This window comes from Triticum aestivum, chromosome 4B (genome assembly GCF_018294505.1).
Source record: "Triticum aestivum cultivar Chinese Spring chromosome 4B, IWGSC CS RefSeq v2.1, whole genome shotgun sequence".
Classification (NCBI taxonomy): domain Eukaryota; kingdom Viridiplantae; phylum Streptophyta; class Magnoliopsida; order Poales; family Poaceae; genus Triticum; species Triticum aestivum.
Genome location: NC_057804.1, coordinates 401,032,758 through 401,104,846, shown reverse-complemented (window position 1 = coordinate 401,104,846; position 72,089 = coordinate 401,032,758). Strand labels below are relative to the sequence as shown.

General features: G+C 46.8%; 1 protein-coding gene across 1 annotated transcript; it reads right to left on the bottom strand.

The window, feature by feature from the left end:
* Positions 1 to 35,217: 35,217 nt before the first annotated feature.
* Positions 35,218 to 36,062, bottom strand: LOC123094879 (calcium-binding protein CP1). The gene has a single exon (XM_044516751.1). It carries the CDS (start codon positions 35,921 to 35,923, stop codon positions 35,420 to 35,422), a length of 504 nt encoding a protein of 167 aa, XP_044372686.1. The 5' UTR covers positions 35,924 to 36,062; the 3' UTR covers positions 35,218 to 35,419.
* Between the last annotated feature and the right edge of the window lie 36,027 nt (positions 36,063 to 72,089).

Sequence of the window (72,089 nt, the reverse complement as noted above, 5' to 3'; positions counted from 1 at the left end):
TTTGAGAGTGTACAAGTTCCTCATGCGAGCATGCCCTAGCCTCCGATGCTAGAGCCAGCACTCTGAAGCTTTTGCTAGAAGGCATACAGCCAACTGTGGTCCTACTGAGAAATCTACCATACACAGATCATCTTCCCGATACCCTTCAAAGACTAGAGACTTGTCAGTTTCCATTTGAACAAGGCAACAATATTTTCCAAATATCACAATTATGTTCAAATCACAAAGCATTGATACAAGCATTAAGTTGAAACCAAGGGATTCAACAAGCATCACTTTATCCATGTGCTGATCCTTTGAGATTGCAACTCTACCTAGACCCAATACCTTGATTTTACCAGTGTCAGCAAATGTGATGTGACTCTTGTCAGATGGACGTAAGGTTGAGTCCATGAGAAGACTTTGATCACCAGTCATGTGATTAGTGCATCCACTGTCCATAATCCATTCTGAAGCATGTGATGTCATACCCTATAGTGCAGTTAGGGGATACGCTTCACCAAGGGGATTGTGAAGCATAAACATTTGACGAACAAGTGGATTATCAAAGCTCAGATCCAGGTTAGGACTGATAGGATGATAGGCAAGTGATTTAGGAACAAAATACATAGTAAGACCATTTTGGCATTTTATCTTGCGCCCGCAATATGTTTTAGGTCCGCAGCAATAGCATCAGACGCCTTTGATTTCTGGCTGGAGATCTTTCCCTTCAAAAGAGAGTTGAGTTTTCATAACCACCCACATTTTCAGGGGTGGATTCAAATCAATGAGTCTAAGTGGAGCATCTGAGAACTTTGGCTTTGGAGCCCTAGCAAATAACCTTGCAGGAGGTGAATGATACTCATATGAATAAGCAGAATAGTTCTTGGTCTTATGAACATAGCAGTTTGAGGAAACACGCTCATATTCATAAGTCCGAGTATGATTTCCCTGCAAAACATTGGCGTTAGGGTGACTCTGGTGAGTCCTCTGTCTGTATGAAGCCTTTGGACCATATGAAGCATTTGGTCTAGGGTTTGTCTTCTTCCCATGTAGTTTCATGATGACATTCACTGGAAGATTCTCAAGACAACTTTTGGGTACCCAGATCTTCTTCATAGGTGGTCCATTCCTGCAGTTAGTACCAATGTACCTAGCAAACACTTCACCATTCTGATTCTTAAACAGTTTATAGTTTGCATCAAAGGATTCATCAATGATAATCGGGTTAGCACAAGTGAAGCCAGATAAGGTGGATGGATCCAGTGAAGGCCCTTTTGCAGCAACCCATGTGGTTTTGGGGTACTGCTCAGGCTTCCAGTAGGAACCATCAACATTCATTTTCCTCTCAACCCAACACCCTCTTTCCTAGGGTTTCGGTTCAGAATCTGGTTTTTGAGGACATCAGATAGTGTTTGATGCCCTTTGAGACTTTTGTACATTCCTGTCTCAAGCAATGTTTTCAGCCTGGCATTTTCATCAGCAATAGTAGTGGCATCCTCAGCAGAGGGGTTAGTTACCACATTAGCAGTTGAAGATATTGCAATAGTAGTAGTAGTGGAACATTCAATAACAGAAGTAGCGTTATCACGCTCAAGGCATTTTAGACATGTTGGTTCAAATCCTTCATGAGCGGAACTGATCTGTTGAGCATGGAGTGCCTCATTCTCTTTTTGAAGATCTTCACGAGCCGTCTCAAGTTCTCAAGTTCTTCCTTCCTTTGAAGATAATTATAGAAAAGCTTTTCATGATTTGTTGAGAGCGTTTCATGACGACTTTCAAGTTACTCGTACTTAACATGAAGATTTTTGATGTCTTCAATTAAGGACTGAGATCGGGTCATTTCCGCGTCCAAGAGGTCATCGCTTTTGTTTAGCAATTTTTGAATATGTTCCATGGCATTATGTTGTTCAGTTGCAATTTTAGCAAGTGTTTTCTGGTTAGGTTTAGATTCACATTCAGAGTCATCTTCAATTGATGTTTGAAAGTAAGCATCGCGTGAGTTTATCTTGGCACTGCGTGCCCTGAAGCAGTAGGTGGGAGCAGAATCATCCTTGTCATTAGCATCAGCATTGATGACGGAGCCATTGTCTTCAGTAGTGAAGATGGACTTGGCAACGTAGGTTGTAGCTAGAGCCAGACTTGCAACGCCAGAGTCGGACTCCTCCTCCTCAGACTCCACCTCTGCCTCCTCAGAATCAGACTCCTCCTCTGAATCCATATCCTTGCCAAAAAAAGCACGAGCCTTGCCAGATGAGCTCTTCTTGTATGATGAAGACTTGGACAAAGACTTGGAAGAAGACTTTTAGGATTTCTTCTTCTTCTTGTCATCAGAATCATATTCCTTTCTTTTATTCTTCTTCTTGGTCTCATTGTCCCACTGTGGACACTCAGAGATGTAGTGACCAGGTTTCTTGCACTTGTGGCATGTTCTCTTTTTGTGATCATGAGTGGAAGCTTCATCATTTCTTGAGCTGGATCTTGAAGACTTTCTGAAGCCTTTCTTCGTGGTGAACTTCTGCAAATTCTTCACAAGCATAGCAAGCTCCTTTCCAATGTCTTCGGGATCCTCAGAACAGCTGTCAGATTCTTCTTCAGAAGAGGAAACAACCTTTGCCTTCAAAGCGCGAGTTGGGCCATAGTTGGGACCATAGATATCTCTTTTCTCAGATTGCTGGAACTCATGTGTGTTGAGCCTCTCAAGTATGTTAGATGGATCGAGAGTCTTGAAGTCAGGGCATTCTTGAATCATCACGACCAGGGTGTCAAATGAGCTGCCAAGCGATCTCAGAAGTGTTTTGACGATTTCATGCTTGGTGATCTCAGTGGCGCCGAGTGCGTGAAGCTCATTTGTGATGTCAGTGAGGCACTCAAATGTGAGCTGGACATTCTCATTGTCATTTCTCTTGAAGCGGTTGAAGAGGTTGCGAAGAACACTGATCCTTGAGTCTCTCTGGGTTGAGACACCTTCGTTGACCTTGGAGAGCCAGTCCTAGACTAGCTTCGAAGTTTCTAGAGAACTCACAAGGCCATATTGTCCTTTGGTCAGATGACCACAGATGATGTTCTTGGCAGTAGAATCTAGTTGAACGAACTTCTTGACATCAGCAGAGGTGACACCTTCACCAGCCTTGGGAACATTGTTCTTGACGACATACCAGAGGTCGACATCAATGGCTTCAAGATGCATACGCATCTTATTCTTCCAGTAGGGGTAATCAGTGCCATCGAAGATAGGGCACGCAGTGGAGACTTTGATTATCCCGGCAGTCGACATAGCTAAAACTCCAGGTGGTTCAACCAAATCAACACAGAACAAGGGAGCACCTTGCTCTGATACCAATTGAAAGTTGTCACGCCCAATATGCGACCCTATCCAAAAGGAACTCGAAGGTCCCACCAAGGATAGACCCGCATATTGAAACGCTTTTGCAAGGTGGATATCATTACATCAACATTACATAATAGAAGGGGATACATACATAAGGCATACAATGCCACACGAATACAACATCACAATACATAAGAGCATCATCCGGCTACGGATGAAACACAAACAGAAACTCAAACGACATCCACCCTGCTAGCCCAGGCTGCCGACCTGGAACCTATCCCCTGATCGAAGAAGCAGAAGAAGAACTCAACGCAAGCAAGCATCGCTCTCGCGTCATGATCATCGCACAACCTGTACCTGCAACTGTTGTTGTAGTAATCTGTGAGCCACGAGGACTCAGCAATCCCATTACCATGGGTATCAAGACTAGCAAAGCTTAAAGGGAAAGGAAGGGATAAAGTGGTGAGGCTGCAGCAGCGACTAAGCATGATATGGTGGCTAACATACGCAAATAAGAGCGAGAAGAGAGCAAAGGAATGGTCGTCAACTAGTAATGATCAAGAAGTGGTCCTGAACTCCTACTTACGTCAAACATAACCCAGAAACCGTGTTCACTTCCCGGACTCCGCCGAGAAGAGACCATCACGGCTACACACGCAGTTGATGCGTTTTAATTCGGATCTGGTGTCAAGTTGTCTACAACCGGACATTAACAAATTCCCATCTGCCTATAACCGCAGGCACGGCTTTCGAAAGATTATACCCTGCAGGGGTGTCCCAACTTAGCCCATGACAAGCTCTCGCGATCAACGAAGGAATAGACCTTCTCCCAGGAAGACCCAATCAGACTCGGAATCCCGGTTTACAAGACATTTCGACAATGGTAAAACAAGACCAGCAAAGTCGCCCGATGCGCCGACAAATCCCGATAGGAGCTGCACATATCTCATTCTCAGGGCACACCGGATGGGTCAGCCTACGAGTAAAACCAGCCCTCGAGTTGCCCCGAGGTGGCCCCGCAGTCTGCCCGTTTTGGACCAACACTTAGACAAGCACTGGCCCGGGGGGGCTAAAATAAAGATGACCCTTGGGTTGGCCAACCCAAGGGAAAGGGTAGGTGGTGGTGAGGCAAATCGTAAAACCAAGGTTGGGCCTTGCTGGAGGAGTTTTATTCAAAGCAAACTGTCAAGGGGGTCCCATAAATCACCCGACCGCGTAAGGAACGCAAAATCCGGGAACATAACACCGGTATGACGGAAACTAGGGCGGCAAGAGTGGAACAAAACACCAGGCAAAAGGCCAAGTCTTCCACCCTTTACCAAGTATATAGATGCATTAATAATATAAGAGATATTGTGATATCCCAACCAAAATCCTGTCCACCATGGAGAAATCTTCAACTTCACCTGCAACTAGCAACGCTATAAGAGGGCTGAGCAAAGCGGTAACATAGCCAAATAGTGGTTTGCATAGGAAAGGTGTCAAAGGTTAGAGGTTCATGGCAATTTGGGATGGCTTGAATAGACAGGTGATAGGTAGCGCAGCATAGCGATAGAACGAATCAACTAGCATAGCAATGATAGTAGTGAGATCCAGGGTAGCGGTCATCTTGCCTGAAATCCCGCAAGGAAGAAGAACGAGTCCATGAAGAAGATGAAGCCACGAAGACGAACCAAGCGTAGACGAACGAATCCTCACCATCGCAACGAAACAGGAACTATCGAAAAGAAGCACACAACATGGTAAACACATCACACATGAACAAGGCATGATGCACAACAAGCATGATGCATGACAAGACTACATGAAGCTACTCATGGCAATAGATGATGCAAACAAGAGCAACACATCAAGACAAGTTTAAATGAGGCCGGGAACAACATATAACAATTCCGGTAAGTCCTCATATGCAAATTTCGAAATTGGTCCAGATCTGAATAAACTTTATGTTCAAGTTGTTAAACAGCAAGTTAAGACGCACAAAGATGATCTACACGAGATTCTAGTCAAGTTACATATAAAGTTCATTTAGTTCGGAGCTACGGCCTAGAAGATATGAGCAAAACAAGTTAAACATGGCATTGATGCAAAATGCACCCAAACATCAAGCAAACACACCAAAACAAGGATGTAACATGATAATATGAAGCTACATGCAATTCTAAGCAACTTTCATATAGAGCACGCTCAAAACGGAGCAACGGTTCAAAACACACACATGAAACAAGTCTAAAGGACAAGCTGTCCAAAACAGCAACTAGGCATATTGCAAGCATCAAAACAACAAGCTACAGCACCACAATATGAAAACAAAAGGCATGGGCATGATGTACAGGTAAAGCATAACAAAACATGAACACTGAGCTATCTCTAGAAATCACTAGAACATACTCAAACACACATGGAAAGATTGCAAGTAATAACAATTTCAGAATTTGCAGAAAATAACATCACGATGCAATGTTTAGAGCTATCAAACAACATGTTACAGAAACTTATAATAGCAAACAAAGGCATGGCATGATTCTACTCAAAGTATAGATCAAAAGTCCCTTACTGACCATAAGCCAAAAAGGACCAGACAATATGATGGCACCCATGTAAACATGGCAAGTTATTATACAAATTCAAACATGGCAGAAACAGAATTATGAAGGCATGCAGATGAGCTTGTGCAACTCACTACAGAGCAAAACATGGCATGGCAAGACAACCAACAGTAAGAATACATGTTTGTGAAGCTAAGCATGGCAAGAGCAAGGTCATAAGATGCATGGAACACTAGGAAAACACATGGCAACAACTGAACTTAATGTTAACAGGCTGGCAGCAACATTTTCAAGCAACTTTAGAGCAATATTACAACAAGCTACAGCAACCTATAAATGCAACCAGGGGCATGGATGGATAGAGGATGACATCTAGATCAAAACATGTTTATAGAACATCTCCAGATTATGCATAGAATGATTAGTAGCAACATGTTTATATAGCATCACGAAATAACAGATTCAGCCTAGCAAAACATCAACATCATGTACACTACTTAACAAGCTCGATTCACTCACCACAAGTCATGGCATGACAAGATAAGCATAGCATCATAAAGAAGACATGTTGGTGAAACAAACCAAGGCAAGAACAAGTCCATAGCATATAAGGATCAACTATAGCATCTTTGGCAAAATTGAATAACATGTAAACAATCTTCCAGGAAACATTTTGAAGCAAAAGTACAGCACTCAAATGACATGCTAGACTACTCCATAATTGCAACAAAGGGCATGAATGGATAGACTATAACCACATGTTCAAAACACCCTTACTGAAGTATCTCAAAATATGCATGGATCTCTCTGAAGCATCAAGTTTACATGGCATCAAAATAGCAGCAGAACAGGGACAAACCAGCAACATCACGATGCCTAGTTTGCATGCTTGTGCTAGTCACCACATTGATCACAAAAATACATGGTAAGCACCTCTATAAAGAATACTTAGCATAGATCAAAACACATGAAGACATCAACCTCATAGGATGCACACATCAATCATGGCAAAAATAACAAAAGAGCTCGTTCTGTTAACAAACAGCAGAAAACATCATGAAGCACTCTTACAATGATGATTAGGGCATCTAGATGACCTCAAATGAATATGATGCAATGGAATGAAATAATGTACGCATTGAGACGAACAATTGGACATATTACACGCACGAAACGGAGCTACAGATGCAGAGATACGGCATGACGAACATGGCATGAAAATGACAAAATACTCGGGACTCAGCAGATTCGGGGAAGGGGAAAAGTCAACCTCTCGGCACGGATTTCGATGCAGCGCGGATCTCGCCGGAGAGACTCGCCGGAGTTGCGGGGAGATGACCGGAGCGGCGGGATCCGGCGAGGAGGAAGGCGGGGAGAGCGCGGGGCCGCGGGGCCGCGGATCCGACCGGATCTCTTCGGATCCGGGCGCGGACTCCGAGGGGCGGCGCCGGACGCGAGCGCCGGAGACGGGAGGCGTGGCGCTGGAGAGGAAGCGTGGGGGCGGCTCACCGGCCGGTGGCGAGGTCGCGGCGCACGGCGATGGTGCCGGGCGGCGTGCAGGACGGCGGGGGCGACGTGGCAGATGGAGGCGGCGGCCGGGCGACGCGCGGCGTCGGGGCGGAGGCGCGCCGGCGGCGATGGCGACTGACGGCGGCGATGGGCGGCGCCTGCAGGAGGCGGCTCGGGCAGCGCGGAGCCGATCGGGCGAGGCGCCCAGGCGGCGGCGGGGAGCCGATCCGGCCGGCGACGGGCGCTGGCGCGGCCGGAGATGACGCGGGGCTCGGGACGGAGGCGAAGGAGCGCGAGGCGGCGGGGACGGGCGCGCGGCTGGCGGAGGAGGCGGCCGGTGGCGGTCGGGAGCGCGGACGGCGGCGCCCTGGCCGGCGGCGGAGGCGGACGCGCGCGGGCACGCGGGGGCACGGAGGGGCGCTGTCGGGCCGAGCGGGCAGACCGTGGGCCCGCAGGGCCGGCGGCGCGGGGCGGCGGCGAAGGACACTTGGCGGCTCCGGATTGGGCAGGGGAGGCGGCTGGACATGTCCGGCGGCTGGACGGAGATGTCCGGCGGCTGGACGAACATGTCCGGTGCGCAGAGAGGGGATTTTTAGGGTTTCAGGAGGAATCATCCGTGAATTTCGTGGGGAGGGGCATATTTATAGTTTCTGGGAGCTAGGAGAGTCCAAATGAGGAGCGGTTTTCGCCCACACGATCGTGATCGAACGACCGAGAGCATGGAGGGGAGTTTGCTGGGTTTTGGGCCACTTTGGAAGGGGTGTTGGGCTGCAAAGAGAAGGAGGCTTTTACGGTTACCCGGTTAACCGTTGGAGTACCAAACGACCTCCAAATGGCACGAAACTTGACAGGCGGTCTACCGGTGTTATACCAAGGCCACTTGGCAAGACTCGGTCCATTCCGAGAACGTTTAACACCCGCTCACAACGAGAGACGAAAGGGGAACGCCGAAGGGCATAGGAGAGCCGGATTGCAAAACGGACAACGGGGAAAATGCTCGGATGCAAGAAACGAACACGTATGCAAAATGAAATGCACATGATGACATGATAAAATGCAACACGCAAGCAAATGACATGGCAACGACGGCGAATAACTGGCAGACACCTGGCGCATCGAATCCGGGGCGTTACAACACTCCTCCACTAACAAGAGATCTCGTCCCGAGATCTTAAGACCGAGACGGAAGGGAAAAAACGATGAGGTGAAACAAGAACTCAAGAGAAGAAGCAAGGAATCGAGAGCACTCGAGAAGAAGAGAGGAACGACGAGAATGACGGGAATCAAAAGCTCACGGAATCAGATAGACTATGAAATCACTCCGGATAGAACGAGATAAGAAACAAATAAGACTGAAAGGATTTAGGCAGCACTCCGGCTGAACATGGAAAGAATAGAACATGAACTTGAGAGGATGGAATGATACTTGATGAAGGCATGACACAAAACCTCCGGAAATAATTAAAAGAGTTTAATGAAAAGAACTTAGCAGGAAGGGTTGAACGGAGTTGTTGAGATAATCAATAACGAAAGAATAAGCTTGTTGTGGTCTTATAGATAACATCTCAAAAATCATGAGGTGGTAACCGACCACAAACGGAAATGATTGGATAACTGAGAAGAACGAAGAAATGCAAAACTCCACTTCACAAGAAAATGAAGAATTATTTGCGCTTCGAGACGCGAGAAGAAAAGATACTTGAACTTCACCAACAAAATCTTGATGAACTCTTGAAGAATGAATTAAATCATGAAGAACCACCATGAAGAACTCCGGTAACAAAAGGATGATGAGATAGAATGAAGGAAGAAAGAATAAGATGAGCCTTGCGATGATTTAGATGGGGTTCCGACGAAATGACCGAGGAAAATTAGAACTCTGGAAAAGAAAAGATGAAAACACTTGGAACTAGAATTTATTCACCAAGAACAAACTCTGAAGGAAAGGATTAAACACTCTGATGAAATAAGAATAAGATTTATTGTATACTTATCCTTCATCAAATTAAATTGATGACAAGCAATGGATTTTGCATGCAACTTATTCTTCTTGAAAAGGATTGAGAAGGAACATATCACAAACTTAAGAAAGTCTTCATGAACCGCCGGTAGGATTGAAAAGAACGAATGAATTAAAATGATGATCAAGGAAAAGAATCTTGAACGAACCACCGTAAGAATTCAGAAATGACTGATGAAAGAGACTGAATCACCGGGAAGAATTAGAAGAACCAATATGCTAGAGGGGATTTAGATACAATAGAACGGGAAGAACTCGATCTGATTAGAGAGCACTTGAATGAAGCACCGGGATAATTAGAGAACGATAACTGGAATGATGGCATCCGATGAAAAGGAACGGGAGAACAACTTTTGACATACTCGGATAGGTGAGAAAAGAATAACTGGCAAATGGAATAATTCGAGAGGATAACAAGAAGCTAGAACCGCGAATCTTCGGAAGAACGGGAAAAATTTAGAGGAAAAACTCTTCTTCGGTCTTCAAATGACGACGAGAAACATCACCAAAATTACTGAGGTACTCCGGGAGAATGGAAAGCGAAGGGGTTGAGCCAACAATGAAAAATGTTTGAAACCGATCTTGGAAAAAGGCATGTGACTGATGAAATCCATTCTTGCGTCACACTTGAAAAGAATTTGATAATAACTCTAGGGAATTAGAAGAGTCAGGTAAGATCCTGGGAAAAGACCTGTGGATTAGGGCCCACTGAAGAGAAAACACCGTTGGAAAGGATTGATGAACAGATAGATGATGCACCGGAACAATTGAAATATTTGAATGAGGTGACAACCTCGAATTAATTGGAACACAGACGAATCTTCTGAGATGTCTTCCGAACTCCGGAATGATAAACTGGCGAGAGGCGAACGAGCAAGGAGAACACTTGATCCGAGGGGAAAGAATATAATCACTACCGAAAATGGAATTGGATCCACCGGAGAAGAAAAAGAGATGAAGCATGACGAACAAGACGGAAATTCACCGGTTGAAATGATATAGGAAGACTGAAGAGGCTCCGCACGAATGAAATAGATGGTCGAGAGAGAGTCAGACTCCGGGAAGAAAAGGGTGGGAGGGCGGGAAAAACAAAGGCAACTTGGAAGGGGAACCGACGAATAACTTGAAGAGAAAACACCGGTTGAAAACATTGAAGAAAGAAGGCAAGGACTTCACACGAGTAGGATGGATACTTGATTACGGACTCTGGTTCCGAGAAGAAGAACAGGGTGGGCGGGTGGGAAAAAGAAAATGACCAAGGATAGAGAAACAACTTCATTGAGAGCGAACTGAGGATTGAACTCAAGATGAAGAGGGTCGAGTCGACTTGATGAGAAATGCACCGGATGAAAAGAGCTGAGGAACAACTACCGGAAAACCAACTGCGTGATCCTAAAGAAAGTTTGAAAGGGAATAGGAGTAATTCAAAACACCTACGTCAAGATTCCTTACCAGAGCGACGAAGGGGCTGAGGAGTAAAAAGAATTCCTACTCTCCGATATAACTAGACTCCGAAAACAGTTTTCTTCTAGACTCAACAACGACCAAACTACACGATCAATCAAGGGGGTTCCTAAGGTCGGTCGAGGCTCTGATACCAACTTGTCACGCCCAATATGCGACCCTATCTAAAAGGAACTCGAAGGTCCCACCAAGGATAGACCCGCATATTGAAACGCTTTTGCAAGGTGGATATCATTACATCAACATTACATAATAGAAGGGGATACATACATAAGGCATACAATGCCACACGAATACAACATCACAATACATAAGAGCATCACCCGGCTACGGATGAAACACAAACAGAAACTCAAACGACATCCACCCTGCTAGCCCAGGCTGCCGACCTGGAACCTATCCCCTGATCGAAGAAGCAGAAGAAGAACTCAACGCAAGCAAGCATCGCTCTCGCGTCATGATCATCGCACAACCTGTACCTGCAACTGTTGTTGTAGTAATCTGTGAGCCACGAGGACTCAGCAATCCCATTACCATGGGTATCAAGACTAGCAAAGCTTAAAGGGAAAGGAAGGGGTAAAGTGGTGAGGCTGCAGCAGCGACTAAGCATGATATGGTGGCTAACATACGCAAATAAGAGCGAGAAGAGAGCAAAGGAATGGTCGTCAACTAGTAATGATCAAGAAGTGATCCTGAACTCCTACTTATGTCAAACATAACCCAGAAACCGTGTTCACTTCCCGGACTCCACCGAGAAGAGACCATCACGGCTACACACGCGGTTGATGCGTTTTAATTCAGATCTGGTGTCAAGTTGTCTACAACCGTACATTAACAAATTCCCATCTTCCTATAACCACAGGCACGGCTTTTGAAAGATTATACCCTGCAGGGGTGTCCCAACTTAGCCCATGACAAGCTCTCACGATCAACGAAGTAATAGACTTCTCCCAGGAAGACCCGATCAGACTCGGAATCCCGGTTTACAAGACATTTTGACAATGGTAAAACAAGACCAGCAAAGCCGCCCGATGCGCCGACAAATCCCGATAGGAGCTGCACATATCTCGTTCTCAGGGCACACCGGATGGGTCAGCCTACGAGTAAAACCAGCCCTCGAGTTGCCCCAAGGTGGCCCCGCAGTCTGCCCGTTTCGGACCAACACTTAGACAAGCACTGGCCCGGGGGGGGGCTAAAATAAAGATGACCCTTGGGTTGGCCGACCCAAGGGAAAGGGTAGGTGGTGGTGAGGCAAATGGTAAAACCAAGGTTGGGCCTTGCTGGAGGAGTTTTATTCAAAGCGAACTGTCAAGGGGGTCCCATAAATCACCCGACCGCGTAAGGAACGCAAAATTCGGGAACATAACACCGGTATGACGGAAACTAGGGCGGCAAGAGTGGAACAAAACACCAGGCAAAAGGCCAAGTCTTCCACCCTTTACCAAGTATATAGATGCATTAATAATATAAGAGATATTGTGATATCCCAACCAAAATCCTGTCCACCATGGAGAAATCTTCAACTTCACCTGCAACTAGCAACGCTATAAGAGGGCTGAGCAAAGCGGTAACATAGCCAAACAGTGGTTTGCATAGGAAAGGTGTCAAAGGTTAGAGGTTCATGGCAATTTGGGATGGCTTGAATAGACAGGTGATAGGTAGCGCATCATAGCGATAGAACGAATCAACTAGCATAGCAATGATAGTAGTGAGATCCAGGGTAGCGGTCATCTTGCCTGAAATCCCGCAAGGAAGAAGAACGAGTCCATGAAGAAGATGAAGCCACGAAGACGAACCAAGCGTAGACGAATGAATCCTCACCATCGCAACGAAACAGGAACTATCGAAAAGAAGCACACAACATGGTAAACACATCACACATGAACAAGGCATGATGCACAACAAGCATGATGCATGACAAGACTACATGAAGCTACTCATGGCAATAGATGATGCAAACAAGAGCAACACATCAAGACAAGTTTAAATGAGGCCGGGAACAACATATAACAATTCCGGTAAGTCCTCATATGCAAATTTCGAAATTGGTCCAGATCTGAATAAACTTTATGTTCAAGTTGTTAAACAGCAAGTTAAGACGCACAAAGATGATCTACACGAGATTCTAGTCAAGTTACATATAAAGTTCATTTAGTTCGGAGCTACGGCCTAGAAGATATGAGCAAAACAAGTTAAACATGGCATTGATGCAAAATGCACCCAAACATCAAGCAAACACACCAAAACAAGGATGCAACATGATAATATGAAGCTACATGCAATTCTAAGCAACTTTCATATAGAGCATGCTCAAAACGGAGCAACGGTTCAAAACACACACATGAAACAAGTCTAAAGCACCAGCTGTCCAAAACAGCTACTAGGCATATTGCAAGCATCAAAACAACAAGCTACAGCACCACAATATGAAAACAAAAGGCATGAGCATGATGTACAGGTAAAGCACAACAAAACATGAACACTGAGCTATCTCTAAAAATCACTAGAACATACTCAAAACACACATGGAAAGATTGCAAGTAATAACAATTTCAGATTTTGCAGAAAATAACATTACGATGCAATGTTTAGAGCTATCAAACAACATGTTACAGGAACTTACAATAGCAAACAAAGGCATGGCATGATTCTACTCAAAGCATAGATCAAAAGTCCCTTACTGACCATAAGCCAAAAAGGACCAGACAATATGATGGCACCCATGTAAACATGGCAAGTTATTATACAGATTCAAACATGGCAGAAACAGAATTATGAAGGCATGTAGATGAGCTTGTGCAACTCACTACAGAGCAAAACATGGCATGGCAAGTCAACCAACAGTAAAAAGACATGTTTGTGAAGCTAAGCAAGGCAAGATCAAGGTCATAGGATGCATGGAACACTAGGAAAACACATGGGAACAACTGAACTTAATGTTAACAGGCTGGCAGCAACATTTTCAAGCAACTTTAGAGCAAGATTACAACAAGCTATAGCAACCTATAAATGCAACCAGGGGCATGGATGGATAGAGGATGATATGTAGATCAAAACATGTTTATAGAACATCTCCAGATTATGCATAGAATGATTAGTAGCAACATGTTTATATAGCATCACGAAATAACAGATTCGGCCTAACAAAACAGCAACATCATGTACATTACTTAACAAGCTCGATTCACTCACCACAAGTCATGGCATGACAAGATAAGCATAGCATCATCAAGAAGGCATGTTGGTGAAACAAACCAAGGCAAGAACAAGTCCATAGCATATAAGGATCAACTATAGCATCCTTGGCAAAATTGAATAACATGTAAACAATCTGCCAGGAAACATTTTGAAGCAAAAGTACAGCACTCAAATGACATGCTAGACTACTCCATAATTGCAACAAAGGGCATGAATGGATAGACTATAACCACATGTTCAAAACACCCTTACTGAAGTATCTCAAAATATGCATGGATCTCTCTGAAGCATCAAGTTTACATGGCATCAAAATAGCAGCAGAACAGGGACAAACCAGCAACATCACGATGCCTAGTTTGCATGCTTGTGCTAGTCACCACATTGATCACAAGAATACATGGTAAGCACCTCTGTAAAGAATACATAGCATAGATCAAAACACATGAAGACATCAACCTCATAGGAGGCACACATCAATCATGGCAAAAATGACAAAAGAGCTCATTCTGTTAACAGACAGCAGAAAACATCATGAAGCACTCTTACAACGATGATTCGGGCATCTAGATGACCTCAAATGAATATGATGCAATGGAATGAAATGATCTACTCATTGGGACAAACAATTTGACATATTACACGCACAAAACGGAGCTACGGATGCAGAGATACGGCATGACGAACATGGCATGAAAATGACAAAATATTCGGGACTGAGCAGATTCGGGGAAGGGGAAAAGTCAACCTCTCGACATGGATTTCGATGCAGCGTGGATCTCGCCGGAGACACTCGCCGGAGTTGCGGGGAGATGACCGGAGCGGCGGGATCCAGCGAGGAGGAAGGCGGGGAGAGCGCGGGGCCGCGGATCCGGCCGGATCTCGCCGGATCCGGGCGCGGACTCCGAGGGGTGGCGCCGGACGCGAGCGCCGGAGACGGGCGGCGCGGCGCCGGAGAGGAAGCGCGGGCGCGGCTCACCGGCTGGCGCCGAGGTCGCGGCGCACGGTGATGGTGCCGGGCGGCGTGCAGGACGGCGGGGGCGACGTGGCAGACGGAGGCGGCGGCCGGGCGACGCGCGGCGTCGGGGCGGAGGCGCGCCGGCGGCGATGGCGACTGACGGCGGCGATGGGCGGCGCCGGCGGGAGGCGGCTCGGGCGGCATGGAGCCGATCGGGCGAGGCGCCCAGGCGGCGGCGGGGAGCCGATCCGGCCGACGGCGGGCGCTGGCGCGGCCGGAGATGACGCGGGGCTCAGGGCGGAGGCGGAGGAGCGCGAGGCGGTGGGGACGGGCGCGCGGCTGGCGGTGGAGGCGGCCGGCAGCGGCCGGGAGCGCGGGCGGCGGCTGGGAGCGCGGACGGTGGCGCCCTGGCCGGCGGCGGAGGCGGACGCGCGCGGGCGCGGAGGGGCGCGGTCGGGCCGGGCGGGCCGGCCGTGGGCCCGACAGGGCCGGCGGCGCGGGGCGGCGGCGGAGGACACTTGGCGGCTCCGGATTGGGCAGGGGAGGCGGCTGGACATGTCCGGCGGCTGGACGGACATGTCTGGTGCGCAGAGAGGGGATTTTTAGGGTTTCGGGAGGAATCATCCGTGAATTTCGGGGGGAGGGGCATATTTATAGTTTTTGGGAGCTAGGAGAGTCCAAATGAGGAGCGGTTTTCACCCACACGATCGTGATCGAACGACCGAGAGCATGGAGGGGAGTTTGCTGGGTTTTGGGCCACTTTGGAAGGGGTGTTGGGCTGCGAAGAGAAGGAGGCTTTTACGGTTACCCGGTTAACCGTTGGAGTACCAAACGACCTCCAAATGGCACGAAACTTGACAGGCGGTCTACCGGTGTTATACCAAGGCCGCTTGGCAAGAGTCGGTCCATTCCGAGAACGTTTAACACCTGCTCACAACGAGAGACGAAAGGGGAACGCCGGAGGGCATAGGAGAGCCGGATTGCAAAACGGACAACGGGGAAAATGCTCGGATGCAAGAAACGAACACGTATGCAAAATGAAATGCACATGATGACATGATAAAATGCAACACGCAAGCAAATGACATGGCAACGACGGCGAATAACTGGCAGACACCTGGCGCATCGAATCCGGGGCGTTACAAAAGTGCTAGTTATCGACTAGAGGGGGGTGAATAGGCATTTTTTATGGAAGTCTTCAAAACATGGGAGTTCGAAGACAGACAATAGAAATGAACCTATTGATTTGCAGCGGAAGGTAGACTACACTAGACAAGCCATAGACAAGTAAGCAATGAAGTGAAAGAACGAATACTATTAGCAGCTAGGTAGCATGGATCAGGATGGAAGATAGTATTAAGCCAAACAACAACAATCTTCACATAGTGAAGTCAATCAGATCATGCAAACAGGCAATGACTTCATGAAGACAAATTGTAAGTAAAGAGAGGGAAGTGATAGAACCAGTTGCTTGGAGAGGACAAGGATTAGTTGGACCAGTTCCAGTTGTTGTGACAACTATACTTCTGGTTAGGGAGGCTGATATTCAACTGAGAAGACCGCGTCTTCACCTTATTCCCCTTGAGCTAAGAACACTTAGTCCTCGCCCAATCACTCAAGTAAGTCTTCAATGTAGACTTCCAAACCTTCACAGACTTCGTTCACCGGGAATCCACAATGACTCTTGGATGCTCAGAACGTGACGCCTAATCGACTGGAGGATTCACAGTCCTCAAGTGTAATAAGTCTTCAGATCACACGGACAGAAAGACTTCAGTGATGCCTAACACTCTTTGGCTCTGGGTGTTTTGGGCTTTGTCCTTGCAAGGATCTCTCTCTCAAATGCTTCGGAGGTGGGTTGCTCTCAAATGACAAAAGCCGTGCATTAACTCTGAGCAGCCACCAATTTATGGTGTAGGGGGTGGGCTATTAGTAGCCAGGAGGCAACCCGACCTGATTTGTCTGAAATGACCCTGGGTCACTAAGGAACTGAAACGTGTTGAACGGTCAGATTTCAAACACACGCGGCAGCTTGACTTGGGCTACAAGTAAAGCTGACTCATCCAGCTCTGGATAAGATTTGCTCTCATTGTCTTCACTCGAAGACTTAGGATTTGGTTGAGCATCACTTCAGTCACTTATGACTTTGTTCACTTGGACCCCACTTAATAGTGTGGTGGTTCCTATGACTCAACAAAGAAGAAAAGGAAACTACGAAACAACTATGTCTTCGCACTCCATAGTCTTCACGTGAATGCCTTCTCGAGTCATAATCTTCATTGTGAATATCTTCACATACCACCATTGTCTTCAATGTCTTCACACATTCTTAGGGGTCATCTCCGGTAGGTAAACCGAATCAATGAGGGACTACTACCTGTGTTATCCTGCAATTCTCACAAACACATTAGTCCCTCAACCAAGTTTGTCGTCAATACTCCAAAACCAACTAGGGGTGGCACTAGATGCACTTACAAGAATACTTGGGTTAAACTTGACGAGCCTAGCATGTAGAGACATGGCCTCAAAACACTCGAGACCAAAAGGTCAAACATGAGTCATATAGTAGATATGATCAACATAGAGATGTTCACCATTGATGACTACCCCATATCACGTGATGATCGGACACGGGTTAGTTGATTTGTATCATGTATCACTTAGACAACTTGAGGGATGTTAATTTAAGTGGGAGTTCTTTAGTAATTTGATTAATTGAACTTAAATTTATCATGAACTTAGTCTTCATAGTTTTGCATATCTATGTTGTAGATCAATAGCTCACGATTTAGCTCCCCTATTTTGGATATGTTCATAGAGAAAACTAAGTTGAAAGATGATAGTAGCAATGATGAAGAGTGGGTCCGTGATCTGAGGATTATCCTCATTCCTGCACAGAAGAATTATGTCCTTGATGCACCGCTAGGTGACCGGCCTATTGCAGGAGCAGATGCAAACGTTATGAACATTTGGCAAGCTCGATATGATGACTACTTAATATTTAGTGCGACATGCTTTACAGCTTAGAACCGGGACTTCAAAAATGTTTTGAACGCCACGGAGCATATGAGATGTTCCAAGAGCTGAAATTGGTATTTCAGACTCATGCCCATGTTGAGAGGTATGAGACCTCTACTTTTCCTACAAGATGGAGGAGAATAGCTCAACCAGTGAGCATGTGCCCAGAATGTTTGGGTACTACAATTGCTTCAATCAAGTGGGAGTTAATCTTCCAGATAAGATAATGATTGACATAGTTCTCTAGTCACTATCACCAAGCTACTAGAACTTCGTGATGAACTATGATATGCAAGGGATGATGAAAACGATTCCCGAGCTCTTCGCGATACTGAAATCGGCAAAGGTAGAAATCAAGAAAGAGCATCAAGTGTTGATGGTTAATAAGACCACTAGTTTCAAGAAAAATGCAAGGGAAAGAAGGGGAACTTCAAGAGGAATGGCAAGCAAGTTACCGCTCCCATGAAGAAGCCCAAAGCTAGACCCAAGCCTGAAACTGAGTGCTTCTACTTCAAAGGAAATGGTCACTTGAAGCGGAATTGCCCCAAATACTTGGCGGATAAGAAGGATGGCAAACTGAACAAAGGTATATTTGATATACATGTTATTGATGTGTACCTTACTAGTGCTCGTAGTAGCCTCTGGGTATTTGATACAGGTTCAGTTGCTGAGATTAGTAACCCGAAATAGGAGTTACAGAATGAACAGAGACTAGCTAAGGGTGAAGTGACGATGTGTGTTGGAAGTGATTGCAAGGTTGATACGATCACCATCGCGCACTCCCTCTACCTTCGGGATTAGTGTTGAACCTAAAATAAATGTTATTTGGTGTTTGCGTTGAGCATGAATATGATTAGATCATGTTTATTGCAATATGATTATTCATTTAACTTAGAGAACAATTGTTGTTCTGTTTACATGAATAAAACCTTCTATGGTCATACACCCAAGGTGAACTGTTTATTGAATCTTGATCTTTGTGATACACATATTCATAATATTGATGCCAAAAGATGCAAAGTTGATAATGATAGTGCAACATATATGTGACACTGCCGTTTAGGTCAAAGCGCATGAAGAAACTCCATGCTGATGGACTTTTGGAATCACTTGGTTATGAATCATTTGATACTTGCGAACCATGCCTCATGGGCAAGATGACTAAAACTCTGTTCTCCGGAACAATGGAGCGAGCTAATGAATTATTAGAAATAATACATGTTGATGTATGCGGTCCAATGAGTACTAAGCCACGCAGCGGGTATCGTTATTTTCTCACCTTCACAGATGATTTGAGTAGGTATGGGTATATCTACTTGATGTAACACAAGTCTAAAACATTTGAAAAGTTCAAAGAATTTCAGAGTGAAGTGGAGAACCATCGTAACAAGAAAATAAAGTTTCTATGATCTGATTGCGGAGGCGAATATTTGAGTTACGAGTTTGGCCATCATTTAAAATAATGTGGAATTTTTTCACAACTCATGCCACCTGGAACACCACAGCGTAATGGTGTTCGAACGTAGTAACCGTACTTTATTAGATATGGTTCGATCTATGAGGTCTCTTACTGATTTACCACTATCGTTTTGGGGTTATGCATTAGAGATAGTCGCATTCACATTAAAAAGGGCATCGTCTAAATCCGTTGAGACGACACCGTATGAACTATGGTTTGGCAAGAAACCTAAGCTGTCGTTTCTTAAAGTTCGGGGTTGCAGCACTGATACGTCACCGTCGTATCTATTATTTTTGATTGTTTCATGCCAATATTATACAACTTTCTTACACTTTTGGCAACATTTTATATGATTTATTTGGACTAACATGTTGACCCAGTGCCCAGTGTCAGTTCCTGTTTTTGCATGTTTTTTGTTTCGCAGAATATCCATATCAAATGAAGTCCAAATGCAATAAAATTTTATGGAGAATTATTTTGGAATATATGTGATTTTTGGGACTTGGAATCAACACAAACGGGGGCCCACAATGCCCACAAGACACCAGGGTGCACCCAAGTGGGTTGTGCTCACCTCGTACGTCGGTTGGATCTCTACTTCGGGTGCAAGGAAGCTTATATCCAGAAAAAATTGTGTTAAAATATTAGCGCAATCGGAGTTACGGATCTCCGAGGATATAATAAAAGGTTTTCGGTCAGAAAAAGGGAACACGAAACAGAAGAGAAAAGAGAGGGAGATCCAATCTCGGAGGGGCTCCCACCCCTCCGCCGCCATGGAGGCCATGGACCAAAGGGGGAACTCTCCTCCCATCTAGGGGGAGGCAAAGGAAGAAGAAGGAGAAGGAGGAGGAGGAGGGGGGGCTCTCCCCCCCCCCCTCGCTCCCGGTGGCGCCGGAGTGCCGCCGAGGCAAGGATCGTGACGGCGATCTACATCAACAATCTTGCTACCGTCAACACCAACTTTGTTCCCCTCTATGCAGCGGTGTAACACCTCTTCTCCCCGCTGTAATCTCTACTTAAACATGGTGCTCAACTCCATATATTATTTCACAATGATCTATGGTTATCCTATGATGTTTGAGTAGATCCGTTTTGTCCTGTGGGTTAATTGTGATGTTGGTTGGTATGATTGTATATTTTATTTATGGTGCTGTCCCACGGTGCCCTTCGTCTCACGCAAACGTGAGGGCCCCCCGCTATAGGGTGTTGCAATATGTTCATGGTTTGCTTATTGTCGGTGTTGCGAGGGTGACAGCAGCCTAAACACGGATAAGTGGGTTATGTCGTATGGGAGTAAAGAGGACTTGATACTTAATGCTATGGTTGGGTTTCACGACCTTAATGATCTTTAGTAGTTGTGGATGCTTGCTATAGTTCCAATCATAAGTGCATATGATCCAAGTAGAGAAAGTATGTTAGCTCATGCCTCTTCCTCATGTAGAATTGCAAGAACGATTACCGGTACTTGTTATCGATTTCCTAGGGACAAATGACTTTCTTGTTGACAAAAGTTATCCACTTTTATTAGCTTGGAATTTATTCGTAGTTTTATTCTCGCAAAGTACTCATATTTTTATTCTTGCAAATTAGTTTCATACTTGTTCTAGGTAAAGCAAAAGTCAAGTGTGCGTAGAGTTGTATCGGTGGTTGATAGAACTTGAGGGAATGTTTGTTCTACCTTTAACTCCTCGTTGGGTTCGACACTTTTATTTATCGAAGAAGCAGGCTACAAATGATCCCCTATACTTGTGGGTTATCAAGACCTTTTTCTAGCGCCGTTGCCGGGGAGCAATAGCGTGGGGTGAATATTCCCGTGTGTGCTTGTTTTCTTTATGACTAAGTAGTTTTTATTTTGTGCTCTTGTTTTCTATTTTTAGTTATGGGTCAGAAACGCAAAATACCAAAAAAATAGGTGTACCTACTAAACCAATGGTTGAAGAACCACCCAAAATCTATCACACTACTGAAGCTTTTTACTTGGATCATCTTTGATCCCTATGTGCTCATGCTGAAACCCAAATAGCTTAGTTCAGGGAAAATCATTAGATGAGCATGCTTGTTATGTGCGACACTGCTTATCTCAAAAAGGGAATTTTTTATGGCATAAAATTAATAGTATGGAATGCTATGCTTGGAATTTATGTGAATTATATGATTTTACTTGTTGTACTGAAGACCCTAAGAAACACCTTCCTGACCAATGTGAGAGTAGTGATAATGGAATCGTATCTTCGTATGCTAAGGGTGTTTATAATTACTATGATGTTCAACAAATTGAAGAACTTGTTGCTTTTAAGGGTTCTTATGAAATTTCTTCTTTAATTGAAAAGTATGATGCTACTCTTTACAAATCCAAAAATTTTGCCATACTTAAATATTGCTATGATAATTATGCTTCTAATGCCTATGTTAAACCATATATTGAGGACTCCTCCGATGTCCAAGAAGAGACTAATATTTTGCAGGAGTCTATGGAAGAAGGAATTGATGAAACCGTGATCTCATTGGATGAAAAAGATGATGAGGAGAGCGAAGAACAAAAGGAGGAAGAGCGTATTAGCTACCCCTGCCCACCTTCTAATGAGAGTAACTCTTCAACTCATACGTTGTTTAATTTCCCTTCATTCTTACTGAAGGACGAATGTTATGATAATTGCTATGATCCCGTTGATTCATTTGAAATATCCCTTTTTGATGAACTTGATGCTTGCTATGCTTGTGGCCAAGATGCCAATTTGTATTATGCTTATGGAGATGAACTTGTGATAGTTCCTTATGTTAAGAATGAAATTGTTGTTATTGCACCCACATGTGATAGTCCTATTATCTTTTTGAATTCTCCAAACTACACTATATTGGAGAAGTTTGCACTTATTAAGGATTACATTGATAGGTTGCCTTTTACCATTGCACATGATGATTTTGATGAGTATAATATGCATGTGCTTGCTACTCCTACTTGCAATTATTATGAGAGAGGAACTATATCTTCACCTCTCTATGTTTCCAACATGATAAAATTGCAAGAAATTGCTTAGCTATGTATTGGCCTTTACTTGATGTTCATGAATTGTTCGTTTATGATATGTCGATGCATAGGAAGAGAGTAAGACCTCGTCATTGCTTGATATATATTAATTTGTGCTTGCTACTAAATTAAAAATCATTGTTAATTCAAATTGGCTTTGATATACCTTGGGATCCGGGTGGATCCATTACTTGAGCACTTCATGCCTAGCTTAATGGCTTTAAAGAAAGCATTGCCAGGGAGACAACCCGGAAGTTTTAGAGAGTCATTTATTTCTGTTGAGTGTTGTTATAAATTTTAAAAACAAAAAAAATATAGAGGGGAACTTAAAACTTCACAAAAAGAAAAGTGAAAGTGAGAAGGACAAGCATTGTGAAAGTGGGAGCTAGCCTTGAACTTTGTTCATGCCCATGGAAACTTTGTGAATATTAATTACAGAAAAATTCCAACAAAAATAATTATCCCCTTATACAAATCCATTGTATTATAAAAATAATGTGCCAAGATTTGCCTTTAGGATGATTAGATTGCTTGTTGGTATGAATGGTGCGAAAACAGAAACTTTGGCTGTAGTGCATGATTTTAAATTTTTTACTGGAACATCAAAAGCTTCTGAAACTTTTTGCATAGTATTGCTATACAAATTGTTTATTTTGTCCTAATTTTTCAAAAAAATTGGACTACCAGAAGTATGGTAGGTGTTCAGATTGCTACGAACTGTCCTGTTTAAGCCAAATTCTGTTTTTGATGCATTGTTTTGCTTGTTTTTGATGAAACTATCGATTCTAGCGGTGGTATAAGCCATGGAAAAGTTATAATACAGTAGCTACAATGCAAAACCAAAATATGAATTGCTTTGCAATATTACTTAAAGTAGTGATTGGCTTTATTATACTAACAGATCTTACCGAGCTTTCTGTTGAGTTTTGTGTGGATGAAGTGATCAAAGATCGAGGAGGTCTCGATATGAGGAGAAGGAAGAGAGGCAAAATATCAAGCTTGGGGATGCCCATGGCACCGCAAGTAAATATTCAAGGAGCCTCAAGCATCTAAGCTTGGGGATGCCCCGGAAGGCATCCCATCTTTCTTCAACAAGTATCGGTATGTTTTCGTCTTCATTTCGTTCATGTGATATGTGCAAATCTTGGTGCGTCTTCTGTGTTTATTTTTCTTTTATGCACCATGCTGGTATGAGATAGTCAATGGTTGATTTATAGAATACACATTGCACTTCACTTATATCTTTTGAGTATGGCTTTATAGAATGCTTCATGTGCTTCACTTATATCATTTGAAGTTTGGATTGCCTGTTTCTCTTCACAGAGAAAACCGTTATTTGTAGAATGCTCTTTTGCTTCACTTATACTTATTAGAGCGTGATCTCTTGTAGAAAGAATTAAACTCTCATGCTTCACTTATATCTATTTAGAGAGTTAACAGGAATTGGTCATTTGCATGGTTAGTCATAAAATCCTACATAAAACTTATGGATCACTGAATATGATATGTTTGATTCCTTGCAATAGTTTTGCGATATAGAGATGGAATATGTGGGAGGTACTAGTAAACAGTTGTGGTTAGTAAGAACATTGGTGTTAAGGTTTGTGATTCCCGAAGCATGCACGTATAGTCTCTCATTATGCTATGAAGTTGGAGCATGATTTATTATTGATTGTCTTCCTTATGAGTGGGGGTCGGGGATGAGCGATGGTCTTTTCCTACCAATATATCCCCCTAGGGGCATGTGTAGTAGTACTTTGCTTTGAGGGCTAATAAACTTTTGCAATAAGTATATGAGTTCTTTATGACTAATGTGAGTCCATGGATTATATGCACTCTTACCTTTCCGCAATTTGCTAGCCTCCATGGTATCGTGCATTACCCTTTTCTCACCTCGAGATGTGGTGCAAACTTCGTAGGTGCATCCAAACCCTGTGATATGATACGCTCTATCACACATGATCCTTATTATATCTTCCTCAAAACAAACACCATACCTACCTATTATGGCCTTTCCATAGCCATTATGAGATATATTGCCATGCAACTTCCACCACTTCCGTTTTGATGACTTGATCATTCATTGTCATATTGATTTGCATGATCATATAGCTGACATAGTAGTTGTGGATCAGCCACCATTCATTATTTTTATTATACATGTTACGCTAGATCATTGCACATCCTGGTACACTGCCAGAGGTATTCGTATAGAGTCATATTTTGTTATAGGTATCGAGTTGTAATTTTTATTTCTTATTGAGTTATAAGTAAATAGAAGTGTGATGATCATCATTATTCATTTTTAGAGCATTGCCCCAGTGAGGAAAGGAGGATGGAGACTATGATTCCCCCACTAGTTGGGATGAGACTCCGGACATTGAGAGAAAAAAAGAGAGAAGGGGCATGCTAGTTCCACACTTGTGCTTCAAAGTAGCACCATGTTTTTCATATGGAGAGTCTCCTACGTTGTCACTTTCATATACTAGTGGGAATTTTTCATTATAAGATTAGATGCACACCCACTTAGTTTTCATGTTTAGGTTTCATACACTTATAGCTCGTAGTGCATTCGTTGCATGGCAATCCCTACTCCTCGCATTGAAATCGATTGATGGGCATCTCCATAGCTCGTTGGTTAGCCGCGTCGATGTGAGACTTTCTTGTCTTTTTGTCTTCTCTATATTTACCCCTATCATCATACTCCATTCCACCCATAGTGCTATATCCATGGTTTGCGATCATGTATTGCATGAGGGTTGAAAAAGCTTAACCGCGTTAAAAAGTATGAACCAATTGCTCGGCTTGTCATCGGATTGTGCATGATAAATACTTTGTGTTAAGAAGACAGAGCATGACAAGACTATATGATTTTGTAGGGATAACTTTCTTTAGTGTTGATATTTTGAAAGACACGATTGTTTATTAGGATGCCTGAGTATTGATGTCTTTATGTCAAATTATAGACTACTGGTTTGAATCACTTATGTCTTAATATTCATGCCATGATTAGATATATGATCAAGTTTTCGCTAGGTAGCATTCCACATGAAAAAATATCTTTTTTATCATTTACCTACTCGAGGACGAGCAGGAACTAAGCTTGGGGATGCTGATATGTCTCCGTCGTATCTATAATTTTGGATTGTTTCATGCCAATATTGTACAACTTTTATACACTTTTGGCAACATTTTATAGGATTTATTTGGACTAACATATTGATCCAGTGCCTAGTGTCAGTTCTTGTTTTTTGCATGTTTTTTGTTTCGCAGAATATCCACATCAAACGAAGTCCAAATGCAATAAAATTTTACGAAGAATTATTTTGGAATATATGTGATTTTTGGGACTTGGAATTAACGCAAACGAGGGACCACAGTGCCCACAAGACACCAGGGCGCGCCCAAGTGGGTTGTGCTCACCTCGTACGTCGGTTGGATCTCTACTTCGGGTGCATGGAAGCTTATATCCGGAAAAAAATCATGTTAAAATCTCAGCGCGATCGGAGTTATGGATCTCCGAGAATATAAGAAACAGTTTTCGGCCAGAAAAAGGGAACGCAAAACAGAAGAGAACAGAGAGGGCGATCCAATTTCAGAGGGGCTCCCGCCCCTCCGCCGCCATGGAGGCCATGGACTAGAGGGGTAACTCTCCTCCCATCTAGGGGGAGGCCAAGGAAGAAGAAGGAGGGGGCTCTCTCCCCCTCTCTCCCGATGGTGCCGGAGTGCCGCCGAGGCAAGGATCGTGACGGCGATCTACATCAACAATCTTGCTACCGTCAACACCAACTTTCTCCCCCTCTATGCAGCGGTGTAACACCTCTTGTCCCCATTGTAATATCTACTTAAACATGGTGCTCAACTCCATATATTAGTTCCCAATGATCTATGGTTATCCTATGATGTTTGAGTAGATCCGTGTTGTCCTGTGGGTTAATCGTGATCTTGGTTGGTATGATTGTATATATTATTTATGGTGCTGTCCTATAGTGCCCTCCATCTCGCACAAATGTGAGGGCCCCCTGCTGTAGGGTGTTCCAATATGTTCATGATTTGCTTATTGCCGGTGTCGCGGCGTGACAGCAGCCTAAACGCGGATAAGTGGGTTATGTCGTATCGGAGTAAAGAGGACTTGATACTAGATGCTATGGTTGGGTTTCATGACCTTAGTGATCTTTTGTAGTTGTGGATGCTTGCTAGAGTTCCAATCATAAGTGCATATGATCCAAGTAGAGAAAGTATGTTAGCTCATGCCTCCCTCATGTGAAATTGCAAGAATGATTACCGGTACTTTGTTATCGATTTCCTAGGGACAAATGACTTTCCCGTGGATATCACAAAAGATATCCACTTTTATTACCTTGCAATTTATTCGTAATTTTATTCTCGCAAAGTACTCATAGTTTTATTCTTGCAGATTAGTTTCATACTTGTTCTAGTTAAAGCAAACGTCAAGTGTGCGTAGAGTTGTATTGGTGGTCGATAGAACTTGAGGGAATATTTGTTCTACCTTTAGCTCCTCGTTGGGTTCGACACTCTTATTTATCGATGAAGGCTACAAACGACCCTATACTTGTGGGTTATCAGACACTTATGTCAAAAGGCTTCAGCCTGATAAACTCAAACCCAAATCGGAGAAGTGTTCCTCATTGGATATCCTAAGGAAACAATTGGGTACACCTTCTACCATAGATCTGAAGGCAAGATCTTTGTTGCCAAGAATGGAACCTTTCTAGAGAAGGAGTTTCTCTCAAAAGAAGTGAGTGGGAGGAAAGTAGAACTTGATGAGGTAATCGTACCTTCTCTTGAATTGGAAAGTAGCACATCACAGAACTGCGTTCCCGTGATGCGTACACCAACTAGAGAGGAAGCAAATGATAATGATCATGAAACTTCTGATCAAGTTGCTACTGAACCTCGTAGGTCAACTAGAGCATGATCCACACCAGAGTGGTATGGTAATCCTGTTTTGGAAGTCATGTTATTAGACCAAGGCGAACCTACGAACTATAAGAAGCTATGATGAGCCCAGATTCCAACAGATGGCTTGAGGCCATGAAACATGTATGAGAACAAAGTGTGGACTTTTGGTGGACTTGCCCGATGATCGCCAAGCCATTGAAAATAAACGGAACTTCAAGAAGAAGACAGACGCTGATGGTAATGTCACCATCTACAAAGCTCGACTTGTCACAAAAGGTTTTCAAAAAGTTCAAGGGGTTTACTACGATGAGACCGTCTCACCCGTAGCGATGCTTAAGTCAGTCTGAACCATGTTAGCAATTGCCGCATTTTATAACTATGGAATCTGGCACATGGACGTCAAAATTGCATTCCTTAATGGATTTCTTAAAGAAGAGTTGTATATGATGCAACCAGAAGGTTTTGTCGATCCTAAAGGTGCTAACAAAGTGTGCAAGCTCCAGCGATCCATCTATGGACTGGTGCAAGCATCTCGGAGTTGGAATATACGCTTTGATGAGGTGATCAAAGCATATGATTTTATACAAACTTATGGTGAAGTCTATATTTACAAGAAAGTGAGTGGGAGCTCTGTAACATTTATGATATTATATGTGGATTCATATTACTAATTGGAAATGATATAGAATTTCTGGATAGCATAAAAGGATACTTGAATGAGAATTTTTCAATGAAAGACCTCGGTGAAGCTGCTTACATATTAGGCATCAATACCTATAGAGATAGATCAAGACGCTTGATAATATTTTCAATGAGTACTTACCTTAACAAGGTTTTGAAGGAGTTCAAAATGGATCACTCAAAGAAGGAGTTCTAGCCTGTATTGTAAAGGTGTGAAGTTGAGTAAGACACAAAATCCGACCACGGCAGAAAAAAGAGAGAGAATGAAAGTCATTCCCTATACCTCAGCCATAGGTTCTATAAAGTATGCCATGTTGTGTATCAGGTCTTTTTGTGTACCTTGCCAATGAGTTTGGCAAGGGGATACAATGGTGATCCGGGAGTAGATCACTGTACATCGGTCAAAATTATTCTTAGTTACCTAAGAGGAAATATTTCTCGGTTATGGAGGTGATAAAGAGTTCGTCGTAAAGATTTATGTCGATGCAAGCTTTGACACCGATTCAGATGGCTCTGAGTCTCAATCTGGATACATACTGAAAGTGGGAGAAATTAGCTAGAGTAGCTCCAGGCAGAGCATTGTAGACATAGAAATTTGCAAAATACATACGGATCTGAATGTGATATACCCATTGACTAAACTTATCTCACAAGCAAAACATGATCACACCTTAGTACTCTTTGGGTGTTAATCACATGGCGATGTGAACTATATTATTGATTCTAGCAAACTCTTTGGGTGTTGGTCACATGGCGATGTGAACTATGGGTGTTAATCACATGGCGATGTGAACTAGATTATTGACTCTAGTGCAAGTGGAAGACTGATGGAAATATGCCCTAGAGGCAATAATAAAATGGTTATTATTATATTTCCCAAATCATGATAAAGGTTTATTATTCATGCTAGAATTCTATTGACCAAAAACTTAAATACATGTGTGTATACATAAACAAATACCGTGTCCCTAGTAAGCCTCTACTAGACTAGCTCGTTGATCAAAGATGGTTAAGGTTTCCTAACCATAGACATGAGTTGTCATTTGATAACGGGATCACATCATTAGGAGAATGATGTGATGGACAAGACCCATCCGTTAGCTTAGCATTTTATCGTTCAGTTTATTGCTATTGCTTTCTTAATGTAAAATACATATTCCTTCGACTATGTGATTATGCAACTCCCGGATACCGGAGGAATGCCTTATGTGCTATCAAACGTCACAACGTAACTGGGTGATCATAAAGATGCTCTACAGGTATCTCCGAAGGTGTTTGTTGAGTTGGCATAGATCAAGATTAGGATTTGCCACTCCGAGTATCGGAGAGGTATCTATGGGCCCTCTCGGTAATACACATCATAAGCTTGCAAGCAAATGACTAAGGAGTTAGTCACGAGGTGATGTATTATGGAACGAGTAAAGATACTTGCCGGTAACGAGATTGAACTAGGTATGAAGATACAGACGATCGAATCTCAGGCAAGTAACATACCGATTGAGAAAGGGAATTGCGTATGTTGTCATAACGGTTCGACCGATAAAGATCTTCATAGAATATGTAGGAGCCAATATGGGCATCCAGGTTCCGCTGTTGGTTATTGACCAGAGAGGTGTCTCGATCATGTCTACATAGTTCTCGAACCCGTAGGGTCCGCATGCTTAACGTTCATTAACGATATAGTGTTATATGATTTATATGATTTGGTGACTGAATGTTGTTCGGAGCCCCGGATGAGATCACAGACATGATGAGGAGTCTCTAAATGGTGGAGAGGTAAAGATTGATATATAGGACGATGGTATTCGGACACCGGAAGTGTTTCAAAAGGTACTAGGTACTTATCGGGTCACTAAAAGGAGTTTCAGGCACCCCGGCAAATATATGCACCTTATGGGCCAAGTAAAGGAACACACCAGCACACAAGGGGCTGGTGCTCCCTCTATAGGGCCGGCCTATGGGGAGGGAAAGGAAAGGGGAGGAGGAAAGGCAAGTGTGGAGTTGGACTCCCTCTTCCTCCCCCCCCCCTCTTTCCTTCCCCCCTTATTCATACAAGGAAAGGGGGTGCAGGGCAAAGGCAGGGGCCCTAGGGGCCGATGGCCAGCCCTAGGGCGCGCCTGGCTGCCTCCCTCTCCCCTCCCACCTATATATACATGGGGAGGGGGCGCCACACAAGGACACAACATTGTCTTAGCCGTGTGCGGCACCCCCGTTAACCGTTTACTCCCTCGGTCATATTTTCGTAGTGCTTAGGCGAAGTCCTGCGAAGATCATATCACCATCACCGTCACCATGCCGTCATGCTGACGGAACTCATCTACTACCTCGCCATCTTGCTGGATCAAGAAGGCGAAGGACGTCACCAAGCTGAACGTATGCAGAACGCAGAGGTGTCGTGCGTTCGGTACTAGATCGGTTGGAGCACGAAGAAAGTTCGACTACATCAACCGCGTTGTGAAACGCTTCCTCTTACGGTCTATGAGGGTACGTAGACACACTCCCCCCCTCTCGTTGTTATGCATCTCCATGGATAGATCATTGCGTGTGCATAGAATTTTTTTTGTTTTCCATGCAACGATTCCCAACACAAGAAGCCACGGTCGCGGGGGAAGACCAACTCCAAGAAGGAGGACAAGTGGGATGCGGCGTCGAATGCCTTGATCGCAACCGTGGAGGACATGATGACCAAGAAGGATTCAAGGGAGGAGAAGCGCCGGCAAGACAAGGAAGAACAAATGAACGCCTTCATGGAGATCCAACGGAGGAGGTTTGAAATGGAGGCAGAGAAGCAAATGAGGATGCTTGAGATGGAGGCGGAGAAGCAAACCAAGATGTTAGAGATCGAGGCCACTAATGCCAAGACCAAGGCGAAAGAAGAGTCTCTTGATAGCATGATGACGGGGGTGGAGATCATGAAGGTTGATCTCAACACCGTGTCCCCAAGGAAGAGGCCGTGGTTCGAGAAGATGCAGGCTGACATGCTCAAGTTCGACGACGAGTGACCTATGGCGACGAGTGCCATCCTTTTTTGTATGTCGGCAAGTGTGTTGGCATGACCACGGCCGTGATTGTGTGGTCGAACTCCTGCCCCTTTTGTGTGCTGGCATGTGTGCCGGCCGCTGGCAAGTGCGCCAGTTGAACTGTGTGGTGTTTTTCTGAAGCTGGCATTGTATGTCGGTACTGGCATAGTGCCGACATGAACATCGGGCGACGACATGACCGTTGGCATGACCTATGGCCGCGGGCCTTTTTCAAAATTTACAAGCGGTCATGAAATGGGTCGCGGCCGTTGGGCGCACTACCGACCCAAATCTTAAAAAAGGCGGATGCCAAGCGGGCGGCCGACCTAAATAGACAAAAAACGGACAAAACCACCGTCCGTTTGGGTCGGCATGTTGGAGTTTCCCTAACACCACACTTCCATAGGCTTTGAATAGAGAGTTTGCCTAGTCCGTAAAGTGTTCTGAAACTGTAAGAATTGCTGGTGTGCTTGAACGAGGAGAGGTCTATGAAATAGATTCGCAAGTTGTTCTTGTTCCAGTCGCTGAGGAACTTTGTCCTGATGGCTAAATTCACCGAAGCTGCCAACGCTGAGGCTAAAAGAGTGGGCCTTTGTATAAATGTTAGTTCTTTCTATTTTCCAGTTCACATTTTTACTGGTTTTCCATCCTCCATTATCAATTTCCATCTATTATTGTTTGATGGGGTATTATCTGTAAAAATATGATCTTTGAAATGTATACAAGAGCAATTTTCCTTTGGTATCATCTATAAAAATATGATCTTTGAAATGTATACAAGAGCAACTTTCCTTTGGTTCAAAGAAAACTTTATTTTGTACAAGTTTTGGTTGCACGAGGCAATTTTCAAACTTTGACTATCTTGGTAGGAACAACTTTGTCTGGAATATTTAAAACATATAGCTAAGTGTTTGTTTTTGAATAAAGGATGGATTTTATTTACTTAAAATGAAGCCTCAAGTGGATACAAACACACTAAGCACACAATCGGCCTCTGCGTAGGTAGGATGCACACACACAAAAAAACACTAGTAAATAACAAAGTAATATAACACCAAAGTTATGCCTAAGCGAGAGGAAAAAAGGAAGCGGTCAAATACGCAGTCGGCAAACAACAAACCATATTCGCACCAATCTTCTCATAACACCACAAACAATGATATTCTTGAACAACGCCTTCAGAAAAAAGGGTCGCTCGAGCGTTGTCGTCGCTGGATCCAACCACCAAAAGCCAGAATCTAGGTTTCACCCTGAAGAACTGGTATGAGCATATCCGAGTAATACCTTCAACAAGGCAACAATGTAAAAAGATAGCCATTGTCAGGTATAACCAACTCGGGCCAAGCCTAGGTTTTCACCACAGAGCTCAATACCGAGTACTCTGGAAGCACCACAATCGAAGTCAATCATGTGTTGTTGCCATCACTTTTCCATGATCCTAACAGATGCATGCGTTGGGCTAGAACATCGATCGCCAGTGTTGCACAATCATATCCTCTGTGTCAAGTCGTCGTCCATGGAATGCATTTCACTGCCGAGGCAACCACCGGATCTGGAAAGAGGAACCCTTGCAAAGACCTTTTGGTGGCCCCACAATTTGCGGCACGGCCGCCGCCGCAATGGTCACCATACCGACCAACACCGAGATGGAGCACATCACCAACGTCTACCATCTCACTAGAGATAGCCCTGCCCAGACTCGTCAGCCAAGGAGCCGACATAACCGGATCATGAGCAAGGTAGATCAGACAGTTGAGCCGCCACCCTCCTAGCCGCAACATCCACATCGGATCCATCTAGGGCCTCCCCATGGCGGCGATGAGTGCGAGAAGTCGTCGAAAGGAGATGGCGACTCCGGTACCTTGGATCCGACGCACCAAGGTGAGGCAGTGCACGTTCTCGCCACCATTGTGCACCGCTGGGCTTTGCTAGAGGACCTCCGACGATGACGATGAAGGAGGGAGTAGCGGAGGCGAAGGCTAGGCGCGACTGCGACTGCGACTGCGGCCTCCGGAGTGGCTAAGTGTTTGTAACCATGGGTGAACTGGATTTTGATAGCGTTATTTATCTGAGTTAAATTGGTTGCTTACCCACTGTCTTATTTTCTTATATAAAATAAAAAATAAAGCAGCCATGCACAAGGGACCTCTGCCTGCTAGTAATATACTCCCTCCGTTTTACAATGTAGTGCGCCCGTGTTTCCTGAAATTTAAGTTTGAAAATACGAATTTAATGGTATAATTTTTGCTCCGCGTCTTGTTGACTAAATTTATGGTTAAATTTAGATCTCGTAACTATGTTGTGTAATGGAGAGAGTATTAGAGCAACTCCAATGGGGCGACCCATTTCGTCTGCCCGCGTCCGTTTGGGTCGGCGCGGACAAAAGTGGTGGCCCAACGCGCCGACCCAAACTCATATCACGTCCGAGTCGCGTCCGCGCCGACGCATTTGCGGCCCAAATTTGCGCCTGGAATGCGTCGGTGCGGACGCGAAGAGGACGCGCCGCGCGTCTCCTCGCCGTCCGCCGCGTCCCTACCTGGCGGCCACCCAACCGCCACCGGTCGTCTTATTTATGACGACCACCGACAGCGGGCCCACGTGTCAGCCAGTGTGTGCGTCCTTTTTTAACCACGCGTGTGGCGGGGTCGGCCTCATCCACTTCTCCCGTTCACATCTGGCCCCCGCCACTCCCTTTGCTTCCTCGCCGACGACCGCAAACCCTAGCGCACCCATGTGCCTCTTCGACAGCAGCAAGGGCAAGGTCAAGGGCACCCCCGGCTCCTCGTCGTTCCATGCTCCCCCTCCCCCTCCACCGCCGGCGCGTTTTCACCCTGAGCGCCGGCGCCTGCACATCCCGGTGCACCAAGCGCGGTGGCACTGGGAGTACAGGCAGCCCCTCCCCTACCCCGACGTGACGTTGCCGCACCATTGGCATTTGGATCCAAACCGGATCCAGGTGCTGGCGGTTCCACGGACCCAGCGGGCCCACGACGACGAGGTGCGCTGGCGCCGCGCTGCTCACGCCGGAGCAGCGTTGGCTCCCCGAGTACGCCGCCGACTCTCCCAACTGGGAGGCTTGGTTCGCCCTCGAACACGAGGAGCAACGACGCTCGGGTGTCAATGCCGTCCCGCCGCCGTTCCCACCGCCGCCCCCGGAGGTAGAGCCGGAGGACATGGAGGCGGAGGCGGAGTACCAAGCCGCCCTCGAGGAGGCCCTGCAACACACGCTGGAGGCTAGCCGCATCGATGAGGACGCGCACTGGGATGGGCTGGAACAAGCCCTTGCCCTGTCGGCGGCTGGGGACTCCGTCCACTCCCCACTCTTCGTGTCGCTGCCTCCACCGTCGCCGCCCATCCAGCCGGAGCCGGAGCCGTCGCGTAAGCGCTCCCCGCCTCCACCCACTTGGCCGGAGGAGGCCTACTCATGGACGGGCCAGTACCGCGAGTGGGTCAGCGCGCCTCCCGTCCACTTCGCCGCCACGCCGGAGGAGGAGGCGGCCCACCTCGAGTGATGGAAGGAGCACCGGCTCCACCAGGAGCAGGCCGACGGCGAGGAGCAGATGCGCTACGACGCCATGCTCGAACGCGACGCGGAGGCGCTCCGTCTAGAGGAGGAGGAGGAGGAGCGCGCGCGGCTTGCCGCAATGCCGCCGCCCCAGCAGACGCCGGAGGAGGCTACCCTGGCAGCGTACCAGGCGGCGTTCGGGTGGGCTGGCCCTGCTCCAGTCTTTATCGACCTCACTGACGACGACGGCGTTGAGGACAAGGGCAAGGGCAAGGCCGACGACGTCTAGGGCAGCGTGCGGGGCGGCAGCAGGCGAGCGCATACTTTTTTTAATGTTTTATTTAATGTTTATTAGATTTAGGTGGACTTGTTTTTTTTTCACGCCGGCATATTTAGGTTGGCCTCCTCGTTGGATGGTCAAGCCGACCCATTTTAAAATGCGAACACGCACGTTCGCCTGGCCGACGCAAACGGATAAAAAGCGGACAAAATCGCCGTCCGTTTGGGTCGGCCCGTTGGAGTTGCTCTTATGACCTGCAGGAGAGTAGAGCACTTGTTTAAGTTTCCAAGGATACACGCATAGTATTTTTATGTTTCTCAAAGATTTTCGATTTTTTATGGGTAACAGCTACGATACATTCAAAACTCACGGTTAACGAGAACCACTCACAACAATCAATCTCACGCCAGCCTGCTCTCCTCACCAACCAAATTTTAGGGGGGGAAATTCCCAAAAAATCAAGTCTAGTGCTTTACAGTCGGATTATTTTAGATTCTTCAGACGATGGCATCAAAGTCCACGGCGAGTATTCTGGCGAGCGCCTCGAGCCCCACGCCGCCGTCGCCGTCAGCAGCCATACTTATCATGGCGCGGATCTCGTCGTCGGCGACCGGCATCCCGGCCCACCCGAGGTAGGCCTTGAGGTCCTCGAACCCGACCTTGCCGTCCCCGTCGCGGTCCATTAGCCGGAAGGCGTCCTCCATCGCGGAGCGGCAGCCGCTGTCCGCCCCCGCCTTAGCTGCGCGGCCAAGGAGGCCCTCGAACTCGTGGTACTGCACGAAGCCGTCGAGGTCGGCGTCGGCGGCGGCGATCATGGCCTCGATGTCGTCGTCGTCGAAGCGCTCGTCGGTGGCGCCGGCGTTGGCGTAGAAGGTCTTGAGGTCGTCGCGGCTGATGCGGCCGTCGTGGTCCGCGTCCAGCACGTCGAACGCCGGCCGCAGGTTCCCCGCGCCGGCGGCGGCGGGGAGGTCAAGGCCCGCGTACCTGCCGCCGGGACACATGCTTGCTTCGGCGCTGCGGGGAGGGAAAGGGGAGCCTCGCGACAGCCGCAGAGCTAGATCGGAAGCGCGATCTCTGTTTGTTTGTATTTTCGGGAGGCGGAGAGGGCTGGGAGGCTATTTTGGTTTGGAGAGGAGAGGAGGCCCGTATTTATAGGCGGCGGAATAGAATTCTCCAGCTGGCTAGGAGGGCTATTCGTGGACCTCGTCTACGGACTGCTGTATATCTGTATCTCACGTTTTGATCTGGCAGATTCCCACCGGGACACGGGTGTTTCGTGGAGGTGGTGCACTGGGTTTTTTCGGGATTGCTGTGTCAACGCGGGTGATGTGAGTATTTAATTTGGTTTGATTTGCGATTTGAGGTGAGAGAAAGCTTGGAGGGCAAGGAGCCGAGCGTGGGGCCACAGGTTTTCAGCGCTTGGTTGGACCGGTCCAATCGGGAAGACGTGTAGGCTGACATCACCGGTCGGTCGCCGGTACGAGCTCTGGCCGTCGCTTTCGGTGTGAGATCCCTCGTGGCGTCAGAATTTTTTGTGGCCGAGTTTGTAGTATCTTTCGCAAGGAAAGCTGCTTGTGCAACACCACGCGCGTGACTGTTCGTTCCACCTTACGTTCCTGAGCGCGTGTGAAGGAAAGGAAGGAAGGCTGTGTTTTTTGAAGAGCGTCTTCGGTCTTAAAAAAGCATGCCGGTTTCCTAAAATCACTTAAGTAGGACTGGTAAGTTGTAACCACCAGTCAAATATGGATGACAAATACGTATAGGGTGACAAACGCGGTTACCAACCCATCGGCGTCGAGCTGTTTCTCACTTACCTAGTATGCAAAATCGGATACGAATCCTCCCGAAACGTTCTTTCTAGCCGTGCCCATGTGCCGTGAATACCGACAAGAGCTTCCGATTCCAATTTGCGTGGAGGCGGAACCGTATTCTCGTGCCGACGGTAAAAAGCAGCTTTCAACCATGAGGAATCCGCCAACAGCCAAGACGATGCTGACAAAACGAAAAGGGCGTCCACAGCCACGGGCATGTGCTCTCTGCTGCCCGCCCGTGAATCCACACGAAACGATCGCGTGCTGCCATCAAGTCAGTCGAGCGTGCATGTGACTGGACGACAACCGCGCGACGTGGCAGCAGGAATCACTCTCCATTTTTGTGGCCGTGCATTCGCCCTTTGCCCTGTGACCAGAGGACCCGTGGGATGAAGCCATAGTACAGCTCCAACCTTCATACGCTCGGATATGTTGTTGAAAGGGAGCGAGAGATTTGGTGGAAATAGTTCATGTATTGCTTGAGTCTTGTGGGCATATATGTAGGAGTACAATGATTAACTTGAAGTACAAGACAAGGCAGAACTAATCCTAGTTTATCTAGTCTTTCTTGATAATTAATATACTCAACATTCCCCCGCAATCACAACTGTAGCGACGCAGACAATGAGACCGGAGAAGAATCCGAAGTCAAACCGACGGACACCCCTCCACAGTCGTAACGGTCGACGCAAGGTGTGGCCGGAGTGAAAACCGACGAGGTTGCTCAAGCAAGGCGGTAGCCCATTGTGTCGTTGTCAAGGTAGCCGAGAGCGTGGGTGGTGGAGCCGTGGTCGAGGTAGCCGTGCGAAGAACGCCATGGTTGATGTCGTGTCGGCGCAGACTGTGTCGAGGAAGTCGCCGAGGAGCGCAGGCGCAAGGAGGCGCCGAGTCAGTCATGGGCGCAGTGGTGTCGAAGTAGTGGTGCGCCGGCAAGACGTTGTTGACGACGCGTCGTGTCGGGTTTGCCGAACCCGGGGACACATCATAGACGAAGGCACGCGTCGGTGTTGCCAACACCGGGCATGCGTAGACGGACGAAGACGAAGTTGACGAAGCACCGACCAGGCTTGCCAGGCCCGGGGACACGTCGTGGATGAAGGCACGCATCGGTGTTGTCAGCACCGGGCATGCATAGACGAGGGACCTGCACGAGCTGTACGCCTTGTTGGAAAAGTCGGAGGGGCCAGCAAAGAAGGACTCGACGACGGTTGCGGCGCCAATCGGTGTGCGATGTCGCCGACGGTAGTTGGAGTAGATGAAGTGGTGGAGGAAGAAGACGGCGACGCTAGCGACGGGCCGGTGCTTGGCGAAGATGAAGGGGGTGGACGGGCGGCGGCTACAGTGGTAGCGACGACAGCGGCGGCCTGTTGGCGGCGGCGGCGGCTAGGTTAGGAGCGCGGCGGCGGTGCTCAAGTAGGCGAAGAACCCAACAGCATGACGAAGACCGGCAAAGACGATGGCGTTCCTGCGCTGAGGGAGGCGGCGTGGCGCATACCACTTGAAAGTCGACGCGTTGGGATAGCGATGGACCGCGGGCCGCAACGCTACGGCCTGAAGGGACGACGGAGCGGCGGCGGGCAGGTCGGGGTGACGGCGGGGAAGACCACAGGGCGGTTGCAGGGATCGCGTGCCACGCTCGCTATGGCTCGGCGGGGCAACGCGGCGGCAGCGCGAGGGTCAGTGCAGCCTTGGAGAAGGCCTGGAGCGGACGGCCTCGGTGTGGCGGTTGACCCGGGCCGCGGCACTACGGCCCGAAGGGGCGACGCAGCGGCAGCGCGCGAATTGGTGCAACCATGGGAATGGCCACAGGGCGGCGGCGGGGACCACGCGCTACAGCGCTATGGCCCGAAGGGGCGACGCAACGGCGGCGCAGATCGATGCAGCCATGGGAAGAACCACGGGGCGGCGACGTTGCGGTTCGACGGGGCGACGCAGCGACAGCCCGATGCTCGATCGGTGTAAAAGCGTATATACTTTGTGCGGATCTTCATTAATTTCTGGGGAGACACGTGTATCCGGTTGATCAGACCGAAAGCGCGATGAGCAAAACTACGAAGATGCCGACAGTCGACGAGGCACTTGCGATGTGTGTGCCGGCGGGCGGACGAACGTTGCAGGAGGAGCAAGCGGCCATGAAGCAGCCGTCAAATAGCACGCAGTCCAACAGCACACATGCATGTACTTACATGCAAGCACGGCGGGGAGCATGTACATGCAACGTGCTTGAACATCATAGAGATGTGCTGCTGTGCAAAGCGTCATCTGCGCCGGGTGCGTGCGTGGTCTCAGGTCACGCTGCGCGGGAGCGGCCGCGTGAGTAGCGGCGGACCAGATGGTCCGAGCCAGCGCAAGTACACAAGCAGCCGCCGCGTGTAGCGACGAAGATGCTGGTGGAGTCGACGTTAATGATGGAGTAGAGACGCATGGTAGATGACTAGCGGTGGCAGGCGATGCAAACCGATCTTAGATCAAAACAAAGAAAATCACCGAACAATCGCTCGGCGAGAGGGAGAAAAACCTGGATCAAGGATCGGGAAAAAGACTCTAGGGCAGTTGATCAATACGATTGGCGGACAAACCCTAGGTACGGGCGTGTAAGACAATAAGTTTTGGGGAACCAGCACAACCCTCTAGGGGTGGCTTATCTCATTATATATAATGGTTGTGTTACAATATGTACCATATACGTACATAGGTACAGAAGCTATACATAGTCTAACAGCCTCCCTCAATCTTAGCCACTTTCTAAAGAACTGAGAAGGGTAAGATTGCGCCTACAAGCCTCAAACTGTGGCAGCGGTAAAGGCTTAGTGAAGATGTCTGCAAGTTGATCCTTAGATGAGATAAACTTGATCTGGAGTTGCTTCTGTGATACACGTTCCCGTACAAAGTGATAGTCAACTTCAATGTGTTTCATTCGGGCATGAAATACTGGATTTGCAGAAAGGTATGTAGCACCGATGTTATCACACCAAAGAATAGGAGGCTGTGGTTGAGACAAACCCAACTCCTGAAGCAAAGACTGCACCCAAATAATCTCTGCAGTAGCATTAGCCACAGCCTTGTACTCAGCTTCAGTACTGCTACGTGACACAGTAGCCTGTTTCCGAGCACTCCAGGCGATCAAATTAGAGCCAAAGAATACTGCATAACCCCCCGTGGATCGCCTGTCATCTGGGCTACCAGCCCAATCTGCATCAGAGAAGGCCGAAAGGACCCGAGAGGAAGTCGGCCGAATATGCATACCAAATGTCAGGGTGAACTGAACATAACGAAGAATGCGTTTAACAGCAGCCCAATGAGTATCTCTGGGAGCCTGAAGATACTGACAAACCCTGTTAACAGCATAAGAGATATCTGGTCTCGTGATCGTCAAGTACTGAAGTCCACCAACAATGCTCCTGTACTCTGTGGCATCCGCAGGAGACAAAAGCTCACCATCAACAGTTGTTATCTTGTCGGTAGACGACATGGGTGTGGTGGTCGGTTTGCACTTCAGCATGCCAGCTCTCTGTAACAACTCCAAGGAGTACTTCTTCTGCGTAAGGACAAGACCAGTAGCACGAGAAGTAACCTCAACTCCAAGAAAGTAGTGAAGCTTCCCAAGATCTTTGACCGCAAAATCAGCACCAAGAGAGCAGACAAGAGCATCAGCAGCATACTGAGAAGAGCTGACAAGGATAATATCATCGACATATACCAAAAGATACATAGTGACTTCTGGCTTCTGTAGAAGAAATAACGAAGTGTCAGCAGTAGACGGCACAAACCCATGAGCACGAAGGGCAGAGGCAAGGCGGGCATGCCAGGCACGAGGAGCTTGCTTCAAACCATATAGTGCTTTGGAAAGACGACAGATATAGTCAGGACGATCAGGATCAGAGAAACCAGGCGGTTGTTTCATATAAACCTCTTCCTCCAAAAATCCATGTAGAAAAGCATTCTGCACATCAAGTTGACGAAGTGACCAACCACGAGAAACAGCAATGGAGAGAAGAAGCCGAATAGTGGTAGGCTTGACGACAGGACTGAAGGTGTCCTCATAGTCAAGACCATGACGCTGCCGAAAACCGCGAGCAACAAGTCGCGCTTTGTAACGCTCAATAGATCCATCCGAATGCTTCTTCACTTTGAATACCCATTTTGAGTCAATAACATTTACCCGTGGTGGTGGAGGAACGAGAGTCCATGTCTTGTTACGAAGAAGAGCATGAAACTCCTGCTCCATAGCCTCTCGCCAATGTGGAATGCGCAGGGCAGCCTGATATGAGCGAGGCTCAGAAGATGGATCCGCAACAGCAGCAGCCAAACAAGCAGCCAACCAAGCAACCGTACCATCCTTACGTTCCTTAGGTTTGAAAATGCCACTGCGACTGCGTGTATGTGGTCGGGACACAGGAACCACCGAGGTCGACGGAGCAGCCTGCAACGGGCTGGAGGACGGCGACGTTGACGAGTCAGCCGGTGACGAGGAGCCAGTCACGGTAGCCTCGGACTCGGTTGGCGAAGAAGGCCGACCCACCGGCGAAACCGGCAGAGCAGACGAAGCAGCTGGCGACTCCGGCATCACAGACCGGGCCGATGGCGAGCTCGGCATAGTGGGCCGTGGCGCGGCCGGTGTCGCGGGCCGATCCGCTGATGAAGGCGACGTGAGGACCCGAGCCGCGGGCGAAGACGGCGTGACGGGCCGAGCCGCAGGCGAAGACGGCGTGACGGGCCGAGCCGCGGGCGACTCGGCGGCCGCTGGCGAAACGGACCGAGCAGTGGAGATGCTCGGCGCGACGGGCTCGTCGGGTGACCATGCATGGGCACGCGAATCGATGCCATGCAACATAGGGCGATCGACGTGCCCACCAGAAGACGACGATGATGATGGTGAATCCTCCAACAGCTCCAAACGAGCTCCACGTCCGGTTCCTGCACCATGGTTAGGTAACAGCAAAGGAGAGTATGCAACATCATCAAATTGGTCAGAAGCAACAGAGGATGAATGCAGGGATGGTGGTTCGACAGTGGACACAGGAAGGTTGGCAAAGGGAAAAACATGCTCATCAAACACGACGTCCCGAGATATATAGACACGATTAGTGGGAACATGAAGACATTTGTAACCTTTATGAAGAGAGCTATAGCCAAGAAAAACACACTTCTTAGAACGAAACTCAAGCTTGCGCTTGTTATATGGACGAAGATGCGGCCAGCAAGCACACCCAAATACCTTGAGAAAGGTATAATCAGGTTGTTCATTAAGGAGAACCTCAATGGGAGTCTTCATGTTTAAAACACGAGTAGGAGTACGGTTGATGAGAAAGCATGCAGTGGTGAAAGCATCACTCCAAAACCGAAACGGAACAGATGCATGGGCCAAAAGAGTAAGACCAGCTTCAACAATATGACGATGCTTACGTTCGACTGAACCATTCTGCTGATGTGTATGTGGACATGCTAAACGATGAGCTATCCCAAGCGACTGAAAGAAAGAGTTGAGGTTGCGATACTCGCCCCCCCAGTCTGACTGGACATGAACAATTTTGTGCTTGAGAAGACGTTCAACATGTTTTTGAAACTGAACAAAAATATCAAACACATCAGATTTGCGTTTAATAAGGTAAAGCCAGGTAAAGCGACTATAAGCATCAACGAAACTGATATAGTAATTATGACCACTGACAGAAGTCTGAGCAGGACCCCATACATCTGAAAACACAAGTTCTAAAGGATGTTTCACCTCACGACTGGACTCCGAAAAAGGAAGTTGATGACTCTTCCCCTGCTGACAAGCATCACACACTGCTACATCTTTATGACTAGACAAACTAGGAAGCTCATGACGACGCAAAATATGACGGACAATAGGTGTGGCCGGGTGACCAAGACGAGCATGCCACTGTGACGGAGAGACCCGAACTCCACTGAAAACACGAGCGACACCAGGATGCTCCAGACGGTAGAGGCCCTGGCACAACCGCCCACTAAGAAGAATGTCCCTCGTGCCCCGATCCTTAATAAAAAGATCAAAAGGGTGAAATTCACAAAGCACATTATTATCACGTGTGAGTTTAGGAACTGAAAGAAGATTACGGGTCACAGATGGAACTCGAAGAACATTGCGAAGCTGAAGACTCCTATTGGCATGTCTAGTGAGAAGAGATGCTTGACCAATATGAGAGATGTGCATACCTGCTCCATTGGCGGTGTGGATCTTGTCGGAGCCATGATAGGGTTCACGAGTGTGAAGCTTCCCCATCTCGCTGGTTAGATGCTCTGTCGCCCCAGAGTCCATGTACCAGTGTGGATCGATGGAGTAGGACTGAGTGTGTCCCTGTTGCTTCTGCGGCGCGGGACGATCAGCCATGGCGACCTGACGGGCATTGTTGCGTGTATCTTTGCCGTCATTGCCAAGACCAAGGAAGCTTCGCTGGAAGCGCTTATGACACTTGGAGGCCCAGTGCCCATCGCGGCCACAAAGCTGACACACACGTGGACCGCCAGCCCCCGGTAAGGTCGCAGTAGGTGGGGGGGGCCGAGGCGGGCGACGGTGGCAGCCCCAAGGGAGACCGGGGTGATGAAGAAGAGCGGCCACCCTTGGTGGCGGCGTTGGCCGAGAGGGAGCCAGTGCCCCTGGTGCGGCGAGTCTCGACCCGTTGCTCAGTGAGAAGGAGCCGAGAGAAAACCTCGTGTGCCAGCATGGGTGTCGAGTTGCCCCGCTCGTTGATGATCTCGACTAAGGCATCATACTCCTCATCAAGACCATTGACAATAAACGAGTTGAACTCGGAGTCGGTGAGGGGCTGTCCAATGGAGGCCAATGTGTCGGCGAGGCCCTTGACCTTGTTGTAGAACTCAGTGGCAGTGGAGTCAAGCTTCTGACACTCTCCAAGCTGACGACGGAGTGCAGAGACACGAGCCTGGGACTGCGCTGCAAAGGTGCGCTCAAGGATGGTCCAGGCCTCATGAGACGTCTTCGCGAAGACAACAAGGCCGGCAACTGCCGGCGAGAGCGACCCCTGGATGGAGGAGAGGTTCGCCTGGTCCTGCCCCGTCCAGACGCGATGGGCCGGATTGTAGACCGGACCGTGCACGCTGTCTACCAGCGCGGGTGGGCAGGGAAGCGATCCGTCGACGTAGCCTAGCAGGTAGTGACTCCCCAAGAGCGGGAGAACCTGCGCACGCCAGAAGATGTAGTTGTCGGCGGAGAGCTTGATGGTGATGAGATGACCGAAGTGAAACGGCGGCGGCGAAGACAATCCCATCGAGGAGGCTGCCTGGGGTGCAAACACCATGGAGGCAGCCGGAGGCACCGAAGCCGATGCGGGAGGAGGCGGGACCGCAGCCAGGGCGGGCGCCGCAAAGCTCGCGGCCGGTGTGGACGCCGCAAGGCCCGCGGCCGGGGCGGACGCCGCCAACCCCGCCAGCGGGGCAGTGTGATCCGCTTGCGGCAGGAGCGGCGGGACGACGCCTGCGGAGTCCACAGCGGACGGCGGCGCCGCGGTGTGGACCACGAGGTCACGCCCAAGCGAGGGCGCCGGCGGCGTGGAGAAGACGGAGCCGATGCTCCTTGTCCCGATCGGAGCTGGAACAGAGACGGCATCGAGCGGGAGGTTGAGCAGAGCCGCAAGAGAGGCCGGGAGGAAGCCCGCAGCAATGGAACCGGTGGTGGCGGCACTCGACATGGCGGCGGCGCGATCGGTGGCGCGGCGGCGGCGGTGAAGGCGGCAACGGCTGCGGCGGCGGTGCGGGTATTAGGGTTTAGAAGCGGAAGCGATCGTAACCTAGCGTGATACCATGTAAGACAATAAGTTTTGGGGAACCAGCACAACCCTCTAGGGGTGGCTTATCTCATTATATATAATGGTTGTGTTACAATATGTACCATATACGTACATAGGTACAGAAGCTATACATAGTCTAACAGGGCGGCGAGGCCCCCGGTGGCGGTCATGGAGGCCGACTGCCCCGGGGGTGGCGTGTGGGTGCAGAAGCGGCGGCGGCTAGGGTTTAGAACCCGAAAACTGATACCATGTTAGAAGGGAGAGAGAGAGATTTGGTGGAAATAGTTCAGGTATTGTTTGATCCCTCGTGGGCATATATATATAGAAGTACAATGATCAGCTTGAAGTACATGACAAGCCAAAGCTAATCCTAGTCTATCTAATCTTTCCAGATAATCAATATACTCAACATATGTCACATCTCTCCCTAGCCGGACGGCGTACCACACGCTTGAGGAGAACGAATAATGCAAAATAATCGAGTCCAACACGGGAGCAACTAATCAAGACCAACTCCAACGCACCGACCCAAACGGACGGCAGGGTCGGCCGTCCGCTCGGCGTTCGTCTTCTTTAAGATTTGGGTCGGCAATGCGCCCAACGGCCGCGACCCGTTCCATGTTCGCATGCAAATTTTGAAAAAGGCCCGCGGCCATAAATCATGCCAACGGCCATGTCATCACCCAAAGTTCATGCCGACACCATGCCAGCGCCGGCATACAGTGCTAACTTCAAAAAAACTGCATGCAGTTCAGCTGTCGCACTTGCCAGTGGCCGGCACACATGCCATCACACAAAAAAGGGCAGGAGAGTTCGACCACGCCATCACGGCCGTGGTCATGCGAGCACACTTGCCGGCATACAAAAAAAGGATGGCGCTCGCCGCCATAAATCACTCGTCGTTAAACTTGAGCTTGTGGGCCAGCATCTTCTCGAACCACGACCTCTTCTTGGCGACACGGTGTTGAGATCCACCTTCATGATCTCCACCCCCTTCATCATGCTCGCAAGAGCCACTTATTCCGCCTTGGTCTTTGCGTTGGCGGCCTTGATCTCTAGCATCTTGACTTGCTTCTCCGCCTCCATCTCAAGCATCTCGGCTTGCTTCTCCGCCTCCATCTCAAGCCTCCTTCTTCGGATCTCCATGGAGGCATTCATTTGTTCTTCCTTGTATCCTCGGCGCTCCTCCTCCCTCGAGTCCATCTTGGTCATCATGCCCTCCACGCTTGCGATCAAGGCGTTCGACGCCGCATCTCGCTTGTCCTCCTTCTTGGAGTTGGTCTTCCCCCACGGCCGTGGCTACTCGCCGTCTTCCTCCTCCACGACCTCCCCCCCATGACTTGAGGGCGGCATATTGCGCCTTGAACTTCTCCTCATCTTTGATGACCCTCCAACAATGGTACAGCTTGAAGCACTTGCCATCGGGTTGGACCTTGAATGCCTACAAATGAATTGCATGCAAGCATATTGACAAATGGATATGGAAATGGACATGCAAGCATAAACGGAAAGACACAAAGAGGGCCGCTTGCTAGCATACCATGTCTTGCATGTCAATGCCGCTCACGGGGCTTTCCTTGATGCCTCAAGAGTGGCACAAAAACTTGTTGCACTCTTGTTGGATCACCTTCCAATGCTTCAAAATGGACACCCATCCGTGCATGCTTTGCATTAGGTATGGTGGAAACTTCTTGCACTCATGGAACTCATGATGGACGCGAGTCCAAAAGGTTGATGCCTTTTGTTTGGCGCCGGTCTTAGGGTCTTGCCCAATGTCCCTCCAACACTCACAAAGGAGCTTGTCCTTGTCCGCCGTGTATGCCTTGGTCCGCCTGCTCTTGCGCTTCATCTTCCCCTCGGCGGCTTGGTTGGCGAGCTCGTTCTCGAACAAAGGTCCCCCTCGATGTCCAACTCATCCTCTTCCTCTTGTCTGTAGTCCTCCGGAAACTCATGGTCGAGCGGGAAGCCGTCCAGGTCCAGGCCGACCTGATCATGCATGAAGGTGATACATCTCCAACGTATCTATAATTTTTTATTGTTCCATGCTATTATATTACCCCTTTTGGATGTTTATGGGCTTTATTTTACACATTTATATCATTTTTGGGACTAACCTACTAACCGGAGGCCCAACCCATATTGCTGTTTTTTTGCATATTTCAGTATTTCGAAGAAAAGGAATATCAAACGGAGTCCAAACGGAATGAAACCTTCGGGAGCGTGATTTTTGGAACGAACGTGATCCGGAGAGCTTGGAGTGCAAGTCAAGAAGCAGCTGCGGGCTCCACGAGATAGGAGGCCACGCCCCCTGTCTCGTGGGCCCCTCGGGCGGCCACCGACGTACTTCTTCCTCCTATATATACCTACGTACCCCGAAAACATCCGGGAGCACAACGAAACACAATTTCCACCGCCGTAACCTTCTGTATCCGCGAGATCTCATCTTGGAGCCTTCGCCGGCACTCTGCCGGAGGGGGAATCAACCACGGAGGGCTTCTACATCAACATCCTTGCCCCTCCGATGAGTTGTGAGTAGTTTACCACAGACCTACGGGTCCATAGTTATTAGCTAGATGGCTTCTTATCTCTTTTTGGATCTCAATACAATGTTCTCCCCCTCTCTTGTGGAGATCTATTCGATGTAAACTCTTTTTGCGGTGTGTTTATCGAGATCTGATGAATTGTGGGTTTATGATCAAGTTTATCTATGAATAATATTTGAATCTTCTCTAAATTCTTTTATGTATGATTGAGTTATCTTTGCAAGTCTCTTCGAATTATCAGTTTGGTTTGGCCTACTAGATTGGTCTTTCTTGCCATGGAGAAGTGCTTAGCTTTGGGTTCAATCTTGCGGTGTCCTTACCCAGTGACAGAAAGGGTTGCAAGGCATGTATTATATTGTTGCCATCGAGGATAACAAGAATGGGTTTATATCATATTGCATGAGTTTATCCCTCTACATCATGTCATCTTGCTTAATGCGTTACTCTGTTCTTATGAACTTAATACTCTAGATGCATGCTGGATAGCGGTCGATGTGTGGAGTAATAGTAGTAGATGCATGCAGGAGTCGGTCTACTTGTTATGGACGTGATGCCTATATACATGATCATGCCTAGATAATCTCATAACTATGCGCTTTTCTATCAATTGCTCGACAATAATTTGTTCACCCACCGTAATACTTATGCTATCTTGAGAGAAGCCTCTAGTGAAACCTATGGCCCCCGGGTCTATCTCTTATCATATTTGCTTTCAATCTACTTTTATTTGCATCTTTACTTTTTGCATCTATCTTATAAAATACCAAAAATATATTTATCTTATCATACTATCTTTATTAGATCTCACTTTCGCAAGTGGCCGTGAAGGGATTGACAACCCCTTTATTGCGTTGGTTGCGAGTTCTCAGTTTGTTTGTGTAGGTGCGTGGGACTTTTGAGGAGCCTCCTACTGGATTGATACCTTGGTTCTCAAAACTGAGGGAAATACTTACGCTACACTTGCTGCATCACCCTCTCCTCTTCGAGGAAAACCAACGCAAGCTCAAGACGTAGCAAAAAGGATTTCTGGCGCCATTGCCGGGGAGGTCTTCGCTCAAGTCAGGACATACCAAGTACCCATCACAAACTCATCTCCCTCGCATTTATATTATTTTCCATTTGGCTCTCGTTTTCCTCTCCCCCACTTCACCCTTGCCGTTTTATTTGCCCTCTCTTTCCTAATCTTCTCTCTTTTGCTTGCCTTTTCGTTTGCTCATTTGGTTGGAATAGATGCTTATTTATTGCTAAACAGAGAAAAGATCTATGGATGCTCATCTTCTTGCTAACCTTTTTAAGATATCCAATTATGATGAACCAATTGCTATTGAGTTTTGTGCACTAGATTATCTTTATGAAGCTTTGCTCAAAATTTGTGAATCTGAAAATTATGATGAAGAAATTCATGAAGAGATTCATGATAACTCCTTGAATAAAAAGCATGATTGTAATGATTTTCCTATAAATTCTCTTGATGTCAATTGTGCTAATAATATGCAAAACCCTAAGCTTGGGGATGCTAGTTTTGCTATGTCTACTACTTGTTTCAATGATCATGATTGGGGTGATTCTTCTTATCACCTTGAAAATTTATTTAACCCCCATGATGAATATGAGATTGATAACAGTGTTTGCAATATTATTGAAAGTGGGTTTGGAAGAGTGTCAACTTTATATCCCACATATTTGGAGAATGTTCAATTTTATGGTATTTTTGATAAAAGTGGGTTTGGAGAGGTCATGACTTTAGTTAATGATAATCCCACTATTTTGGAAGAGTGTCAAATTTACATGCATGTGGATCATGTTGAGAATATGTTATGTGATAGATATTTTGTTAAATTTGCTTATGATCCTACATGTAATTATTATGAGAAAGGAAATTATGGTTGTAGAAGTTTTCATGTTACTAAATTACCTCTCTTCATGTTGAGATTGCTATCATCTCTTTGTTTTTCCTTGCATATGCTAGTTTTTGCTTGCCTTGATAATTTGTTTGCTTACAAGATGCCTATGCATAGGAAGTATGTTAGACTTAAGTGTATTTGTCACATGTTTTATAATGCTCTCTTTGTGCTTCAATTCTTGTCTTTCATGTGAGCATCACTGAAATCTCAATGCCTAGCTAAAAAGGCTTTAAAGAAAAGCGCTTGTTGGGAGACAACCCAATATTTTTCCTTGCTGTTATTTAATAAATCTTGAATCTACCTTCTGTTTAGATGTGTTTTTATCTTTTAATTAGTGTTTGTGACAAGTAGAACCTATAGGATAACCTACGATGATAGTTGATTTGATTCTGCTGAAAAACAGAAACTTTGTGCGAACGAATATAATTTTGTTAAATCACAGGAACGTCCTTTTGCATTGATTCTTTTTTCTGATGTTCAATAAACACATTTTCCAGGACTTCCTATTTTGGTAGTATTTTTAGAGTAACATAAGTTTGCGTTAGTTACAGATTGCTACAGACTGTTCTGTTTTTGGCAGATTGTGTTTTTCGTGTGTTGTTTGCTTATTTCAATGCATCTATGGCTAGTAAATTAGTTTATAAACCATAAGGAAGTTGGAATACAGTAGGTTTAATACCAAAATAAATAAAGAATGAGTTCATTGCAGTACCTTATGTGGTGGTTTTGTTTTCTTTCACTAACGGAGCTTATAAGATTTCCTGTTGAGTTTTGTGTTGTGAAGCTTTCAAGTTTTGGGTAAAGATTTTATGGACTATGGAATAAAGGGTGGCAAGAGCCTAATCTTGGGGATGCCCAAGGCACCCCAAGATATTCAAGAATAGCCAAAAGCCTAACTTGGGGATGCCCCGGGAAGGCATCCCCTCTTTCGTCTTTGTTCATTGGTAACTTTACTTGGAGCTATATTTTTATTCGCCACATGATATGTGTTTTGCTTGGAGCGTCATGTATTATATTAGTCTTTGCTTTTTAGTTTATCACAATCATCCTTGCTGTACACACCTTTTGGGAGAAGCCTATTTGATTAGGATTTGCTAGAATACTCTATGTGCTTCACTTATATCTTTTGAGCTTGATAGTTTTTGCTCTAGTGCTTCACTTATATATTTTAGAGCACAGTGGTGTCTTAATTTTGAAGAAATTTCTAGTCTCTCATGCTTCACTTATATTATTTTGAGAGTCTTTTAGAACAACATGGTATTTGCTATGGTCATAAAGTTGGTCCTAGAATGATGAGCATCCAAGTTGGGTATAATAAAAACTATCATAGGAAGTGAATTGGATGCTATGATCAATTTGATACTTGATAATTGTTTTGAGATATGGAGGTAGTGATATTAAAGTCATGCTAGTTGGGTGATTATGAATTTAAAGAATGCTTGTGTTGAAGTTACCAAATCCCGTAGCATGCACGTATGGTTAAAGTTGTGTAACAAATTTGAAACATGAAGTGTACCTGGCTTGTGCATCCTTATGAGTGGAGGTCGGGGATGAGCGATGGTCTTTTCCTACCAATCTATCCCCCTAGGAGCATGCGCGTAGTACTTGGTTTTTGATGACTTCTAAATTTTTGCAACAAGTATATGAGTTCTTTTGACTAATGTTGAGTCCATGGATTATACGCACTTTTACCTTTCCATCTTTGCTAGCCTCTTCGGTACCGTGCATTGCCCTTTCTCACCTTGAGAGTTGGTGCAAACTTCGCCGGTGCATCCAAACCCCGTGATACGATACGCTCTATCACAAATAAGCCTCCTTATATCTTCCTCAAAACAGCCATCATACCTACCTATTATGGCATTTCCATAGCCATTCCGAGATATATTGCCATGCAACTTTCCACCGTTCCGAACATCGTCATCATGACATACTTTACTTTTGTCATATTGCCATTGCATGATCATGTAGTTGACATCGTATTTGTGGCAAAGACACCATGCATTATTTTTCATACATGTCACTCTTGATTCATTGCACCATCCCGGTACACCGCCGGAGGCATTCATATAGAGTCATATCTTGTTCTAGTTTCGAGTTGTAATTCTTATGTTGTAATCAATAGAAGTGTGATGATCATCATTATTAGAACATTGCCCCAAAAAAAGAAAAAAAATAAGAAAGGCCAAAAGAAAAAAAGAAAGGCCCAAAAAAAGAAAAAAAATAAAAAATAAATAAAAAGGGCAATGTTACTATCTCTTTTTTTCCACACTTGTGCTTCAAAGTAGCACCTTGTTCTTCATGTAGTGAGTCTCATATATTGTGCTTCAAAATAGCACCATGTTTTTCATGTAGTGAGTCTCATAAGTTGTCTTTTTTCATACTAGTGGGAATTTTTCATTATAGAACTTGGCTTGTGATGGGCTTCGTCAAATGCCCTAGGTCTTCGTGAGCAAGCAAGTTGGATGCACACCCACTAGTTTTCTTTTGTTGAGCATTCGTTTATAGCTCTAGTGCATCCGTTGCATGGCAATCCCTACTCCTCATGTTGACATCAATTTATAGGCATCTCCATAGCCCGTTGATTATCCTTGTCAATGTGATACTTTCTCCTTTTTTGTCTTCTCCACACAATCCCCATCATCATATTCTATTCCACTCATAGTGCTATATCCATGGCTCACGCTCATGTATTGCGTGAAGATTGAAAAAGTTTGAGATTATTTAAGTATGAAACAATTTCTTGGCTTGTCATCGGGGGTATAGAAGTTGGGAACATCTTTGTGTGACGAAAATGAAGCATATCCTAACTATATGATTTTGTAGGGATGAACTTTCTTTTGCCATGTTATTTTTAGAAGACATGATTACTTTGATTAGTATGCTTGAAGTATTACTATTTCTTTTATCAATACAAACTTTTATTTTGAATCATTTGGATCTGAACATTCATGCCACAATAAAGAAAATTACATTATGAATTGTGCTAGGTAGCATTCCACATCAAAAATTCTCTTTTTATCATTTACCTACTAGAGGACGAGTAGGAATTAAGCTTGGGGATGCTTGATACGTCTCCAACGTATCTATAATTTTTTATTGTTCCATGCTATTATATTACCCCTTTTGGATGTTTATGGGCTTTATTTTACACATTTATATCATTTTTGGAACTAACCTACTAACCAGAGGCCCAACCCATATTGCTGTTTTTTGCCTATTTCAGTATTTCGAAGAAAAGGAATATCAAACGGAGTCCAAATGGAATGAAACCTTCGGGAGCGTGATTTTTGGAACGAACGTGATCCGGAGAGCTTGGAGTGCAAGTCAAGAAGCAGCCGAGGGCTCCACGAGATAGGAGGCCGCGCCCCCCTGTAGGGCGCGCCCCCTGTCTCGTGGGCCCCTCGGGCGGCCACCGACGTACTTCTTCCTCCTATATATACCTACGTACCCCAAAAACATCCGAGAGCATGATGAAACACAATTTCCACCGTCGTAACCTTCTGTATCCGTGAGATCTCATCTTGGAGCCTTCGCCGGCACTCTGCCGGAGGGGGAATCAACCATAGAGGGCTTCTACATCAACATCCTTGCCCCTCCGATGAGTTGTGAGTATTTTACCACAGACCTACGGGTCCATAGTTATTAGCTAGATGGCTTCTTCCCTCTTTTTTGATCTCAATAGAATGTTCTCCCCCTCTCTTGTGGAGATCTATTCGATGTAAACTCTTTTTGCGGTGTGTTTGTTGAGATCCGATGAATTGTGGGTTTATGATCAAGTTTATCTATGAATAATATTTGAATCTTCTTTGAATTCTTTTATGTATGATTGAGTTATCTTTGCAAGTCTCTTCGAATTATCAGTTTGGTTTGGCCTACTAGATTAGTCTTTCTTGCCATGGGAGAAGTGCTTAGCTTTGGGTTCAATCTTGCGATGTCCTTACCCAGTGACAAAAAGGGTTGCAAGGCACATATTGTATTGTTTCCATCGAGGATAACAAGATGAGATTTATATCATATTGCATGAGTTTATCCCTCTACATCATGTCATCTTGCTTAATGCGTTACTCTATTCTTATGAACTTAATACTCTAGATGCATGCTGGATAGCGGTCGATGTGTGGAGTAATAGTAGTAGATGTAGGCAGGAGTCGGTTTACTTGTTATGGACGTGATGCCTATATACATGATCATGCCTAGATAATCTCATAACTATGCGCTTTTCTATCAATTGCTCGACAGTAATTTGTTCACCCACCATAATACTTATGCTATCTTGAGAGAAGCCTCTAGTGAAACCTATGGCCCCGGGGTCTATCTCTTATCATATTTGCTTTCAATCTACTTTATTTGCATCTTTACTTTTTGCATATATCTTATAAAATGCCAAAAATATATTTATCTTATCATACTATCGTTATTAGATCTCACTTTAGCAAGTGGCCGTGAAGGGATTGACAACCCCTTTATTGCGTTGGTTGCGAGTTCTCAGTTTGTTTGTGTAGGTGCGTGGGACTTTTGAGGAGCCTCCTACTGGATTGATACCTTGGTTCTCAAAACTGAGGGAAATACTTACGCTACACTTGCTGCATCACCCTCTCCTCTTCAAGGAAAACCAACGCAAGCTCAAGACGTAGCAGAAGGCGACCTGATCTTGATCAAAGGTGGATGGCGTGAACGGCCCCGGGCTGTCCTGTCTTTGTGTCTCGTCGGGATCGTAGCTAGCCCCGGTGGCACCGCCAGCGGCCGGCGCACTGCCCTCGAAGATGATGTCCTGCATGTAGTCATCATCGCCGGAGGCCGGCATTCCATTGAATAGGTTGCATGCACCCGACAGCACATCCACTAGCATCTTTCGCGTGTGTTTCCTTGCCCCTCCAAATGACGAGCCACCGGCCACCGATGTGGCGTTGAGGCCGCGCAGGCGCTGCCATGGAAGGCGCCACCACGCTCACCTCGGGCGATCACTCCCTGGAGAGTCGGGAGGCCTGCGAGTAGGCCGGCGGGTGGGCATGGAAGCCGAGCATCGGCTACGTCGCCAACACGAGGAGCGAGTCGAGCAGCACCATCCGAGGAAACGTAGATGAGCCAGTGCTGGCCGCAGCCACGGCGGTGTTGATGAGGCCATGCTGGCCAGGGTTTAACCCTAGGTACTTCAGCGCCTCCCTCATTGCCACCGCGACGCGGGCGTTGGTGGCCTCCTGTTGCGCGAGGGCAGCACTGGCGGCCGCCATGATGGCTTCCTCGCTCGCGTCTGCCGCGTGCCTCTGGCCCTTTCTCTTTGCCGACTCCCTTGCCCGCTTGTTGGCCATCAGCTTCTTCTTTGGCTTGGGCGCGACGGCGGTCTTACGGGGGGCGCGAGGCTTGCGTTTGCCAAAGGGGGCGGACGTGATGTCAGATGAGGCGAGGGAGGCGAGGCTGGAGGCCACATCGAGGTTGGCGTCCATGGCGAGCGACTGGAGCACGCGCGGGTGGGGGGGGGGGTTGGGGAAAATGGAGGGAAATGGTGGAGGCTGCCACCAACCAGCGGGCCAGGGAGAGGAGTAGGCAGGCGCGCGCGCATCTGTCTCGTGTCCGCGCCGACGCAAATCCGGCTAAAAAATGGACCGGGAATGGGTCGACAGGCGGACGAAAAGCGGAAACACGTCCTTTTGGGTCAGCGCGTTGGGCCGATTTTTTGTCCGCGCCGACCCAAACGAAATGGGTCACCGCGTTGGAGTTGCTCTAAGGGTATCTCTTGTCAAAGCCCCGCCAAGGTCACTTTGATAAGCTGAGAGCGGATGACTTTGATGCGCTCAGAACCATCATCATGTGTTGCATGTTTTACGTTTCCTTGAGATTTTTTTTCTATACGCGTTTTCAAGATTTAGATAAGTTTTGGGGTTTGGAGGTTTTGGGGTTTTCGGTTTTCCCCCAATTTTTCTAGGTTTTGGAAAGAAAAAAATACAAGTTTTTTTTTCATCTTCCACTAGAAGCACTGATTTACTTCTCATGTAGTCACAGTCATGCTTCTCTAGAAGGTGAAATAATGCACGTGTGCACGTGTGCGCTTACCGATAGGCACACATTTGCTTCTTGTTGAGGCAAAGATTTTCTTTCGCGTGAGGTACAATTGTGCCTGTCAGAAAGGAAACGAAGATATTTTTTCTTTCATGAGAGGCACAAATTTGCTTTTCATAGAGGCACAAATTTGCATCCACAAGATGCATAGTTGTGCCACTCAAAAAAAACATTTTTCTTTTCTGCTTCGATGAGATGCACATATTTGCTTCTCATGTAGGCACAGATTTGCTTCCGCGAGAGTCACATTGGAAAGCAAAAAAACATGTTTTTTCTTCCACAAGAAGCACAATTTTGCTTCTTGCGTGTGCCTTTCAAAAAAGGGGGAAAGAGTTGTTTTTGCTTCCACGAGAGGCCCGGATTTGCTTCTAGTGGAGGCAAAGATCTGCTTCCATGACCTTGGAAAGGGGAAAATGTGTTTTTCTTTTCTTCCACAAGAGGCATAAACTTGATTATCATGTAGGCACATATTTACTTCTCATGGATGCACAGGTTTGCTTCCGCAAAAGACACAGTTGTTGTGCCGTTCGAAAAAGGAAAATAAATGTTTTTTTCCACGAGAAGCACTGATTTTCTTCTCGTGGGGGCACAGTTTTGCTGATATTTTTGGTGTTTGCAGAGCACCTTGTTCCTTCGAGGCTGACATGGTCGATTCCTCTTTGGAGTCCACCTCTCATACTAATACGGAGGCGCTTATGGTGATGCCTTTGGTACAGGCTCCTCCCAGTCCCAACAACTTGGAATTGCGGGACGATATACAACCCTCCCACGATCCGCACCTAACGCGGTTGGTGGGAACCAAACTCCTGCCGTCGGAGTAAGCACTTCGATGGCTAGAGACGACGAGGATGTCTGGAGAGAGCTACACTCTCTGTTTTGTCATGTCATGTCGCATGCCTCCTCCAATCCGGCTGCCCCCAAGGGAACGGTCACTAGGACATGTACTGAGGGAGTCCTGGATTAGGGGGTATCCGGACAACCGGACTATATACTTTGGCCGGACTGTTGGACCGTGAAGATACAAGACTCAAGACTTCGTCCCGTGTCCGGATGGGACTCTTCTTTGCGTGGAAGACAAGCTTGGCGACCCGGATATTATATTTCCTTATTTGTAACCAACTCCATGTAAACCCTAGCCCCCTCCTGTGTCTATATAAACCGGAGGGTTTAGTCCTTAGAGATATGATTACAATCATAATCATCATAGGCTTGCTGCTAGGGTTTAGCCTCTACGATCTCGTGGTAGATGAACTCTTTGAAGGAAATATGCCCTAGAGGCAATAATAAAGTTATTATTTATTTCCTTATTTCATGATAAATGTTTATTATTCATGCTATAATTGTATTAACCGGAAACATAATACATGTGTGAATACATAGACAAACAGAGTGTCACTAGTATGCCTCTACTTGACTAGCTCGTTAATCAAAGATGGTTATGTTTCCTAACCATGGACAAAGAGTTGTTATTTGATTAACGGGATCACATCATTAGATGAATGATCTGATTGAAATGACCCATTCCATTAGCTTAGCACCCGATCGTTTAGTATGTTGCTATTGCTTTCTTCATGACTTATACATGTTCCTATGACTATGAGATTATGCAACTCCCGTTTGCCGGAGGAACACTTTGTGTGCTACCAAACGTCACAACGTAACTGGGTGATTATAAAGGAGCTCTACAGGTGTCTCCAAAGGTACATGTTGGGTTGGCGTATTTCGAGATTAGGATTTGTCACTCCGAATGTCGGAGAGATATCTTTGGGCCCTCTCGGTAATGCACATCACATAAGCCTTGCAAGCAATGCAACTAATGAGTTAGTTGCGAGATGATGTATTACGGAACGAGTAAAGAGACTTGCTGGTAACGAGATTGAACTAGGTATTGGATACCGACGATCGAATCTCGGGCAAGTAACATACCGATGACAAAGGGAACAACGTATGTTGTTATGCGGTCTGACCGATAAAGATCTTCGTAGAATATGTAGAAACCAATATGGGCATCCAGGTCCCGCATTGGTTATTGACCGGAGACGTGTCTCGGTCATGTCTACAATGTTCTCGAACCGTAGGGTCCACACGCTTAAGGTTTCGATGACAGTTATATTATGAGTTTATGAGTTTTGATGTACCGAAGGAGTTCGGAGTCCCGGATGAGATCGGGGACATGACGAGGAGTCTCGAAATGGTCGAGACGTAAAGATCGATATATTGGACGACTATATTCGGAGTTCGGAAAGGTTCCGAGTGATTCGGGTATTTATCAGAGTACCGAAGAGTTACGGGAATTCGCCGGGGAGAAGTATTGGGCCTTATTGGGCCATACGGGAAAGAGAGAGGGGCTGCCTAGGGCAGGCTGTGCGCACCCCCATGGCCTAGTCCGAATTGGACTAGGGGGAGGGGCCGCACCCCCTCCTTCCTTCCCTTCTCTCTTCCCTTTCCTTCTCTCCTACTCCTACTACATGGAAGGTCTCCTAGTTGGATTAGGAAAGGAGGGTGTCCTACTCCCGGTGGGAGTAGGACTCCTTCCTGGCGCGCCCTCCCTTGGTCGGCCGCCTCCTCCTCCCTTGCTCCTTTATATACGGGGGCAGGGGCACCCCATGACACACAAGTTGATCTTCGTGATCGTTCCTTAGCCGTGTGCGGTGCCCCCCTCCACGATATTACACCTCGGTCATATTGTAGCGGTGCTTAGGCGAAGCCCTGCGACGGTTGAACATCAAGATCGTCATCACGCCGTCGTGCTGACGGAACTCCTCCCCGAAGCTTTGCTGGATCGGAGCTCGGGGTGCGTCATCGAGCTGTACGTGTGTCAAGAACTCGGAGGTGCCGGAGTAACGGTGCTTGGATCGGTTGGACCGGGAAGACGTACGACTACTTCCTCTATGTTGCGTCAACGCTTCCGCTTTGCTCTACAAGGGTACGTAGACAACACTCTCCCCTCTCGTTGCTATGCATCACCATGATCTTGCGTGTGTGTAGGATTTTTTTTTGAAATTACTACGTTTTCCAATAGTGGTATCAGAGCCTAGGTTTTATGCGTTGATGTTATATGCACGAGTAGAACACAAGTGAGTTGTGGGCGATACAAGTCATACTGCTTACCAGCATGTCATACTTTGGTTCAGCGGTATTGTTGGATGAAGCGGCCCGGACCGACATTACGCGTACGCTTACGCGAGACTGGTTTTACCGCTGTGCTTTGCACACAGGTGACTAGCGGGTGTCTGTTTCTCCAACTTTAGTTGAACCGAGTGTGCCTACGCCCGGTCCTTGCGAAGGTTAAAACAGCACCAACTTGACGAACTATCGTTGTGGTTTTGATGCGTAGGTAAGAACGGTTCTTGCTCAGCCCGTAGCAGCCACGTAAAACTTGCAACAACAAAGTAGAGGACGTCTAACTTGGTTTTGCAGGGCATGTTGTGATGTGATATGGTCAAGACGTGATGAGATATAAGTTGTTGTATGAGATGATCATGTTTTGTTGAAGTTATCGGCAACTAGCAGAAGTCCTATGGTTGTCTCTTTGTTGCATAAGATGCAAGTGCCAAATAATTGCTTTACTTTATCGCTATACGATAGCAATAGTTGCAAGAGCAATAGTTGGCGAGACGACCATGTGACGACACATTGATATAGATCAAGATGATGAAGATCATGGTGTCGTGCCGGTGACGATAGAGATCATGACAGTACTTTGGAGATGGAGATCAAAGGCGCAAGATGATCATGGCCATATCATGTCATATATTTTGATTGCATATGATGTTTATCTTTTATACATCTTATTTTGCTTAGTTTGACGGTAGCATTTTAAGATGATCTCTCACTAATTATCAAGAAGTGTTCTCCCTGAGTATGCACCGTTGCGAAAGTTCTTCGTGCTGAGACACCACGTGATGATCGGGTGTGATAGGCTCTACGTTCAAATACAACTGGTGCAAAACAGTTGCACACGCGGAATACTCAGGTTAAACTTGACGAGCCTAGCATATATAGATATGGCCTCGGAACACGGAGACCGAAAGGTCGAACGTGAATCATATAGTAGATATGATCAACATAGTGATGTTCACCATTGAAACTACTCCATCTCACGTGATGATCGGACATGGTTTAGTTGATTTGGATCGCGTAATCACTTAGATGACTAGAGAGATGTCTGTCTAAGTGGGAGTTCTTAAGTAATATGATTAATTGAACTTAAATTTATCATGAACTTAGTCCTGGTAGTATTTTGCAAACTATGTTATAGATCAATAGCTCGCGTTGTTGCTTTCATATGTTTATTTCGATATGTTCCTAGAGAAAACTGTGTTGAAAGATGTTAGTAGCGATGATGCGGATTGGATCCATGATCTGAGGTTTATCCTCATTGCTGCATAGAAGAATTATGTCCTTAATGCACCGCTAGGTGACAGACCTATTGCAGGAGCAGATGCAGACGTTATGAACGTTTGGCTAGCTCAATATGATGACTACTTGATAGTTTAGTGCACCATGCTTAACGGCTTAGAATCGGGACTTCAAAGACGTTTTTGAACGCCATGGACCATATGAGATGTTCCAGGAGTTGAAGTTGATATTTCAAGCAAATACCCGAGTTGAGAGATATGAAGTCTCCAACAAGTTCTGTGTCTAAAAGATGGAGGAGAATCGCTAAACTAGTGAGCATGTGCTCAGATTGTCTGGGTACTACAATCGCTTGAATCAAGTGGGAGTTAATCTTCCAAATAAGATAGTGATTGACAGAATTCTCTAGTCACCACCACCAAGTTAGTAGAACTTCGTGATGATCTATAATGCAAGGGATGACGAAAACGATTCCCGAGCTCTTCGTGATGCTGAAATTGACGAAGGTAGAAATCAAAGAAAAACATCAAAGTGTTGATGGTGGACAAGATCACTAGTTTCAAGATAAAGGGCAAAGGGAAGAAGGGGAACTTCATGAAGAACGGCAAGCAAGTTGCTACTCAAGTGAAGAAACCCAAGTCTGGACCTAAGCCTAAGACTAAGCGATTACACTGCAAACGAAATGGTCACTGGAAGCGGAAATGCCGTGAATATTTGGTGGATAAGAAGGATGGCAAAGTGAACAAGGGTATATTTGATACACAGGTTATTGATGTGTGCCTTACTAGTGTTTATAGTAGCCCCTGAGTATTTGATACTTGTTCGGTTACTAAGATTAGTAACTCGAAACAGGAGTTATAGAATAAACAAAGAGTAGTTGAAGGGGAAGTGACGATGAGTGTTGGAAGTAGTTCCAAGATTGATATTATCATCATCGCACACTCCCTATACTTTCGGGATTAGTGTTAAACCTAAATAAATGTTATTTGGCGTTTACGTTGAGCATGAATATAATTTGATCATGTTTATTGCGATACGGTTATTCATTTGAAGTTTAAGAATAATTGTTATTCTGTTTACATGAATAAAACCTTCAATGGTTATTCACCCAATGAAAATAGTTTGTTGGATCTCGATCATAGTGATACACATATTCATAATATTGATGCCAAAAGATGCAAAGTTAATAATGATAGTGCAACCTATTTGTGGCACTGCCATTTGGGTCATACCAGTGTAAAGCGCATGAAGAAACTCCATAAAGATGGATTTTCGAAATCACTTGGTTATGAATCATTTGATGCTTGCGAACCATGCCTTTTGGGCAAGATGACTAAAACTCCGTTCTCCGGAAAAATGGAACAAGCTACTGACTTATTGGAAATAATACATACCGATGTATGCGATCCAATGAGTGTTGATGCTCGTGGCAAGTATCGTTATTTTCTGACCTTCACAAGATGATTTGAACAGATATGGGTATATCTACTTGATGAAACATAAGTCTGAAATAGTTGAAAGGTTCAAAGAATTTTAGAGTGAAGTGGAAAAATCATCGTAACAAGAAAATAAAGTTTCTGCGATCTGATCGCAGAGACGAATATTTGAGTTACGAGTTTGGTCTTCAATTAAAACAATGTGGAATAGTTTCATAGCTCACGCCACCTAGAACACCACAACGTTATGGTGTGTCCAAACATCGTAACCGCACTTTATTAGATATAGTGCGATCTATGATGTCTCCTACTGATTTACCACTATTGTTTTTGGTTATGCATTAGAGACAGCTGCATTCACGTTAAAAGGGCACCATCTAAATCCGTTGAGACGACACCATATGAACTGTGGTTTAGCAAGAAACCCAAGTTGTCGTTTCTTAAAGTTTGGGGCTGCGATGCTTATGTGAAAAAGTTTCATCCTGATAAGCTCGAACCCAAATCGGAGAAGTGCGTCTTCATAGAATACCCAAAGGAAATTGTTGGGTACACCTTCTATCACAGATCCGAAGGCAAGATATTCGTTGCTAAAAATGGATCCTTTCTAGAGAAGGAGTTTCTCTCGAAAGAAGTGAGTGGGAGAAAAGTAGAACTTGATGAGGTAACTGTACCTTCTCCCGAATTGGAAAATTGTTCATCACTGAAATCAGTTCCAGTGATTTCTACACCAATTAGTGAGGAAGCTAATGATGATGATCATGAAACTTCAGATCAAGTTACTACAGAACCTCGTAGGTCTTTCAGAGTACGGTCCACACCAGAGTGGTATGGTAATCCTGTTCTGGAAGTCATGTTACTAGACCATGATGAACCTACGAACTATGAGGAAGCGATGATGAGCCCAGATTCCGCAAAATGGCTTAAGGCCATGAAATCTAAGATGGGATCCATGTATGAGAACAAAGTATGGACTTTGGTGGAGTTGCCCGATGATCGGCAAGCCATATTGTATAAATGGATCTTCAAGAGGAAGACGGACGTTGATAGTAGTGTTACTATCTACAAAGCTCGACTTGTCGCAAAAGGTTTTTGACAAGTTCAAGGTGTTGACTACAATGAGATTTTCTCAACTGTAGTGATGCTTAAGTCTGTCTGAATCATGTTAGCAATTGCCGCATTTTACGAAATCTGGCAAATGGATAACAAAACTGCAATCCTTAATGGATTTCTTAAAGAAGAGTTGTATATGATGCAACCAAAAGGTTTTGTCAATCCTAAAGGTGTTAACAAAATGTGCAAGCTCCATCGATCCATCTATGGACTGTGCAAGCATCTCGGAGTTGGAATATACGCTTTGATAAGTTGATCAAAGCATATAGTTTTTATACAGACTTGCAGTGAAGCCTGTATTTACAAGAAAGTGAGTGGGAGCACTACAACATTTCTGATAAGTATATGTGAATGACATATTGTTGATCGGAAATAATGTAGAATTATTCTGCAAAGTATAAAGGAGTGTTTGAAAGGAGTTTTTTCAAAGAAAGACCTCGGTGAAGCTGCTTACATATTGAGCATCAAGATCTATAGAGATAGATCAAGACGCTTGATAAGTTTTCAATGAGTATATACCTTGACAAGATTTTGAAGTAGTTCAAAATGGAACAGTCAAAGAAAGAGTTCTTGCCTGTGTTACAAGGTGTGAAATTGAGTAAGACTCAAAGCCCGACCACGCAGAAGATAGAAAGAGAATGAAAGTCATTCCCTATGCCTTGGCCATAGGTTCTATAAAAGTATGCCATGCTGTGTACCAGATCTATTGTATACCCTACACTGATTTTGGCAAGGGAGAACAATAGTGATCTAGGAGTAGATCACTGGACAGCGGTCAAAATTATCCTTAGTGGAATAAGGATATGCTTCTCGATTACGGAGGTGACAAAAGGTTTGTCATAAAGGGTTACGTCGATACAAGTTTTGGCACTAATCCGGATGAGTCTAAGTCTTCATCTGGATACATATTGAAAGTGGGAGCAATTAGCTAAAGTAGCTCCGTGCAGAGCATTGTAGACATAGAAATTTGCAAAATACTTACGGATCTGAATGTGACAGACCCGTTGACTAAAATTATCTCACAAGCAAAACATGATCACACCTTAGTACTCTTTGTGTGTTAATCACATAGCGATGTGAACTAGATTACTGACTCTAGTAAACTCTTTGGGTGTTGATCACATATCAATGTGAACTATGGGTGTTAATCACATGGTGATGTGAACTATTGCTGTTAAATCAAATGGCGATGTGAACTAGATTATTGACTCTAGTGCAAGTGGGAGACTGAAGGAAATATGCCCTAGAGGCAATAATAAAGTTATTATTTATTTCCTTATTTCATGATAAATGTTTATTATTCATGCTATAATTGTATTAACCGGAAACATAATACATGTGTGAATACATAGACAAACAGAGTGTCACTAGTATGCCTCTACTTGACTAGCTCGTTAATCAAAGATGGTTATGTTTCCTAACCATGGACAAAGAGTTGTTATTTGATTAATGGGATCACATCATTAGATGAATGATCTGATTGACATGACCCATTCCATTAGCTTAGCACTCGATCGTTTAGTATGTTGCTATTGCTTTCTTCATGACTTATACATGTTCCTATGACTATGAGATTATGCAACTCCCGTTTGCCGGAGGAACACTTTGTGTGCTACCAAACGTCACAACGTAACTGGGTGATTATAAAGGAGCTCTACAGGTGTCTCCAAAGGTACATGTTGGGTTGGCGTATTTCGAGATTAGGATTTGTCACTCCGAATGTCGGAGAGGTATCTTTGGGCCCTCTCGGTAATGCACATCACATAAGCCTTGCAAGCAATGCAACTAATGAGTTAGTTGCGAGATGATGTATTACGGAACGAGTAAAGAGACTTGCCGGTAACGAGATTGAACTAGGTATTGGATACCGACGATCGAATCTCGGGCAAGTAACATACCGATGACAAAGGGAACAATGTATGTTGTTATGCGGTCTGACCGATAAAGATCTTCGTAGAATATGTAGGAACCAATATGGGCATCCAGGTCCCGCTATTGGTTATTGACCGGAGACATGTCTCGGTCATGTCTACAATGTTCTCGAACCATAGGGTCCGCACGCTTAAGGTTTCGATGACAGTTATATTATGAGTTTATGAGTTTTGATGTACCGAAGGAGTTCGGAGTCCCGGATGAGATCGGGGACATGACGAGGAGTCTCGAAATGGTCGAGACGTAAAGATCAATATATTGGACGACTAAATTCGGAGTTCGGAAAGGTTCCGAGTGATTCGGGTATTTATCGGAGTACCGGAGAGTTACGGGAATTCGCCGGGGAGAAGTATTGGGCCTTATTGGGCCATACGGGAAAGAGAGAGGGGCTGCCTAGGGCAGGCCGCGCCCCCCCCATGGCCTAGTCCGAATTGGACTAGGGGGAGGGGCTGCACCCCTCCTTCCTTCCCTTCTCTCTTCCCTTTCCTTCTCTCCTACTCCTACTACATGGAAGGTCTCCTAGTTGGACTAGGAAAGGAGGGTGTCCTACTCCCGGTGGGAGTAGGACTCCTCCCTGGCGCGCCCTCCCTTGGCCGGCCGCCTCCTCCTCCCTTGCTCCTTTATATACGGGGGCAGGGGCACCCCATGACACACAAGTTTATCTTCGTGATCGTTCCTTAGCCGTGTGCGGTGCCCCCCTCCACGATATTACACCTCGGTCATATTGTAGCGGTGCTTAGGCGAAGCCCTGCGACGGTTGAACATCAAGATCGTCACCACGCCGTCGTGCTGACGGAACTCCTCCCCGAAGCTTTGCTGGATCGGAGCTCGGGGTGCGTCATCGAGCTGTACGTGTGTCAAGAACTCGGAGGTGCCGGAGTAATGGTGCTTGGATCGGTTGGACCGGGAAGACGTACGACTACTTCCTCTATGTTGCGTCGATGCTTCCGCTTCGCTCTACGAGGGTACGTAGACAACACTCTCCCCTCTCGTTGCTATGCATCACCATGATCTTGCGTGTGCGTAGGATTTTTTTTTGAAATTACTACGTTCCCCAACACTCTTGTAATACCCATATCATCAATATCAATCAAGCAGGAAGTAGGGTTTTACCTCCATCGAGAGGGCCCGAACCTGGGTAAAACATCATGTCCCTTGCCTCCTGTTACCATCAGTGTCGGTGTCAAAACCGGCGGATCTCGGGTAGGGGGTCCCGAACTGTGCGTCTAGGCGGATGGTAACAGGAGACAAGGGACACGATGTTTTACCCAGGTTCGGGCCCTCTTGATGGAGGTAAAACCCTACGTCCTGTTTGATTGATATTGATATTATGGATGTTTACAAGAGTGGATCTACCACGAGATCAAGGAGGCTAAACCCTAGAGGCTAGCCTATGGTATGATTGTAAGGGTTGTTGTTGTTGTTCTACGGACTAGAGCCATCCGGTTTATATAGACACCGGAGAGGGCTAGGGTTACATAGAATCGGTTACAATGGTAGAAGATCTACATATCCATATCGCCAAGCTTGCCTTCCACGCCAAGGAAAGTCCCATCCGGACACGGGATGAAGTCTTCAATCTTGTATCTTCATAGTCTTGGAGTCCGGTCGATGATGATATTCCGGCCGATGATAGTTCGGCTGATGATGGTAGTCCGGCTATCCGGACACCCCCTAATCCAGGACTCCCTCAGTAGCCCCTGAACCAGGCTTCAATGACGATAAGTCCGGCGCGTATATTGCTTGGCATTGCAAGGCGGGTTCCTCCTCCGAATAATAGAAGAATGTGAACACCAGGATAGTGTCCGGCTCTGCAAAATAAATTCCACATTCCATCGTAGAGAGAATAATATATACACAAGTTCAATCTGCTGACGTTTTTTGCGGCATGACATCACGCCACTACCAAGCCATTACTTGAATCGTTTTTTACTCTACCACCTCAGCGCATTTAGCGAAGCGGTTTCCTTGGCACGTCTCGTCGAAGCAGAGATCGTGTTCCCCCTTAATCCGGGATTCTCATCAATACGGACGTGGCTAACCCAACCGCGGCCGTCGCCCCGCCCCCTCTATCGAAGGCGAGTCCCAAACGGTCACGGAGACGGCTCTTGGTATTCTCCCTCTTTATAACGGGACCAAGGCTCGTTTCTTTTCTTCAATCCTCCATCGAATCCTCTCCCCGCTCCAAGTTCCAGCACCTAGAGCTCCAGATTCGAGCGCTTCGGACCTCCAACAATGTCCGGTTCCGACCTCCAGGGCCGGTGGATGCCCTCCTCCGTCACGGAGGAGGACGTGCTAAAGTTGCGGGAGGCCAAGTACCTGGCTTATGAGATTTCGCACAGGTTGCCTGCCGAAGGGCAGGCCATCCCCACCCCCGAGCCCGGCGAGTATGTCATTTTTGTATCCCACCTCCGTCGGGGTTTAGGCTTCCCGATGGCTCCTTTTGTGAGAGGGCTCATGTTTTACTATGGGTTGGAATTCCACGATTTGGCTCCAGAGTCCATCCTCCATGTTTCCGCATTTATTGTTGTCTGCGAAGCCTTCCTCCTCGTCACCCCTCACTTCGGCCTGTGGCTGAAGACCTTCAATGTGGAGCCGAAGATGATATGGTGTCCGGCCCCCCTCCCCGAGACCGCGCCGGATTCCGTGCTGGTCCGGATGCTTGAGGTTGCGCCTCCAGAGGAAGGCGAAGGGGAAAGCAGGAAAGCTACTGCCTCGCCTAAGGAGGCTCTTGAAAGAGAGGGGATCGAGAATCCCTCCCTCCAAGGGGAGAAGAGGACTGCCTCCGAGGACTTGGGGGCAAAAGCCCCTAAACGGGGGAAGAAATCTTCGCTAGAGGGCCCTGCGTCCGGGGAGGCCCCGGCCGCACAATCTCCCTTTGAGAATCAGCCCTCCAACGAGCCGTAAGTAGAAAGAAAGGAGTTTTATAATAAGGGACATCCTTATTTGTGCTTCTGAGGATAACTAAAGTTTTTACCTTGTAGTTTGGATCTCCGTCCTTCGCAAATGAGCTCGTCTTCGGGGGACCTTCGTCTGGAGATGATGGAGAGCGAGACGCCTCCGTCCGGGGCGTCGTCGGATAGGGCGGACGAGCCTGAAGTGTTGTCACAGAGGGAGCCCCCGGGTTTGGCAAAGCCGGAGAGTTCGGCGCCAACTGGTGTACGGGTGAAGGATCTGCTTGAGAAGGCGTCTATCTCAGAAGATCACCACACATTGATGAGCATGGTGATTGAAAGGATTTCGTCCGCCGAAGGCGGGCTGCATAATGCCGTCAGGAGTTTGCTGGCGGGGTTTGAGGTACGTAAAAATGACACACCTTTTAACAGTTTTGCATATAGAATGCGCCCTGTATAGATAGTAGCCCCTGAGACTCGGTAGGTTGTCGAAATCGACAGCGTGCCGAGGATCAAAATCGCAGGTTTAAATTTCCGCTATGCCGATGCAGGTGGCGGGTCGTCAGGGGGCCAGCCGGACTGATGGAGTTGCTGAACTAAAGCGGCAACTCGCTGTTGCGGATGTGGACATCACGCTAGTCCACATGCGACTTGATGAGTCGCATGGTAAGTGTTTCTGTGCGGTCTCTTGGTAAGGGGGTCGAAGCCGGCTCCTTACAACATGTGTGTGAAATGCAGATAGTGCCGCTGCTGTGGAGAGCCTTCGGGCTGAACTTGCTCAAGCCAAGGAGCAGGCCAGAAGGAGTAATGCGGCAGCCTCGAGGGCGGCCGAGGAGTTAGCGGCCGAAAGGGCCGCACACTGCCGGAGCAGGGAAGAGATGGCCGAAATGGCCGAGAAGTTAAAAGATGCTACCGACCGTAATGAGGCTCTTGGGAAGGAGTGCCTAGCGGGGCAAGAAGACCTGGAGAATGCCACCGCCGAAGCCAAGGATGCCCGCTCTGCAATGCGGGCTATAAAGGAAGAGCTGCGCCAGGCCGGAGAAATTGTAGCTGGCAAGCCTTTTCTGCTGCGCCGAAGGTTTACGGATCCAAAGTATGCTCATCTGGGCCAACTGTGGGGTCCAGAGGACCCTTATATGGACTTAGCAGCGAGTGCGGCGGACGCCGTTGTGCATTTTCGAAGCTAGATGGATCACAAGACGGAAGAGTTGTTTTGGTCTCCATTCCATAGTCCGAAGTGTTCACTTCCGCTGACCGACCGTTTGGCCGAGTGGGCTGAGCTAAATAGGTTGTCCGGGCTTGCTATGAAGGATATAGTGACCCATGTCTGGCCGGATAGGCCCGAGCCGAAGAGTTACTTTGGCTTATTGCAGCGATTTCTTGGAGCGGTGCCGCATATTAAGGCGATGAAGCGGTCGGCCTGCATGGAGGGTGCGCGGATGGCACTCGCCTGTGTGAAGACACATTGGACAGAGATGGATGCCACTGCTGTTGCGACCCCGGGTTCGGATGATAACCGGTTACCCGCCAAGCACTATTTTGGCGAAGTGCTGCGAGGTGCTCGTGTAATAGAGTCGCAGTGCTCAAAAAATGTTACGTTCGAATGAACGTTTTTATGATGTAAAACAATATTTATGATGTAAGCGCCTTTTATACTTGTGCGTTCAAGTAATAGAATATCTCCTATGCGGCCGTTCATGTATACGTGTGTATAACCTGAAAGATGGCAGTCGTCGGCTTCAGCCCCCACGCACAAGGTGCGGGGGTGTTCGCAAAAAATAGCGCGTTTTCACACTTAATCCGACGTCTCGGTCCTGTAAAGGAGGTGGTAGCGTAGCAAACGAGGCAACCGGACTATAATGCTTTATCACTTTCACTTAGCCATGGAGTTCGAGGGTGGGGCTACGACATAGCCCCTGGGGGCACCGCGCTCTCCGAATTTGGGGCGCGTATGTGCCTGACCGGGAAACGGCCCTTCGTCAAAGCGGAGGAATTCTAAACATTCCCATGGTCGATCGAGTGGTTGACCAGTCTCTCGCTGTATCATGACAGTCAGTTTTCGGCTTTCTCTACTGAGGTGCTCGCCCAGCCGAACTGGGGCACAATCGCAGTAGTTCTCCTGGTGCCGCGTTAGCCGATGATACGGAACGTAAGGCAGCAAAACACAGGAGCCGGGCAAACCCAACATTTGACCAAAGACATGATTCGGAGCTGATGCATATAAGGCCTAACTCGAGACGCCGAACACTCCCGAAGGTGTTCGGTCTTTACAATAGCGGGCAAAACAATGCCCTAAGCCCCTTGTGTCCAGGTACGGGCAAGTTCTTCTGGCGCGGCCGATGCCAAAACGCCAGTCTCCACTCTGGTTATAATAAGAAACCAGGGGATTATAGCAACAAGAGACAGTAAGAAAGGTTTACGTAGGGTCTTAGTCTGAAAAGAGTCCTTGCAACGGGTCCCTACTGCACGTCTGCGCCTGTGTCTCCGTTGTGCCGTATCCTGGACGGGTGTGCACGCTGTTCATCTGTAAAAAGAGAGGAACTTAGTTTGAAAAGAAATCGTGCGAGAAAGTGCATAAAAAATTGAAATATAGATTAATAAAGCTGAGCCTATGCTAGCTCATCATGGCTTATATGTACAAACCCTTGTGAAGGGGTGTGTGGCTAGGCAGCCCCTAGCTTATTTATTCCGGACTCGTCCAGCCGTGTCCGGGGTCTCAGGCGACCTTTTAATGAAATGATGCCACGTGGACCGGGCATTTTAAGCGTAAGAGACGCGTAATGTGGTATTGCATTGAAGCGGACGAAAGCTTCCCGTCCCAGTGATGCTTGATAGCTACTTTTAAATGGGGCGACATGAAAGGTTAGCTTTTCTCGTCGGAAGTTGTCAGGTGACCCGAACACAACTTCTAGTAATAATGAAATTGTGCACCTGGCGTAAGGGCCTGGCGCCACTCCTTTGAAGGAAGTGCGGCTATGCCGAATTGTAGTAGGGTCTATCCCAACTTGCGGATTGTGTCCGGATATAGCAGGTTTAAGTCACTGCCGCCATCCATCAAAACCTGCGTGAATTGCAGTCCGTCTATTATGGGATCCAATATCAGGGCAGTCTATCCTGCGTTCCGGATACTTCTGGACTAATCCAGATGGTCGAAAGTGATTGGTTTTGACATCCAATCTCGGTGTTCCGCTGGGGTGGACCGTGCGACACTTGTCTTAGCGAGTGCCGTGTTGGTTTTCCATACTATCACATGAAGTGAGTTTACTGTTTTGACTTCTTGTGGGAAAGTCTTTTGACTTCCGGTGCTCTGCTGGTGGGGTTCGTCATCGTCCTCGCTTGGCGCATCGAGCCCCTTGTGTCCGGCGTTGAGTCTGCCGGACTGTTTAAAAACCCAACAATTTCGGTTGGTATGGTTTGCAGGCCTTCCGGAGGTACTGTGGATTTGACATATCCGATCTAAAATTTTGTTTAAATTTGATAGCTCGTCGCTGTTGTCCTTAAGAGGCAGTGTTTTATTGTTTGGCCGCGAGCTTTTGAATCCGGCGTTGACCGCCGTGCCCTTTGGGCTTTTTTCTTTATTCCGGCGCTGATCTTTCCTGCGCCGTGATTTTCCGTTTCCATCTCTGATCTCGGATGTACTCGGGTCGCTGGTGCTGCATCTTGCTAGCCAGCTGTCTTCTCCTGCGCAAAAGCGCGTCATGAGGCTTGTTAGCGCGGCCATTGTTCTTGGCTTCTCTTGGCCGAGGTGTCTGGCGAGCCATTCGTCTCGGACGTTGTGTTTAAAAGCTGCTAAGGCTTCCGCGTCCGGACAGTCGACTATTTGGTTCTTTTTGGTAAGGAACCTGTTCCAGAATTTGCGCGCTGACTCTCCGGGCTGTTGGGTTATATGACTCAAATCGTCTGCATCCGGAGGGCGGACATAAGTCCCTTGAAAATTTGCTCTAAACGCGTCCTCAAGCTCTTCCCAACTTCCAACAGTGTTTTCTGGGAGGCTTTTGAGCCAATGCCGAGCTGGCCCTTTGAGCTTGAGGGGTAGGTATTTTATGGCGTGGAGATCATCTCCTCTAGCCATGTGTATGTGTAGTATGTAATCTTCTATCCAGACTCCTGGGTCTGCTGTGCTGTCGTATGCTTCTATGTTTATGGGTTTGAACCCTGCTGGAAATTCATGATCCAGCACCTCATCGGTAAACATAGCGGGTGTGCGGCGCCCCTGTATTTGGGTGTGCCGCTGTCTTCGAGCACTTGTCGTGTTGTGTTACTTCCTGGGGCCCTCCTTTTTGGCCCGTAGATGGACCTAGTTGGGCCGTCCGTTTTCCCAGGATCATAAGTCGGCTTGTGTGCGGCGCCGCTTGCCGCTTTTGGCCTGTCATCTGGCCGTCTATCCGGCCAGTCGGCCTCTTTATTTTTTGACTGTGAGGGCTCTATGGCTTCCTCGTCAAATTCTGGCAGCAGCTTGCGCTTCAGGTAGCTCTTTGTTTGATGGCCATTGCCATATTTGTCTGTGGTCTTGAGTATTTTGCTCCACTTCATTCTGAGTATGTCTTCTGCTGTTTTGAGCTTCCGTTTTTCCTTCTTCAAACTTCTTGCAGTGGTCACGAGTCTTTTGTGAAGGTTCTTATGCTCCGGTGGTGTGTCCGGACTGTTGATTGCTCCGTGAAGGGGTTGATTATCCGATTCGTCCTGTTCGTCGTCCGCTGGTTTGCCCTGCTCTATCGCTGGGTCGTTAGGAATGCTGCTTTGATCGAGGCGGGACTTAGGGTGGCGTTTACGTCGCCGTTTTGGTTGTTTATCAGTGGGATTATCCTCTGCCGCGTCCCGTTGTTCCTCGGTATCGCTTCCCTTTGGGGTGTCCACCATATGTATGTCATGTGACGAGGTGGCCTTCCAGTGCCCTGTAGGCGCTGGTTCTTGATCGTCTCCGGCATCGTCGTCCATACCGTTGATGTCTTCGGAGTCGTAGTTTAGCACGTCGGTTAGATCGTCGACGGTGGCTACGAAGTGGGTGGTGGGTGGGCTATGAATTTCTTCATTGTCCGCGTCCCGACCATCCTGGCCGTAGTTCGGCCAGGGCTCTCCGGATAGTGAGAGATGCTTCAGCGAATTTAAGATATCCCGAAGGGTGAGTGCTGAAAGGTGTCCGCAGCGGTGAATTCCATGATCGGCGCCCAATCGGATTTGACTGGCAGGGGCGCAGGAGGTTCGGAGTCCGGCAGAGAGTCCGGCACCTCGGAGTCATGAGCTTTATGCGGGACAAGGTAAGTGTTCGGCTCCATCGCCGTAGAAGTTGCAGCTCCCGAGGCGGTGTCCAGCCATCCGTCCTCGATCTGAGCGATCGGCTCCGGACTA

Coding starts and splice junctions, on each gene's coding strand:
- LOC123094879 (XM_044516751.1), bottom strand. CDS start 35,923: ATGTGTCCCGGCGGCAGGTACGCGGGCCTTGACCTCCCCGCCGCCGCC.